The sequence below is a fragment of the Muscardinus avellanarius genome (genome assembly GCF_963383645.1).
Source record: "Muscardinus avellanarius genome assembly, chromosome: 5".
Taxonomy (NCBI): Eukaryota; Metazoa; Chordata; class Mammalia; order Rodentia; family Gliridae; genus Muscardinus; species Muscardinus avellanarius.
Genome location: NC_137790.1, coordinates 59367916 through 59440004, shown reverse-complemented (window position 1 = coordinate 59440004; position 72089 = coordinate 59367916).

The following is a 72089-nucleotide window of genomic DNA, read 5'->3' as shown; positions in this document are numbered from 1 at the left end:
GAGAGCAGAAACCTGCCCAGGCTCATGTGATGCCACCTTGCCCTAGACAGCTGATGCTGCCAGAGGAGACCCCAGGAATATACAGAGGCCATACAAACCAGTTTGGGTATTAGAGCAATTAAAGTTTAAATATTCATGTTTATGGGTAATGAAATCAATTACATATCCCTATTTACCTATGCAAACTGCATCTGTTTCAGTGTATTTTCTCATACTTATTTGGCAACAACCCAATTATCTATTTCAAGGATAAACAATGCGTCCTGTTCTTATATACACTCTATATTTCTTTAGTTGAAGGAAAATTCTGTTTTTACCTCAAGACCCCACTTAGGTAATCAAAGTATGGACTTTATGTAAATATAAAGGCCACTGTGAATGATTAATATTTTAAATTAACAGGTCATCTCTATAAATATCAAAGTGATATTAATTGCTTTAAGACTAGACACAATATGAGAAAATGTAATTACTATTAAAGAATATTTAGTTTGCAGGAGATCCCTATAATATGATTTATCACTTTCTCTAACTCTCAGTAGCTGAAGCCCTTACAGTGCTTATGGATTTCTTTGTCCATGATGGCTGCAAATGCCAACCATTATCCATCCTGAATTCTTTTAAATGTGATCCTGGGCAAAGCAGGCTTTGTTAATCTGACTTGCTAGTGTGAATTTCCACTAGCAAGAAGATAACACAAAGTAGAGACCAAAAAGAGTGTTCTCTAGTAGCTGTAACAGTTGCCACAAACACATCCCTGCACATCCTTGATTAAAGTTTCCAACAGAACCCTGACACTCTGGTTCTTGGAGATTGTGATTCTGTTTTCCCTTTGACCACAGCTTCCTGGCTAGGAAAGTCTGCACCAAGTTTCCTAACCCTCCTTAAATATCTGCAAACTCTCTAGTAAGAATTTTAATAATTTTTTCATTAACTTTAATAATAAACTGATTACTAAGCCTGAGAATCAGGAGGCTGCTTCTTAATAATTTAAAAAAGGTTAAGCTAGAATTTATTATTTATCAAACCAAGAAGTTTTTTTACCAGAGAGCAATGTAGCTCTTAGTACTTTATTAGAATCTCTACCAAAGTTCACCTTATCAGTGAGTCTTTATCTCACCAACCATTCTGAAATGATTAATCCCACCCCCTTGCTGCCTGTTGCATTTTTCTTCGTAGCCTTCATTCTGACTTGATATTATTTTGCTTATCATCAGATTCCCCCACTGGCATATTAGATTGTGGAAGCACAGACTTGGCATGAAACACAGTTTTCTATTGGTTTTTTTACTGCAGCATTTTTTTTATATTTCCTAATTAGAATTTGTAGTACGGTAACGCTATTATATTGTAATATAGTGGATGGCTATCCACTATTATCAGCCACTGGAGTAGCTGTTGTGATTTGTAATTTCCTTGAAAACCAACATCAGATATAATATGAAAGCTAAATACTAGAGAGCCAGTTTGACATCATCATAAATCAAAAATTTAATGATGATATACTGGTGGAATGTTGAACGTTGGTATATGAGCTTATCCAAGTTAAAAAAAAAACTATAAATGCTTGCCTTTCTCCTCTGTTATTCTGGTGTCATTTTTAATATATGTACATAATTCATAGGGCTATTAAGCTGAATTACTAAAGCAAAACAACGCTGCTAGCTTCATGTGCTGAAGGTTTTTAGGTTATTTAACATACGAAAGGATATTGGTGGCAACCAATAATCTTAGTGGAGAAAAGTTTTCATCCAATTTTTTTTCTCACTAATGTTCTCACTCATGTGAGAAACTATTTCAAAATAAAATAGGGCTGCCGGCTGTGGTGGCACACGCTTGTAATCCCCACACTTGGGAGGCAGAGACAGGAGGATAGTGCTGGTTCGAAGCCAGCCTCGCTGGCTTAAGAGACCCTGTTTCCAAATAAAAAAATATAAAATAGGTCTGGGAGTGTAGCCCAAAGGTAGAAGGGTTTCCAAGAACCCCAGTACCACCAAAAAGAAAAAATAGGGCTAAGGGTATAGCTCAGAGGTAGAATGTCCCTGAATTCAATCCCAATACACACACACACACAAACACACACACACACACACACACACACACACACACACTCAGCTCTTCCACTAACTAGCTATGCAGACATCAGCCATCTGGGTTGATGTCTGCATAGGACAGGTTGAAATCCTTTACAAAGCTTTATAATCTGGAGAGATGAGACATTTGCTTGAACAACAGAAATAGCAGAATTGAATTGTAGAAAGTGAGTTAATGCCAGTCATACAGAACATCCTTCCCTTTGTCTGTGCTTGGCAACTCGGTGACACTGGAACCAGAGTCACTGAATGCAGTCACAGTGATCTAAGGGACCGCTCCAGCCGGAGGTAAGAAATGAGAGAGTGCCATAGTATTTGGTTCATCCTTGCCAGTGGCCTGTTTGGCTATCTCCTGAATAAAAGATAACATTGTCTGCAAAATGAAGAAAGAAAACTATGTGGATCTGGGGGGAATTCCTGGGAGCTCTAGAGCAAGTGGCATGTTACATGTTCTTACAGTCGACCATCCCTTCCAAGTGCACTCTGTATCTATGATTGCCTTCAGCCTGCACATTTGTGTCACCTATCAAGGAGAAAGGAGGTGAGAACGTCATCATGGCTTTTGCTGGTTGACCTGAATTGAAGATGACAGGCTAGAAAATCAAGGATTTGTATTTCTCATATAAAGTTAGTGAGTACAAAAGCTTTCCTGTCCTCAGGCTAAGGCATAAATTGTGCATCAATCGCGTGGTAAATAGGCATGAGTAAAGTAACCTTAGAAACTTTTTATGGGACTCAAATGGCCATGAGTGCAGGCAGGTTGTAGCATCAAATATCCAAGTGGGAGTGGGAGTGGGGAGTACAAATCAGTGTTTAAGGTTATATAGGATAAATCTCAGAGCTGCCAACTAAGTATGCAAATGTACTAAGCCATCTTATCTACCTGCAGGTCTTTCTTTCCTTCCTTGGTGTTTTAGTCAGCTTTTGTTATCACCGTGACCCCATCCCTGACAAGCACAACTTAAGAGGAGGAAGGGTTTATTGGGGCTCACAGTTTCAGAGATTTCAGCTCATGGTTGGCTGGCACTGTGATGGCAGGGCATGTGGCTGAGGATGCCAACCTCACACCATACAGGCCAGAAGCTGAGAGAGACAGGAAGTGACCAGAGACAGCTGTAGTCCCCAAGGCCACCCCTCCAGTGACCCACTTCCTCCAGCCACATCCCACCTGCCTAAATGACCACCCAATAAATCCATTCAAATGACTAATTCTTCAGTAGATTTATCCACTGATGAGATTAGAGCTCATATTCCTTTATTTCACTTCTGAATATTGTTGCATTGGGGACATGTTTTGAATACATGAGCTCTTTGGAGGTGGGGGTGGGGGAATGTTCCAAACCCAGACCATGACATTTAGAACTTATTGCAATACACACTCCTGCCGTAGACAGTGGTTAGCTGCAAAGCTATCTTAAAGATATGTGTATCGCAGGGGGTGAAGCAGAAAGTGTTGCTTTTTAGGTTTTCTTTCTTATGAAACAGTGGTATAAAATGTGGCTACATATTAGAATCATCCTGAGAGTTATTAAAAGTTATTTTTAAAAATCTTGATGCCTTATTCCCACTCCCAGAGATCCTGATTTAATTGGTCTGGGAGCTGTCTGAGCAGCTGCATGTTCAGAACTTCTTAGAAGACTCTAAGGGATAGCCATGGCTGAGAACCATCACTTATTCAAGCTGCCAGCTTAGAGGCAAGTTGGTCCTTTTTGTGATTGTTAGTATGGATGTGGGACACCTGTTTACTAAGAAATTGGGCTGAGGCAGCAATTCATTCTGTTCGAAGCACAAAATCACATTTAGCTGTTAATGGCTTTTTTGCTGCACTGACCTACGTTGGATTCAAACCAACAATGACCTTCGTTTTCCATTGCCTGTAATTAAGGATGTCTGCCACCACCATAATCCAGTTTGAGGCCTGATTAATTCTCATAATTACCAAATGCATTTTCACAGCTGTAGAAAAAGAAGGTCTAGGCTACCAAAATAAGATAGCATCATGATAGCAAAGAATAAACAACAACAGTGTTCAGAATTTATTTCATGTTGGATCATTATTTTTTAGTTCTTGGCACTTATAAACTTGTTATTTCATATGATGTTGCCAGGAAAGTAATACAGAATTATTATTTGCATTTTATGTCAGTCAGTGGGACAGAAAAATGTTTTGTCAGATCTTGGAGCTATAATTTTTAAATCCTTTGGTGCATGATTGAGCTTGCTACCTCCCTTTAAAGAAAAGAGTAATATTGGGTCTGTTGTTGCTGACTCAAAGACAGTGGAACATGTACTGGTCTCAATAAATAACCTCCATCAAAGTGGACAAATTAATGATGCATGTTATGACTGGCTCATCATTAAGATCTACTTTCCCTTGCAGGGTCCTCTAGTAGTCTCCAAGGAATTTAAAAAGTTTTTATGCCCAGAATAACAAGCCAGAATCCTTTTACCTACACAGTAATTCAGGAGTCATACTGAAAAGGCAAATAGTATTGTTATATCTTAAAACTTCCAGGCCTTAGAGATAGAGTAGAAGAGAAAATTTCTTTATTTATTCCACTTCAAATTCCCTTTTCAGACATTACAAATATTATCTTTGACCACAGAGATCTGAGCACACCATATTTTTATCAAACTCTATCTGTTGGTTGCTGACCATTCCTAACACTACGGTAAAATACCTTTACAACCATGACACATCTACTCCCTGGATATTATCTACTAAGTAGTAGCTTTTATATTCTACCAATTTTATGAATAAGAAAACTCAAAGAAATGTAGTGATAGCTATAAAATGTAACCAACAGAAACAAGTTGTTTTTGGGGGGAGGATTAAACCAAGAGGTATTCTACCTTTGAGTACACCCGAGCCCTTTTTAATAGATATTTTATTTTGAAACAGGGTTTCACTAAATTGCTGAGGTCCTCACTAAGTTGCTAAGGCTGGTCTCAAATTTGCTATCAGCCTTTCGAGTACTGAGATTACAGGAATGTGCCACCATGCCCAGCTAGAACAAGGTTAAAACTCTAATCTTTCTGACTTTAGGGGGGAAAAAAGCCAAGAGAAACCCTGTAAAACTGTTAAAGTTCATCTTTGGCCTTCCTTATCTTTTCTTTCTACATAATCTCTCAGTAAATTTCCTCTGCTTCTATGACCCACACATACAGTTCTCAATAATCCATGGATCAAAGAGCAATTCTCAAGGGAAAACATTTTGAATTTTGAATATAATGCCACACTTCTCTCCTCCCAAAGAAGTGGGTTGGATTTAGGATCCTCACAAGCCAAATCCAATCTGTCAAAACCCAGCAAGGATTCTTCTTGCAGTCCTTCCTTCCTTCCTTCCTTCCTTCCTTCCTTCCTTCCTTCCTTCCTTCCTTCCTTCCTGGATACCAGCTGGTCACAGAGTCCTGTAAGTCATTGCCTTTACGACCTTGTTTCTGCCCTTGCTGCTTTTAGTCCAGACCCCAGTAAAACAGGCTCCCCTCACTATTACCTTTTCCTGCCCCACTGATTTTGCCGCTGTACCATTTCTCCCCATAAGTTGCCTTCATGATAAAGTATTCTTGCCCAAAAACTTCTTGCCCATAGACCGACATTTCCTATACTGTAACTCTAAAACTTTATATCTAGCATCCAGGGCCTCTTATATTAATTCCCTTCCTTATTCACATGATTTACATCTCCTATTCCATTTCAGCTCAGCTTTATTAGGAGCTCATAAATTAGATCTATGAATTAGTCACTGTTATATCTGATAATTAACTAATTACTAGTTATAAAATCTAATCATTAGCTAGTTACTAATTTTAGCTCTCATATTTAAGCCATTGGGGGTGGCCTGAAGAATGTTCCAGTGACTGAGGAAGGGAGCTGCTCTCTGAATTGCCCAACAATGAGCTAAAAGGGACAGGGACAGATGGTTCCTGCTCCCACAGGAGACACTGTATGTTCTCTACACACACACACACACACACACACACACACACACACACACACTGCCCCTGCCCTGCTGAGACACGTTTTACAGGTGCCAGGCAGCAGACATACTCAGTGTGTCTTAACTCTCACTCAGCAAGGCATGGTGATGCTGGGGAGCATTTTGGAGGCTGGGCAGAAGGATCTCAGGTTCAAGGCCCACCTTAGCAACTTAATGGAACTCTTTCAAAATAAAAAATAAAATATGGCTGGGGGTATAACTCAAAGGTAGAATGACCCTCGGTTCAATTCCAAGTACAAAAACCAAAAATAAACAACTCCCACTGCAGCTTAGATGAGTGGCACCTATACTCATGCTATTCCCCTTACAAAGACGCTCTCACAATTTTCCTATAAGACAACTGCACCAAGAGGTGGAGTCACCCTCCTCAAGTCCAGTTTCACTGTGCACGCAGCTATTCCTGACCCAAGCACTGCTCTGAAAGTGTTGGAAACAGAAGAATTTTAATGGAAAAATGGATATGATGGTCTCTCTCGGCAATTCAAAGCATCAGATGGTGTAAGTGGAAAACCTCAGGAACTTTGTATGATTCAAGGATCACCTAAAGTAAGTTTAAATTAGAACAACAGAAAGGTGTGCACTATTGATTTTTAAGCTATGCAGTTGCTATGGTTACCGCCAGCGCTTCACACAGGTGGCAGTCTCTGAATTACAGCCAATGTACGTCCCATCCAGTTCAAGTACACAGTCTCCAATTCAGAAAGACAAATGAGATTGCTACTCACAGTAAATGTGAGCGGGAAAAAGGAAGGCAAAACAATAAGGCAGTAGAGTCCAAGGTTACCGTAAGGTAACACCTGAAATTCATTGGACCTACAAGAGTAAGAGTAACAAGAAAGACGGGAAGAGGGAGATAGGAAAACTCAATTCAGACCATGTGGAGGTGAAGGGGGCAGAAGAGTTGATATTTGAGCTGTAAAATGGTATGTATACTGATGACATATCAAGAGCCATACAATGGACTATAATATAAAAGTGATGCAGGAAGAATAGGAGCAATAGCAATAATAGCAGAGAGATGTTTATTGAAGGCAAACAGCACACACCAGACAGAGTATAAATATTGTGTATGGATTATTCTACTTAATCTTTAAAGCAAACCTATATGGTAAATGCTGTTGTTTTTATTTTCTTTTTTCTATTTTAGTAAAGGAACTGAGGCTCATAGAGTTTTAGTGTTTTATATAAAATGTTTAATCAAAAGAAAAGATGGAGCCGGGCGTGGTGGCGCAAGCTTGTAATTCCAACATTTGGGAGGCTGAGACCGGAGGATCGCGGTTTGCAGACAGCCTCAGCTAATTAGTGAGGCCCTCTAAACTCAGTGAGACCCTGTTTCAAAATAAAGAATAAAATATTGGGCAGGGGATGTAGCTCAGAAGTTAAATGCCTCTAGGTTCCATCCAACCTGCAAAAAAAAAAAAAAAAAGAAAAGAAAAGAAAAGAAAGAAAGAAAGAAAGAAAGAAAGAAAGAAAGAAAGAAAGAAAGAAGAAAAGATGGAGTGGGACATGGTGGCACACACCTATAATTCCAGTACTTGGAAGGATGAGACAGGAAGATCACAGGTTCAAGGACAGCCCCAGTAACTTAGTAAGACTCTCAGCAACCTAGCAGTACCCTGTCACAAAACAAAAAATAAAAAATCTGGGGAGTTGGACGTTTCTCCCCTTTTCTACTGGGAGTTGCTTTTGATACATATCCTGTTGGAAAGAACAGATAAATGGATTTGACACAAAAAGGCACTATTGCCACAGTCCCTCACCCTTGATTAACTAGAAGCAAATGAGCAGGACAGAAAGGTAGTGAGGGTGCTGGAAAGAGCAGATTCCACTGATGGGAGTGGTGCAGATGGGCTGTGACATGGGAAGCCTGGAGAAGGTCCAGTTGTGTCCTGCACAGGACTTTTTTGATGCAGCCTCATAACAGCTGTTAGAGCCAGATGATTTTTGTACCTGAACCATGAGTAAAAGAATGCCAGAGAATACAAAACAAAGGGAGGAAGATGGCTGGAAATCAGGTTTTGCTTAATGTGCTCATTCAGACAGGCAGACTGTGAGTCAGCAAATGTTTATGGACAGCTTACTTTGATTGAGGTTCACTAAAAGCTATGGAATTGTGAAAATATATAAAATGCAATCTGTCCTCAAGGTACCTATATCCAGGGAGACATTATATAGCACAAGGTACCAAATCATGTGCAGTGTAAGCCCCTGACCACACAAGGAGGTGCATGGGTCTTTGATTTCCCAGTAACTTTGTACTTGGTGCATACATAACTGCCTACCTTCCTTTAGTGATGTTTATAAAACACATTACACTGGGTAGTCATCTTTGCTTCATGGGTATAAACAATGGTAAAAATCATAAATTAGAATATAGTTTTCTTTTTTTTTTTTCAATACTCACGGTGGAACCAAGGGACATTCTACCTCCAAGCCATACTCCCAGCCCATTTTTTTATTCTTTATTGTAACAGGGTCTCATTAAGTTGCAGAGGGCCTCACTAAGTAGCTGAGGCTGTCCGCAAACCGCAATCCTCCTGTCTCAACCTCCCGAATGCTGGGATCACAAGCATGCATCACCACACCCGGCTTGTTTTATTTCCTTTTATTGCTTTATTTAAAGTGCAATGGATGCCAGGCGTGGTGGCGCATGCTTGTAATCCCCACGCTTGGGAGGCTGAGACAGGAGGATCGCACAGGTTCAAAGCCAGGCTCAGCTATTTAATGAGGCTCTCAGCAACTTAGTGAGACCCTGTTTTTAATAAAATATAAAATAGGTCTGGGAGTATAGCCTGGAAGTAGAAAGCCTCTGTGTTCCACCCCCAGTACCACCAAAAAAAATAAAAATAAAAAATAAATTAATTCATTAAAGTGCCATGGATGAAGAGAGGCAAGGATGGAGGGAGAAGGGGAACACAAACATTTTGGTGGGATTTTAAATTAGTACGACCATTATGGAGATCAGTATGAAGGCTTCTCAAAAAATTAGGAATTAAACCACCATATGACTCAGCCGCATCAGTCCTCAGTATATTTCCAAAAGAGTCTCCCAGCATTTGGGAGGCTGAGACAGGAGGATTGGGATTCACTGACAGCCTCAGCTACCTAGTGAAGCCTTCTGCAAACTAGTGAGACTTTGTTTCAAAATAAAGGAAAAAAAAAAATAGGACTGGAAGTGTAGCTTGGTTCCATTACCAATATCACACATAAAAAAATAATAAGTCAGAATACTACAGTAATACATACATGCCTATGCATATAACAGCACAATTTGTAATTCATCAGCCAAGTTATGAAACCAGCAAAGAATTCCATCAACAAATGAATAGATTTTAAAAATGGTATATATAAAATTTTATTTATCCATAAACAATGAAATTACATCATTACCTAATAAGTGGATAGAACTGGAGAACATCATACTGAGTGAAGTAAACCAGACTCAGAAAAGCAAGGGATGGAGCAGAGAGCCAGGACAAGAAGCAATGGAGCCCTGTTCCCAAAGGAAATGAGAAAGAGCCGCAGCCTGCGGGAGCTGGAGGTGGTTAGAGGCCCCGCTACTCCAGAGCGCCAGCCAAGGAAGGGTGTTGGATGGCAGAGGACAATTTGGCTTCCACCATAGCTGCTGATTGTGTCTCCACCTGGGAGCAGAGTGACAACCACTCGTCTGCAGACAGGCGTCAGCAAACCCAAGCCACCTCAATCATTTGTAGTTTGGTAAGAGTAAAAAAGGTGATGAGTCCTCAGAGAGGGGTGGCCTAACTCACTAATGATTCCATGGGGACGGACAGAGTGACTCGTTTCCAAAGGGCAGAAGGCAGAAGAGAAGAGTCACTGTAGAAAGGCCAGCAGCTAACAGTTATGACTGCTGTGGTTTGAATGTGTCTCCCAGAAGTCTGTGTTTTGGAAAGCTAATTCCTAAATCAATATACTAAAGGCATTTGAATGGGTGTGGGGAAGCTTTGGGAAGTAATTAGCATTAGATAAGAACATGAGATGGGGCCCCCATGATGGCAGTAATGGCTTTATAAAAAGAGAAAGAGGCTGGGCGTGGTGATGCACGCTTGTAATCCCAGCTCTTGGGAGGCTGAGACAGGAGAATTGCACAGGTTCGAAGCCAGCCTCAGCTACTTAGTGAGGATCTCAGCAACTTAGTGAGACCCTGTTTCCAAATAAAGTATAAAATAGGTCTGGGAGTATAGCCCAGAGGTAGAAAACCTCTGGGTTCCACCTCCAGTACCACAAAAAGAAAGGGAAAGGAAAGGAAAGGAAAGGAAAGGAAAGGAAAGAAAAGAAAAGAAAAGAAAAGAAAAGAAAAGAAAAGAAAAGAAAAGAAAAGAGAAGAGAAGAAAGAATACTGCTGGGGATGTATAGCTAAGAGGTAAAATGCTACTCTTCCGCCAGGCATGGTGGCGCACACTTGTAATCCCTGCACTGGGAGGCGGAGACAGGAGGATCACACAGGTTCAAAGCCAGCCTCGCTGGCTTAAGAGACCTTTTTCCAAATAAAATATATATTAAAAAAAAATAGGTGTCTAGGAGTATAGTCCAGAGGTAGAAGGGTTTCCAGGAACCCCAGTACCACAAAAAAAAAAAAAAAAAAAATGCTCCTCTTCCCCTCTGATGGGCAGAAACCTCAGAGACTTCATAATCTGGTGTGTCCAGGGCTTGGCTGGGCTCAGCTTTTGAAGGTGCCTGGGCACCTTCTGATGGTCCCTTTGTAGTTTCCAAGGTGTGTGGGCATCTCTGACAGTCTCTTTGTGATTGATAGGTTACCGCCCCCATGGCAAAACTTTCTATCAGCACTACATACCAGAAAAACTTTTCAAAATAAAATTGACACTGAGACAATATATATTCCTCCTTCAGCCTTGATCTCCTTTCATTCTTATGCTAGAACCTTTGACAGTTTATGATGGGCCATAAAATGGAACTGGGCTTGGCAGCTGGTTTCACAGCCTGTGTAAAGAATTAATTTTGAAACTCATTTGTCCTTCTACTTAAAGTATTCCCAAGAGCATTTATAGTGAGTGTATGTAGGACCATGTTCTCGAAATTGTTGTTATATTTTAAAATATGTAATAGTGATTTTGAAAATAGTACAGTTTAATAAAGCAATTCAAATGGAAAATAAAAAAAGAAAGGCAAGGGATATATGTTTTCTCTCAGGTGTAAAAGCTAAAGAGAATATGAAAGAATGAAGAAAGGAACTTCAGGAAAATGTAAGGGAGATCAGTAAAGTAGAAATGGTGGATGAGCTGGGGGCATACTGGGAATTAAAGTAACTAAATTATGTTAGGTGCATATATGGATGAGACATAATGAATCCTACACTTAAATATAATGCACCAATAAAAATAAGGTACAATGTGTAATAAAGATCATTTAAAAACTTAATCTTGCAAATAGTTTGAACTCATTTAGATCACTGGTGTACCATTTTAATTCATCTTTATCAAAGCTATACCATTCAAAATGGATTTTTCCAACAATTAACTTCCTTTTTGACTCCTTAAGTCATGAATGCAGTGTTTGATAAAGAATATCATAAACCTAAAATACACTTCTAGGTTTCCTTATGAATTATAAAATGAATACTAAAATTTTAAAACTCCAGAATAGCAAAGGCTAGGATTGGCTGTTTAGTCTTTACTGGAGTCACTATTATTGATTTTAGTTGTGGTCATTTGAACAAGGGCACACTTTCAAGGCCGTTCTTGGAAAGGGGTAGATTTAGTCAAAATTTTACTGTTTTTATATGTAGTCATAGCTATGAAATGACAATTGTACATAAAAGAAGATATTTCAGTTATAGAGAAAATCAAATATAATATATATATATATATATATATATCTTCCTTCTATAGCAGTTTGATGTTTAAATATTAATATAAAACATAAACAAAGAAAAATCAAATATTCAACATAATTCAATATTAGAATATTTTTATTGGATTTTATTTACCAGTAATACATTACCATGCACATTTACAGAAACTTATAGGGTTGGACCCCCAAAGATACAAGTTTTCCAGGTAGACTTCACTTTGTAAGACAGCTACATTTCTAAAAAGAGATAAACAATTGCAAGAAATGTAACACTAGGGGAAATTATGTTGTTAATAAAAGCTTCTATTCACTATTTATACTTTGTGTCACATATTAAGTTAATTGCTTTGCGTAACATTTAGCACATCTCAGACTCTTAATAAGTTTTGGTTGATTTAATGCTCTATTTTTACTCCTCAGCAAAATATCTACATGTAGGCTTTTTGTTGTTGTTTTGGGTTTTTCTGTGTGGTATGAGGGATTGAATACAGCGCATTCGACCTTCAAGCTACACCCCAGTCCTATTTAATTTTTATTTTGAAACAGAGTCTCGCTGAAAGTCTCACTACTTGTTGAGGCTGTCCAAACTTGCCACCCTCCTGCCTCAGCCTCTCAAGTACTGGAATTACAGGCATACACCAAAACATCCAGCTTTTGAATGTAGGTTTTATAAATTTCATTTTCAAGGTGAGAAAATCAGGTAAAGTATAGCTGCTAAAAAGTGGTGTGTAAAGCCGGGCGTGGTGGCACACACTTGTAATCACATTTGGGAGGCAGAGACAGGAGGATCACGCAGGTTCGAAGCCAGCCACACTGGCTTAAGAGACCCTGTTTCCAAATAAAAATATAAAATAAGTCTGGGAGTGTAGCCCAGAGATAGAAGGGTTCCATCCCCAGTAACACACACACACACACACACACACACACACACACACACACAGGTGATGTATAAGCACTTTTTTCTATACCCTCACCTAGTAAAAGATTTTTAATAGTTCTACACTGAATGTTATTTACCAAAAAATTGGCTTGCTTGCTTTCTTTCTTTCTTTCTTTCTTTCTTTCTTTCTTTTTTTTTTTTTTTTTTTTTTTTTTTTTGGAGTACTGGGGATGAAACCCAGGGGCATTCTACCTCCGGGCTACACTCCCAGACCTATTTCCTATTTTATATTTTATTTGAAAACAGGGTCTCTTAAGCCAGCACGGCTGGCTTTGAACCTGCATGATGCTCCTGTCTCTGCCTCCCAAGCACAGGGATTACAAGCATGTGCCACCACTACCGGCAGCATGCATACAATTTTGAAGTCTTTGAATGAGATAGAGTAGGATGAAAATTAGTCCATTACTTAATAACTGTTATCTCAAACAAATTGTTAATGATATCTAATTGAATTTCCATTTGAATTATTTTTAAATTACAAAATAATTTTTGTTTTATCTGATTCAATAGCTTTTAGCTTATTATTATAATTAAATTCTATTTTGCTTTGTTTTATCAATTATAAAGTACATACCCTCCCTTATGGATATTCCCCCTCTCCCCCGATTTACATGGAATAAATTCTAGGACCCTCCCTTAGTGAATGTCTAAAACTGCAGACAGCATCAAACCTTACATATACCATAATTTTCCATGTACATACATACATATACATTTATTATTTATTTCTTATCTTAAGTGCTTATGTGCTGTGGCCACAACTTTGGCTGTTTGAGGTACAACAAAAAAACTAGATGAATTGCTTCTGCCTTCTTCACAATTACACACATAGGAGATTCGTTCTTACCATAGATCTTAGCAACTTTAGCTTATTTTCTTATTCCTTTTCATATGAAGTCGAAACGTTACCTTTTCATATATAGCGATTCCCCTTATCAGTGTTGCTAACACTGATATTCTTGAATTTGGGGGCCATTATAAGGGTCACTTGAACACAAACACTTGTATAGCATGACAGTCGATTTGGTAGTCAAGATGGCTACTAAGTGACTAAAAGTGGCATAGCATATACTGCATGGAAACGCTGGACAAAGCAATGTCCAGGGCAGGATGCAGAGGAATGGAACAAGATTTCATCACACTACTCCAAATGGCGCACAGTTTAAAAATCTATGCATTATTTATTTCTGGTATTTCCCATATGATGTTTCCTGATTATGCTTGATCATGAATTGCTAAAACCACAGAAAGTGAAACCATGTAAAAAGCGGATTACTAAGTATCTTAATATACACATAGTATATATGTGTATATTGTGTGTATATTGTGTTGTTGTGTATGTGGTTGTATAAACAGAGAAGGAACTTTATATTACAAAGGGAAAAAAGTGGATTTAAACACAGATAGTATTTGTCCTTTGTAGTATTTTATGCCTCTAAATTGTGTGTGTGTGTGTGTGTGTGTGTGTGTGTGTGTATTATTATGTTTGAACCCAGGGGAAATCAACCTCTGAGCTAAATCTTAGCCCTATATTTTTTTAAACAGCGTCTTGCTAGGTTGATGAGTGTCTCACTACTTGCTGAGGCTGTCTTCAAACCTATGATCTTTCTGTCTCAGTCTCCCAAGTACTGAGGTTACAGGTGTGTACCACGAGGCTCAGTTTACCTCTAATATTTTAGAATATAAATTTCCAACAATGAGTACTTTTACCCTCTCTTCTTTTTTCCTTTTATTGGAAACAACATGCTGGGTTTTTTTTTCTCTTTTTCTTGTTATTGCAACAAACAATATGCTATAGCACCCTCAAATCATATCATCAGTGTAAGAATCAGCTTAATTGTTGACAAATCTTTTATTGCATTTATTGGTATTTATACTTGACATAGAGAAATTACAATAGAAATTTTTGCAGTTGATCAAAATCCTGAATCCAATGAGAAAAATAAAAACAGAAATTTTTTTGCTTCAACACAAGGTATAAGAATAAAGAGTAAAATCAGAAATTCTGTTAATCACTCTTCTTTTAAAACATGGTCTTAGCTATGAGGTAATTATTATACATTTTAATACAAAAGAATAGATATTTTAAATATAAGGCAAATCAGATGTACATCATATTTTATAGTAAATTGTTTTTAAATATTCATATTAAATATATACAAGGACAAATCAAATATTAAGCATAACGCAATATTAGAATATCTGTATTGGATTTTATTTACTAGTAATTGAGGTAGACAAAATCATGCATAAAACATCTATTTATATTCCTTCTACATTATTTGTGGGGTTTAGACTGACCCTGATAAATTAAATATTGGGAATATATTAGCCCTTGGAATCAAGAATGAAGAAGCCATAGACATTCTCTTGGAAATCTATGACCTCGATTGCCTGAAAGATTCAGTACCTGTCAGAGCCATGCCAGTCTGGATGATGGATATTTTTAAACGTCCCATGGAACACAGAGCAGAGTTTTTCATTGAAAACAACAATGAATTTACATAAAATCTTCCTCATGGAAAGTTTCTGAAACTTAGCAGTCAGCTAGGAACACATGAGGAAAGATGGAATTGAGGGCTGTTGGTTGTGGATTTGAAGTTCTCTCCACACCTTAGTGAACATCAGATCCCGGGCAAATCATTTCATTGCTTTAAGTTTCATTTCCATATATAAAAAAAAAACAAAGCTAATGATACCAAACTTGAAGAGTTATAAGATAGAATCCGTGCAGGCAGACTTTAACTGATCCTATGTGGCCTTGGTTGAGTTGTTGCTGGGTTTCTCCACTTGACATATCACTTCCCTCCTATGTTAGGAGGGAATAACTTTTTGGAGCGATCATCTATAGATGATTTTTGTTGCACAGGACAATATTTGCTTTTATTGTTATTTATGGTTTTGGGTTTGGGGGAGGGTTGTTGTTGTTGCGGGTCTGGGGATGAAACCTAGGGGCATTCGACCTCCGAGCTACACCTCCTGCCCTATTTTGTTTTATTCTTTTATTTTGAAAGCGGGTCTCACTGAGTTGCAGAGGGCCTCACTAAGTAGCTGAGGCTGTCCGTGAACCGCGATCCTCCAGTCTCAGCCTCGCGAATGCTGAGATTACAGGCGTGCGCCACCACGGCCGGCTGTTTTTTGTGGTTTTAAGAGAAAATCGCAGCTTTTCTTTTAGGAGTCGGAGTAGGCCAAATAAAATTCTATGGTATTTGTCATTTTGAAGGGGAATTGAGAACACAGAGAAGAGCAAACTGTCCAGACCATTCCTGATGACCGTAAGTCAGTACCCAGAGCTTTGTATGTGCCTGTTTTCAGTAGGCTGTGGTAGCTCTTGGATAATATGCCAACCCTTGTAGACAATCCCTTGAAAAGTGTAATGATTTCTATCTCAAAATCTGAGAAACATTGTCCTGTGCATCTAATTCTGACTCGCAAATGCCTTGATAAAACAACATTTCTAAGTGTCAAACATTTTACTTTTGCACTTGTAGTTACATATTTGCCTTTTTGTTTACATATTTAGTGAGCTCTTTTCTTCTTCTCTAAGAATGAAACTGGCAGCTCATTAAAACTGGGAAATCAGAGGCACCAAGTGCCGCAACAACAAAAAAGGAACAATTATCCTCAGCAAACAAACAGTTTTCTCTGAGAGCTACATTCAGCAGCATGTAATGGTAACTTCTGATCAGTTTTTCAATGTCGACTTCCAGGCAAGCCATCAGAGGAAGAGGGAGGAGAGTGCACGCAAGAGGGGCCTCAAAGCACTTGGCCGGTCCTCCACAGTGAGCTCTGCTCTCTTCCTGGCTGACAGTCCCATAAGCACCAGCCGCAGGGCTGGTCTCCCATGGATGTGGCTCTCCCCACTCACTTCCGCTGCCCCAGCCAGCTGCAGGATGAAGGAAAGGACCAAAAGGCAGCACAGCCTTTTATACAGACCTATAAAGGTAAGGAGCAAGACTTATGCACCATGGTCTCCCCAGCTCCCGGCTAGAATTAGGAGTTTGTAGAATCAATTTGAATGTGGTTATGTAGTTTTTGACAGTGTTAGAAGAAGAAAAAAAGATCCTTTAAATGCCTTAGTTAAGCTTTCTCCCTCTTGAGATGGCCCACTTTCTCCCTTGAATGTGTATTCCCTGACTTTCCTATATAAACTTCTGTATCTGAAAAATAAATAAATAAATGCCTTACTTATAAAGCATATTTTTTCCTGGCCAAACAATATCAAATCCACTGACTCTGTTCATCGATCCTTGAGCTTCCTCCACTAGATACATGTGCATTCCTGCCTCTGACCTTGCCTGTCCCCATAGTTAGCTCATCAATCATCCAATGTCACACATTCTTGCCTGTCTAGATGTTTTGTTTAGTTTCAACCTTAACTGGAATACTCTAGTGGCCAGTCTTTAAGGTCATCCTCAATCTCCTCTCCCTGAATGGTACAAGAAATTGAGCCTAGAAACTTTCTTCCAGTAACCTGGAGGCCGGGTCTACTTTTTCTAACCAGTCCCTAGTACCCCCAGTGGGTTGCTTAGAGCCTCACCTTCAGTAGGAGATCTTGGACACTGGGCAACAGCCTTCTCAGACTCACCTGCTCACGTCTACACATATAACCCAAGCACTAGGAAGTTTTATATTCTCCACACTCTGCCTGGGCATTGACTTGGGGTTGAGTTTCTTTAGTTGCAGCAATGTGGGTTTTGAGACCCCATCCTACAGGGCAAGGTCTGAGCAGCAAGGTCAAGTTCTAAGGGCTTAGTTGTATATTTCTCCTTAGTAATACTGAAGGCTACAGCAAGTAGTGCCTGCGAGCTTTCCCATAACTTGACGTGAGAAGCATTTCAGAAAACTGAGCTTCAGACATTGTGCTAAGCGGATCAGTGATTGCTGATTACATTGTTTGTGTCAATAAATTCTCCCAACAAGCCTTCTCCGGGCTGGTGGCCAGAGAAGCACCTGCTAGCATCGCAGATGACACTGCAATGGAGCATTCTGTTCAGTTATGTGGCCAAAACCCAGTTGGCGCTTCCCCCACAAAAGGTGAAATTTTAATTGAACTTAAAATAATTCTCTTTAAGAAATAACTCAAGGTGCTAAATTCTTCCTCTGCGGCCTCTCCTTAAAGTCACTTTGCAAAGGCAAAACAACTTTGAAATGAGAGATCAAATGAAATGGCTAGCACATTCTGATTTTATGGTTTACTATAAGCTACAGTTATCCAGACAATGTGGTATTGGCATAAATACAGGCACAAGGCCAATGTCATCTTAGTAGAGAAAAAGAGTGTGTTCAACAGATTATGGTAGAACTATTGGATTTTCATAAACAAAACAATGAACTTTGATACATTATACTATACAAAAAATTAAAGTGGCTTATAGATTTAAGTATAAACATACAACAGTAACAAAAATTTTAGAGTTAAAATATAAGAGAAGCCAGGTGTGTTGGCATACATTTGTAATCCCAGGCACTTGGGAGGGTGAGTCAGGAGAATCAAGAGTTCAAGTCCAGCCTGTGGAACAGAGTCAGACTCTGTCTCAAAACTAAGATAAAATAAAAACTAAATAGATTTGGGGATGTAACTTGGAGGTAAACTGCCCCTGAGTTCTATCCTCAGTACTACACACACACACACACACACAAAAATAATAATAAAATAAAACAAAATGGAACATTTTCATAACCTTCAGATAGGCAAAACATTCTTAGGTAATAGGAGACATTTGACCTGTTTTTTTAAAAAGATAATTAATTAAGCTACATTGGAATTTGGAATTTCTTCCATTTGAAAAAATACTAGTAATGGAATTTAATGCAAGCCATAGTCTGGGAGAAAATATTTGCAAATTGCATATCTAATTAAAAAAATTATATCAGAAAATATGTATATATAATCATACATATATAAAGAATTTTCAAAACCCAATTAGTAAGAAAACCTGCCAGGCATGGTGGTGCATGTTTGTAATCCCAGTATTTGGGTGGCTGAGACAGGACGATCACAGTTTCATGGCCAGCTTCAGCCACTTATTGAGACCTTCCACAACTCACTGAGACCCTGTTTCAAAATAAAGAATAAAAAGTAGAGCTGGGAGTGTAGCTCAAAGGTAGAATGCCCCTGGGATCAATATCAGTAAAAAAAAAAAAAAGTAAAGAAAAGAAAAGAACTTAAGTTTATAAGTAGACAAAAGATTTGAACAAACACTTCAAATAAACACATGAATAGATGCTCAACATTATTAGTCATTAGGGAAATGCAAATTAAAACCACAGTGAGATGCCTTTGTATGCCTTTTTAAATGGTTTTGATTTGAAAGGCTAGCCATATAACGAGCCCTAGAGAAGATGTGTAGGAACTAAAATGTCATACAATGATGGTGCAAATACAACATGGTTTAAAAAACAGTTTGGCAGCTATTAAATTGTTAAACACATACTCATCATATGAATCCATTCTATTTCTGTATATTTGCCCATGAGAAAATAACTTATATGTTCATACAATAACTTGTACACAGATAGTCACATTCACATGATTTGTAATACTGAAAACTGGAAACCTGCGATGGACTAAATTATGTCCTTAAAATCCATGTTGAAGTCTGGCATGGTGGCACACACTTGTAATCCCAGCATTTGGGAGGCTGAGACAGGAGGATTGCAGTTTGCAGACAGCCTCAGCTACTTAGTGAGGCCCTTTGCAAATCAGTGAGGCCCTGTTTCAAAATAAAAAAATAAAAAATAGGGCTGGGGATGTAGCTCAGAAGTAGAATGCCCTCGGGTTCCGTTCCCAATGCCACACATACACAAAAAAAATCCATGTTGAAGCCAAACTGCCAATGTAATTGAAGAGAAACCTTTACAAAGTGGTTAGGTTTAGAGTAGGTCATGAAGGAGACCTCATAATAATCCAAGTGACCTTATAAAGACAGAGGAGAGAAAGAAAAACAGAGCGACCTCTCTTCCTCCATGTGCATATGCCCAAGAGTGACAACACAGAGACAGTGAGATGGTGGCTGTCTGCAGGCCAAGAGGAGAGTCCTCATCAGAAACCAAGCCAGAGAGCGGGAAGCACACCAAGTGATGTGTGCATGTGTGTTGGTAGCACTTTGAATCTCTCTATGGTATATAGTTATATTGGACCAATAAAAGTATATTAAACAAAACAAATCAGGAAGCACTTTCAACTGGGATTTCTTAGGCTCCAAAACTGGGAGAAAACCTACTTCGATATTTAAGCCACCTAGTCTATGATATAGTGTTATGGAAGCTCCAACTGACTACTAACACCACCCAAGTGTTCCTCAACAGTTAAATGTCTGACCAACTTGTGTATTATAAACAATGGAATATTACTCACTGTAGTAGTATTTTTGTATGTAATAATAGTTCAGTTTTCCCAGCAGTAGGAAAAACTGAATTATTATTACATACAAAAATATAGACGAAGCCCGCCATAGTGATGCATGCTTGTAATCCCAGCATGTGGGAGGCTGAGACAGAAGGACTGCAGTTCACATTCAGCCTCAGATACTTGGGGAGGCCCTTTGGAACTCAGTGAGACCATTTATAAAAAAAAAATAGGGCTGGGGGTGTAGTTCAGGGGTAGAATGTCTCTGGGTTTCATCCCCAGTACTACAAAAAGAGATAGATGATAGATAGATAGATAGATAGATAGATAGATAGATCTCTATACAATTCAGTAGAACACAATGAATTGGCATAATATTGTACATTCTGTAGGAATCCCAAATAAAATGCAAACTGAACCATAGTGACCCAGTGCAAATCAATGGTTGCCTAGAGAAGAGTTAACAGGAAGAATGAGAGTACAGGATTACAAGTGACCCGAGGAACCTTTGGGAGTGAAGGGTGTACTCACTGTCTTGATTGTAGTATATGTATATGTATGTTTCACAAACATATACATATACTAAAAAATCATCAAGTCATATACTTAAAATAAGTACAATTCATTATATGTCAATCATATCTCAATAAAGTCTTTTCTTAAAGCAAACCACCCAGCCAGGCATGGTGGTATAGAACTGAAATCCCAATAATGGGAGGCAGAGACAGGAGAATCACAAGTTAATGGGCAGCCTCAGCAACTTAATGAGGCCTTCCACAACTAAGTGAGACCCTTTTTCAAAATAATAGTAAAAAATAAATAAATAAAACTGGGGGTGTAGCTCAAAAGTAGAATGGCCCTATTTCAATCTCCAGTACCACACACAAAAAATCAAGCTCCCCCCAAAAAATTATTACTACTTAGAAAAATATCTGCTTATACACACACACACACCACCACCACCACCACAACAGCAACAACAACACACTCAGAAAAGTAAATAAGGAGGATAGAAAGAGCCCCACAGTTTATTGCTAAGCATATTAAGCAAAGCCCAGCATCATACTACTACTACCAATAGCAAAATCATGTAGCATGTATTTGTCATAAATATTGTTCTAAAGCCTAAATATATAAGAATCCATTTATAGCCTTGCATGGTGGTACATGCTTGTAATCCCAGCATTTAGGAGGCTGAGACAGGAGGATTGCACAGGTTTGAAGCCAGCCTCAGCTACTTAGTGAGGTTCTCAGCAACTTAGTGAGACCCTGATTCCAAATAAAGTATAAAAAATAGGTCTGGGAATATAGCCTGGAGGTAGAAAAGCCCCAGTACCACACACAAAGAAAATAATTTATTTATTCTTGCTAATATGCATACAGGGTGGCACTATTACTTTACTCTTTTGCAAATAAGTAAAAGAAATTTACAAGGAAAGTAATTACAAGGAAAAAATTACAAGGAAAGCAATACTTGATACAATCAGAAAGCTAAGGACTTATGAATGAGGACAGCTAAGCCAGCACTTGGGTTCTAGTCTGTGCTTTTAATCACTACATTTGACTCCAGTGCCCTATGTGTGTAAAGGAAACTGTGTGCAAGGACAAATGCACTGGGATTAGGTAGAGGGAAGGAAATATGAAAAGGGTATTGGTGAAAGGGAGTTTTACTCTTTAATGTCAATCATGTTGTCTTATTTGGATTTCTTCATCAGTCCACTGTCAGTCAGTTAATTCTTCTGAAAGCAGATGCTGAGATGAGATGTTAGAAGTACAGGAAGTTTATTGAAAAGTTATAGTTGTGAAAGATTAAACAAAAAGAATCAAGACTTGGCAGAATGACCTAAATTACAGCCGACGCCGTGAGGAGCTCTGAAGTAAAGGTTGCCCTTCGGAAGAATCTTCTCTCTTGTCAGGTAGAAATGGTCAGGTCCTGGCCATCCTGCCTGCTCAAGCACTGACTAGAGATTGTTTAGAAAGAGTGTGCCCTCAGCCAAAATGAGAGCTGCGGGGGATGCTGAAGGCCCTGCGTGGAAGGCTGTCAGGACCTGCATGCTGAGTGGCAGAAGAGCATGTTCTCTTCCAAAGGGAATTCAGCAGCTCCCCTCCTCAGTGACCACACTAACAACCTGGAAGGATATGATTTTTTTTACAAAACTCCTAAGTGTACAGTTTCCAAAGCTGATTCTGAAGCAGATGATAGATCCATGACAATGATAAAATGTTACAGATCCTAATAAAATAAAAAGAAAAAGGAAATTGATCAAATTACCCCAAATATTGACCAAAGGGGCTAGGAAAATATTCATGTGTTTGTTTTTTGTTTGTTTGGAGAAGAAAAAACAAATGACCAAGAAGTAAATTGAGCTTACTGCAAAAATCCCTTTATACAAAGTATCTGTCCAGAGTTGGGCATGGTGGTACATGATTGTAATCCCAGCATTTGGGAGGCCGAGACCGGAGGATTGCAGATCGAGAACAGCCTCAGCTACTTAGCAAAGCCCTTCCCAACTCAATGAGACACTGTTTCAAAATAAAGAATAAAATATAGGGCTTGGGGGTATAGCTCAGAGGCACAATGCCCTGGGTTCCATCCCCAGTACTGCAAAAAAAAAAAAATGTATCTGTCCAGTGTGAAAGGCAACTCAATGATAGTCTCAAATTTTACTAAAATTTTACTAAAAAAAAACACCTTACTTACACTTTGTTGAAAATATTACCTCAAGTAGGAATCCTAAGCAAGCATGTATGTATTAGTGTATCGCTGTAGCAATTGTAAGGCAAGAGAAACAAGTCAAGGTGAAATGCAAACTCATCAATGGAAAATATTCCACTTCTTATTTCAAATTCCATTGAATCATATATGCAAGTAAACATTCTCAAAAAAGAAATAGCTTTGCTATTCTGCTACTTTCCTAATCAAATGAAAGGTAATGAATCTTCAGAATATGAGTGGAAGGGACATAGTGAGATATCCTGGCACGTCTCTTCTGTTTGAAAAGTGTCTGCATCATTAAGTCATATGAATAATTAAGCAAGTACTTGCCACCTGCAGGAAACAGAAAATGAAAGATAATATCAAGGACCTCTCCACACTTAGCTACAAAAAGGGAAACATTATTTCGCTAGAAATCATTAGTTCCAATTCCAATGTGATAAACTGGCACAAAATTATTAATTTCCTATGCTTTAGCTATTGAGAAATAGCACCTTTTAAAACTTTTGATGTCTAAAGCCTTTTTTATGTGGTACTAGGAGTGGAACCCAGGGGCATTCTACCTCCAAGCTATACTCCAGCCCTATTTTTTATTCTTTATTTTGAAACAGGGCCTCACTGATTTGCAAAGGACCTCACTAAGTAGTTGAAGGTGTCTGCGAATCGCAATCCTCCTGTCTCAGCCTCCCAAATACTGGGATTACAAGTGTGTGTCACCACGCCTGGCTAAAAACATCACTTGGATGGTTGTTTATTTTGATTCATTTTTAATGGTTATACATCATTTCTTTGCATCCTCAGTTTCCTTTTTCAATCAACTCTATCTACACACACACACACACACACAGACTCACAAATACACACTATATTTTGAACTTGTAATATGATACTGGAAATATATTGTAAGTCAGGAAGACAATGTTCTGTACTCATAACTGCCACTGAATATTCTGCCTTAAGTTAGTTAATTTTTTATTTGAATTAATTTTTCATTTCATTTTTTTGCAGAATACCCAGTAATGATGTACTAAAATATAAATAAGCAAACAGATACTCTTTTTGCAAAATGGAAACATATTCTGCCTCCAACTCACCACCCAGAGTCCCTCTCCTCATGTAGCATTTTGTCCAAGAAATGGGAAGAACAAGCATATCAAGTTCATGGAAATCACTGCAGACAAGGAAACATCTAAGGAATTTTGAGTTCATTGCCTGCATAAATGCAACGTTAGCCAGATATCAGATTGAAATGTTTGCTTAAGATAAACTTAATTGAGCACACCTCAAAAATTAAAACAAAAATTCAAGAACATGGATTAGGTAATATTTAAAACTAATTATCTTCCACTGAGCTTTTGCTCTATTTTAGACCATGCTGAGCACTTTAATAACATCATTTTACTCAAACCTTAACAGTAATCTTAGAACTTAGATATTAAAACACTCATTGTAGAGATGAGAAAAGTCAAAAATATGAAAGATTAAATACTTCACTCAATAAAAGATCCAGAATTCAAAAGAAGCTTTGCTTTGTTACTAAGCCCGTATTTTAAAGTGACCCACACTGAACAGCAGAACCATGATGTTGGCTCTCAAGCACGACTGTGTATTGGAATCACCTAGTTGATTTAGTAAACCTAAGATAGCTGAGCCCCACCGCCAACATTTCTAACTCAGTAATTATAATCAGCTGGGTTTCCATCCAGCTCCATATTGCTGGTCTAGGCAGGACATTTTAAATAGTATAAACCTAAGCCAAAGGCCCCCAGACCTTTGGGGTTCAGACAGTAATTTTTAATGACAGATGGCCAAATTTATTGTAATTTGTTGCTACATAAGTACACACACCAAAAAAGGCAAACACAAAATATACCTATGGACTTCAATACCTCTGTCTCTACAATTTTTGTTTGACTGTTTTAATTAGGCCATAATCTACATATAGTAAAATTTACCTTGTAATTTCTTTTTTTTTTTGAAAAACAAATATTTTATTTGATTAGAGACAACCTAACAAATTTCAAATAGCATATGTAATTACTTACCAATACTAAATACATTTGCGCAACAGCAATTTTTAAACTAAGAACACTTTCTTTTTTGATAGAATTTAAATTTATATATATGGATGACATTGAGACCAGAGTTGAGGTGAGAGTATAGATGAGGAAAGATAAAAATTATAATACATAAAGCAAATATATTAAGAAAGTGAGATTAAAAGACAACTCACATCTTATAGAAATGTCTTACAATTTAACTTCACTTTCAAGAATATTCTAGTTCTAGGCTAAGAAGGTGAAGAGGTGTTTAGTTTTCTCTCATATGTGGAAGTTAGAGGGAATAAGACCACTTTCAAAGACATTTGAAAAAATGCAGAGGAATTCAAATGTTCAATTAAGCAAATATAACAAATTTTAAATAATATTAGGTAATTTGTTCCAAAGCTAGTATAACAAAGAAAATCACAGGACTGGGTCATTTATTTGTTTAGAAGAAGTTTATGTGAAACATTCGTGAAATATTTTCTCAAGTTAATCCATTTGCTTATTTATAAGAATTGAATCTGAAACATGTTTCTTGAATGTTTATATACATGCAGGCTTAATTAATATTTATATTACTTGTATTTAAAAACAGAGTGACATAATTTTTCTTACTATGAAATATGATTTTTTTTAACAGAATTTGCCACTTTAATAGTTTTAAATGTGCAAACTGGGGCCTGAGTTACATTTGCAATATTGTGCAATTATCACTAATATATATATATATATATATATATATATATATACTCATATATACATGTATATGCATGTATATGATATTTATTTATTTATTTATTTATTTTTTCTGATATCAAGCGTTTGATGACTTAAAGATAACATTTCAATATTTCTTTTTGCTTTCTTTCTTACCAGAGCATATTTTTTTCTGTTTTTTTAGGTGAAACTATCATATATTTATATATTTATTTTTCAGAAAAAAATCTATCCTAATATGGAATATGAATTCTAGATACCCAAAATGACCTTGAAAAAGAACAAAGCTAGCAGATATATATTTTCTGATTTCAAACCATATAAAGCTACAATAATTGAAACAGTGTAGTACTGTTCTAAAGGCAGATATATAGACCATTGGAGTTAAATACAAGCCTAGAGCTAACTTCTTCCCTATATTGTCAAGTTATTTTTGACAAAGTTTCCACGAAGATTTGGTGGTGGAAATAATAATCTTTTAACTAAATATTGTTGAAAAATAATAATTACATGGAAAAGAATAAAATTGGACCCTTACCTAATCCCACATACAAGTATTAACTCAAACTAGATAAAGGACCTAAATATAAATCTTAAGACTATAAACTTTTAGGAGAAAATCTGGGTCATAAAACCTCACAGCATTGAAATTGGCAGTGATTTCTTGGATATGATTTCAATGGCACAGGCAACAGAAGAATATACAAACTCCCTAAAAAATAAAAGAAAATATTGTATATCCAAAGACCATGTAAACAGAGTTAAAAGTTACTAATAGAATTGGATAAAATATTTCCAAATGCTATATCTGAAGGTATATTAATATTCCAACTAGAAATCCTAAAAATTAACAACAATAAAGGCAAACAATACAATTTAGAGATAGGTAAAAGACTAACATAAATAATGAATCTCCACAGATAACCAATCTTAGTTGTCTGTTGGATGGAAAATCTTGTTTCTCTGGTTCTGGTGAGTGTTACCTATTTCTTCTTTGTAGTTAATCTCTTTGAGTATTTTCTCTAGCGCTTGTTTTGAAGACATAAATTCCTTCAGTTTCTGTTTGTCATGGAAGCTTCTTATTTCTCCATCTAATTTGATAGAAAGTTTTGCTGGGTAGTAAATTTTTGGCTGGAAGTTGTTTTCTTTCAGAGTTTGGAATATGTTACTCCAAGCCCTTCTGGCTCTCATGACTTGGTTTGGGAAGTCTGGAGTGATTCTAATTGGTTTGCCTCTGAATGTCACTTGGCCCTTTGTTTTTGTTGCCTTTAAGATTCTCTGCTTGGCTTCCACATTGGTCATTTTGACAATTATATGGCGTGGGGATCCTCTTCTCGGATCCTGTCTAAAGGGAGTTCTATAAGTTTCCTGGATCTGTGTATCAACCTCTTGCTCTATATTTGGAAAATTTTCTGCTATTACTTCCTTGAAGAGATTGTTGATCCCTTTGGTATCACTTTCTTTTCCCTCCTCTATTCCAATTATTCTTAGGTTAGCTCTCTTAAGATGGGCCCATATTTCTTCAATGTCAGATTCCTGCTGTTGGATATCTTTTTCTAGATTAGAAACTATGCATTTATTTTTGGATTGCTCATCTTCTAAGAGCGAGATTCTGTTCTCCATGTGGTCTAATCGGTTGTTTGTGCTTTGAATTGAGGCCTTTACTTCATTAATTGCATCCTTTATCTCTTTTTGGCTCTCTCTGAGTTCTTTTCGAAGCACCTCTATTATTTCTACAGTTATTTTCCTGATTTGATCTTCTAGAAATCTCTGATTTTCTGTTTTATCAGGTTCTGATGTTGTGGGGTTTTGCACATTCATTACTCCAGTTTTATTCCTCTTTCCCATGATTTTGGAGGTTTGTGCCTTCTCTGGGTTCTTCCCTTGGGTCACTATGGCTTCACTTAAGGTGCTCTGGATCTCAAGTCTGTATTATCTCAGACTCCACTACTCCTTTACTGGGTTGTATCACTGAGTCTCCAACCCAGGGAGTCGATAGAGGCTGCTTTAAACTATGGGGGGTGCCAGGTTGCACGCTCTCCTATGGTGTGATATCTCTGCCACCACCACTCCCTCACTGGGTCAAGTCCCAGGAGGCACAATACTGGGATTTCTCCTCTGTGGCCCGCAATTTGACTCACTGTTCTTGAGTACGTAGATGTAGCTGTACTGGACTCGGTGAATTCACTGCTGCTGCCGCCGCCGGTGGCAATATGGCGCCTCTGCCACGCCCTCGGCCATGAGGCTGGCGTATTTTTTCTTCTCTGGTTTTGATTTCCACTCTGAATTCCTGCAGCGTGTGCTGAGCTCAGCCACTGAGAGCTTTAAATGCCGTCTGCGCCGAAAGATCCCGCCTGGCTGTTCCGCATCGGCTCACCTCGGCTTGCTGTAGCCGTCCATTGAGTTCGCCGCTGCCGCCGGCAGTATGGCGCTGCTACCGCGTCCTTGGGCGCGTGTCTCCTCTGTGGCCCTGAGCTCTGTTCTCAGTCCACTTTCTCTCTGGAGCCTGGTGGTTTTTTTGTTTTTCTGGTGATGGTGTTTTCTGGCTATGAAAGGCGCTGGTTTTGTGGTAATGGAGATTGGTTGTTAGCGGGACTCTTAAGCCCCGCTTTTCTCGGTCGCCATCTTCCCGGAACTTACCTTGTAATTTCTAACATATATAGTCATGTACCAGTTCCTACAATTATGATATAGTTCTTTTATTCCAAAAAACAATTACCTCACTGCAAAAGGAGAAAAGGAAGAAGAAAGAAGAAAGAAGAAGGAGAAGGAGAAGGAGAAGGAGAAGGAGAAGGAGAAGGAGAAGGAGGAGAAGAAATTTCTACCCCAAACTCTAAACTGACAACCACTGATATGTTTTCTATTTCTGTGATGGAGTTATACAGTACATAGCCATTTGAATCTGTCTTGATTCTTTCATATAATGTATTTGATTCATCTATTTTGTTTTACTTAGTTTGTTACTTTTTCTTTTCTTTTCTTTTCTTTTTTTTTTTCAGTGGTACTGGGGTTTCTGGAAGCCCTCCTTGTCGCGCGCAGTGACGACTCTTACACGATCTTCCTCAAGCAGTTTTATTACCCCAGGTTCTTGTACAGTTCCCGCAAATCTTCTTCCCGTAAATCTTCTCTTCTCTCTCCTTTCCCCCCAGAGATCTTTCCCTTATATAGAGCCCAACAGCCAATCAGCAGACTGTTCACGTGCACAACTCATGGCAACAGCCAGTCCATTGGCTGTTGCCCTATGGCATGCGGTGTTCCCGTGTATCTCATGCTCTTGTCGTCACTTCCTGAAAGCTGTTTACCACCTAAGTGCTCTGGGGAAGATTTCCGCTCAGCGCCATCTTAGCTCTCGGACTTACTGGCTGATGGGCGGGGCCCGTCACAGTTCCCCCTTTTTTGTTTTTTCAGACAGGAGAGGACAGAGGACTCAACCCCTGTATGTTTGGAAGGGGCTTCTAGGCCCACCACCTTTTGCCAGGGACGGGACAAGAATCAGTGGCAACCCGTATGCAGTTGAGCATGCCCTCCTCGGGATGCACCCTCCCGGGGTCCCGAGTGCAGTCCTAGCTGGCATCCTGTCATTAAGACTTTCCCATCGCCGCAAGCCATATTTGAGGGGATTGTCCCAACTCCATGGCTGCAAATGCCTGAGCTATGAGCACTTGATCTGTAGCGCGCTGACGGATTAGTTTTCTAAGACAGTAGAGACATAAGATACACAGTAAGACCAGACAAAGACCAAGAGCACCCAGTCCAGCCCACTCTTTTAAATGACGAGCTGCTTGTTGGATCCAGGACATCAAGATGCGGGCCATCACCGGGTCAACTTGAGTAGTATTGGTTTTGATGATCTCCAACCGCAACCGTCTTGTCAAATTGTCAAATTTCGATGACCGGTTATCTGTAGGATATGCAGAAAGCTCGCAAGAAAGATTAGCGGCAATAAACGCATTATCATTAATCATGACAAGGGGAGCTAAATCCGTGCAACTGCCATTTATCCCACAAAGAAGCCACAGATCAAATAGGTTAGAATGAAAGGCCATGGTCAGGCTCTAATAAGTAAAATTATAACCTGCAAAAGTAGAATTTGCTCCTGTGCCAATTTTAAGGGGAAAAGGTAAAAGGATTAAGCAGGGAAGAACTTGAGCAGAATGACTCAAAGGCAATAGAAAAGAAAAGCAATCAAAAGCCCCCATTGTGGATCACTTCCTATCCTTGGAATTCCACAGTATCATGGTCCCCAAAAGAATCAGTCGATGGCTCATCATCCTTTTGTTTCACCAGACGAGTCAGCCGCTCTGGAACCCAGACAGGATCGGCGCCGTTCTGTGGAAACACACAAACAGAGCCTCTGGCCCATGTGAGCACTGGGTCAGGTCCCCTCCATTGCCCTGTGAGGGCATCCTTCCAACGCACGAAACCCTGGCTCGTACCCGAGGGGGCAAAATGACGATCGGCAGCAGTCTTGCCATTGACATCTAATTGCAAAAAATTCAAAGTAAAAAGGGCTAAGGATAGGCGCTGCTTCGGTTTCATATTGGTTCCAATTCCCTCTTTTTGTTTTATCAAGCATTCTTTAAGAGTACGATGGGCGCGTTCCACAATACCCTGTCCCTGAGGGTTGTACGGAAGGCCATGCTTTAGAGTTATTCCCATCTGTGAACAAAAGGATGTGAATTTTTGGGAAGTATAAGCCGGGCCATTATCAGTTTTTATTTCTTTAGGCATATTCCATGCTGCCCAGGCCTCAAGGCAATGATTGACGACGTCATGTGCCTTTTCCCCGGCATGAGCAGATGCATGAATAATTCCAGAGACAGTATCTATGGAAACATGGATATATTTCAATTTTCCAAATTCAGATATGTGAGTTACATCCATTTGCCAGAGATGTAGAGGGAGCAAGCCTCGTGGGCAAATGCCCACATGTGGGGGGTGTAAAAAAGGGGCACAGGCATTACAGGTTTTTACAATTTCCCGAGCCTGATGTCGAGGGATTTTAAATCGCTGTTGTAATGTTTTAGAATTTACATGATATTGACGGTGAAATGCCTGTGCCTGTTGCATTTGAGTAAGAGAAAAAATCATATGTATCTTGGTGAGTTTATCTACTAGATCATTTCCATATGTAATAGGGCCAGGTAATCCAGTATGTGCCCTAACGTGCTGGATAAAGAATGGTGTCTTTCTTAAATGTATATAAATCTGGATTTGGCTAGCCATAGAATGAATAGGAGTATGTAAAGAGAGTTGACCCGCGCATTCAAGCGATCTAACCAGATTAACCACATATTGTGAATCTGATAATAAATTGAAAGGAGAAGAAACTCTCTTAAAAATTTCTAAAACAATATTTAATTCAACCAGTTGTGGAGAGGTATGTGAATATTGGATGATAACAGGATCGCTTCCCTCTATTAGGTAGGCCCCCACACCAGTTTTGGATCCATCAGTAAAAATGTTAATTGCATTAGCTACAGGTTTGTTTTTAGTGACCAATGGGAAAATGAGAGGATGTTCCAGAACAAAATGTAACAATGGATCTTTGGGAAGATGATTGTCTATTTCACCACTGAAAGAGCACATAAGTATAGCCCAATCATCAATAGTGGCTACCAGCGTTTGTACTTGCAGAGCAGTGTACGGTACCACCAGCTTATCGGGCGTTCTGCCAAAGTGTTGGATGCACTGCTGAATGGCTTTAAGGGCAAGGCTTGCTACACTGGTGGGATAATATTCAACTACCTTTTGAGGGGAGACTTTGGGGTGAATCCAAAGAAGGGGTCCTTGTTGCCAAAGAACACTAGTAGGCTGTTTTTCAGTGGCCAGGATACAAGCCCATAATGGCTGTCCAGGGGTCACTCGACGGAGAGACGCTTTCGTAAGTGCTTGTTCTACTAATTGTAACGCATGGCGGGCCTCATCGGTAAGGACGCGAGGAGAATCTAATTGAGGATTGCCTACGAGCAGATTATATAAAGGTTTCAAGGCATGGTTAGGAATTTGTAAAAAGGGTCGAACCCAATTAATGTCTCCCAACAGTTTTTGGAAATCATTGAGGGTTTTTAATTGATCAGTGCGGATGATTAATTTTTGAGGCAGGACTGCATGGGGGAGAACAATGTTGCCAAGAAAGTGTATATTTTCTCCTCTTTGTACCTTTTCTGAGGCGATGAATAATTGATGAGTTTCCAAAATCTTTACAAGGTGACAATAAGCCTCCTCAAGTATGGAGGGATTTTTTGTGGTTAACAAAATGTCATCCATGTAATGAATACACCGAATTTCTGGAAATTTGGTTTTTACGGGCTCAAGAGCACTATTTACATATAATTGACAGAGGGTAGGGCTATTGGCCATTCCTTGTGGGAGGACCACCCATTCATATCTACTGTCAATTTCCTCTTGATTAATAGAGGGAACAGTAAAAGCAAAACGAGGAGTATCCGCAGGATTTAAAGGGATGGAGAAAAAACAATCTTTTATATCTATGCTGATAAGTGGCCACTCCTTCGGAATAGCAGAGAGGAGTGGAAGCCCTCGTTGGACTGGCCCCATAATCTGCATTTGGCTATTTATGGCTCGGAGGTCGTGTAATAACCTCCATTTTCCAGATTTTTTCTTTATCACAAAAATCGGGGTATTCCAAGGAGAGGTGGATGGCCGGATATGGCCTAACTGTAATTGCTCTTGTACTAATTTCCTTGTTACTTCAAGCTTTTCACGGGAGAGAGGCCACTGAGGAACCCATACTGGATCTCCCGTCTTCCAGGTAATGGGAATTGCCTCCTCAGTGGCTACTGCACAAAACCCAGTTCCTCGCGACCACTCTTTTCTTTAGTAGGAATTGGGCTTTTACGTCCCTGGAGGTGTTTTCCCAGCCCGTAGGAAGGGTGGTAGCCCTGGCGAAGGAGAATATTATGGGCTTGGGGGAAATAAGATGTATTTTGTAAGGAATATCCCATGTCCACTAATAAATCTCTTCCCCAGAGGGAAACTGGCAGCTCCAGCACATAGGGTTCAAACTGCCCCTTATGTCCCTCCTGATCTTTCCAATGTAAAGCCCTAGCACTGAGGTCAGGGGTTTTAGCATAACCCAAACCTCTAAGTTCTCCGGTAGCCTTTTGAGTGGGCCATGAAGATGACCAATCTTTACAGGCGATGACACTTTTATCTGCCCCAGTATCTAAAAGTCCTAGGATTTGCTTGCCTTCCACGTCCAAGGTTATCAAGGGACGAGTTCCCATATCAAAGGCAAGAGATATTAACTCATTTCCTGAAGAACCGAACCCACCAATACCGCGTCGTCCCTCTGCTGAAGGAAACATACCATGTAGACTGGGAAGCAAAAGTAACTGTGCCACTCTATCCCCAGGGGAAATGGCAACGATACCCCGGGGCGCTGAAACCATCACTTTGATAATACCGGTATAATCCTCATCTATAACCCCCGGATGGACTACAAGTCCTTTCATGGTAGAGGAAGACCTTCCAAAAAGTAAGCCAACAGAATTAGGTGGCAGAGGACCTTGAAAATCTGTTTCAATAATTTGAACCCCCATTTGTGGCGTTAATACCAGCCTGGAGGTGGCACAGAGGTCCAATCCTGCCGAACCTGGAGTGGCTCGCCGGACTGTTCCGGAGGCTGTAAATTGGGCCACTGAGGTGGCTGTGTCTCCATGGCCCCATACACCTGAGGGTTCCCATATTTTTGTGGGCCCTGGGAACGAGGGCCCGCCCTCCCGTTTTTTGTCTGAGTATTTGATGATTGCTTTCCAGTATAGGGCAAGGGGTTGCCATCGATATCTTTAACCGAACGGCACTCAAAAGTAGGATGCCTTCCTTTTCTACATCGACGACAATACTCAGGAGGAGAAGGATAAGATTGGGACGCCCTACACTTAGGACAATCTCGTTTTAAGTGTCCTGTCGCTCCACAGGAAAAACAATTGCCATTTTTGGTACTATTCTTACTTTGTTGTCCGGAGGCCTGTATAATGGCTGCAGCAAGTCCTGAATTGGTTAAGGGTCCTCCGAGTTCCCTGCACACCTTCATCCACACCTCTAGGCCTTTATGTTTGTAAGGAGTGATGGCCTGTCTGCATTCTTTAGTGCATTGCTCATAGACCAATTGTTTAATGAGCGGCATGGCCGCGTCAGAATCCCCAAAAATTCTTCCCGCAGCCTCTACTAGACGGGCAACGAAGTCTGAAAAGGGTTCAGTCAATCCTTGAGTAATCTTTGTAAGGTTACCAGATACCTCTCCTTTGTTAGGGAGGGCCTTCCAGGCCTGGGTAGCGAGTCTGTTGATTTGTTCATACACCTGTTGTGGATACCCAAGCTGTTGATTAGCAAATCGTCCTTGGCCCATCAGCATGTCTATATCCCAGGCTGAATTTCCTGCTGCTCGATTACGTGCAGCTTGTTCAGTGGCATATTCTATATAATAAGCTTTCCAATCCAAATATTGGCCAGGATTTAAGGTGGCCCTAACCAAATTTTGCCAGTCTCCTGGGGTCATGGCATAGCGATGTAAACTCTCTATTATTGCTATAGTGAAAGCAGCTGACGACCCATATGTGCGAACTGACTCTGCGAGATGCTTAACTATTTTAAAGTCCAAAGGCTCATGATAACGATTTCCCCCCTCCTGCAGCTGGAAAACTGGGAAAGCTTGATTTGCTAAAAAAATTCCCGCATCTCTCCACATCTGACTACTAAAAGAGACACCTTCTCCTGCTCTGGGCGCAGAAGGGTTATACGGAGGAGGCGAAATTTCCTCTTTAATCAGTTCAAAAGCTTTCACTTGTTTACAAATGGCCTCTAATTCCTCCTCAGATTCATCCTCCCCCTCTGACTCTGAATCCTCCTCACTGGCCACTTTAGAGGAAGTTGAACGTTCCTCTTTTACACCGTCTAAAGCTGCCTGGCCCTCCTGCACAAATTTTCTAAAGCGCCTTTCTTCCAAACAGGCACGAATCAGCCGACAAAGCGGCCGAGTCCCTCCTGTGACAATACCTTGTTCTTCGGCGCGTTCTACGTCTCTTCCCAATTTATCCCAGCTTGCTAAAGAAAGATTCCCTGATACTGTAAACCATGGCGCTACCCTATCTATTTGTTCGAGAAAATCTTGTATTGTCTTGTCCCTAAGCTTTAGGCCTCTACTTTTCAACAAAGCTTTCAATGCTTTATGCAATGGGTGAGATGGACTATTTCCCATCTTGTCGAATCAGGACCAGCCCGATTCTCTAACTTACTTACACTAAAAAATATCCTCCTTAATGGAGCCCCCTTTGATCGGGGAAAATACAGCGCTGTTCCTCGCTTTTCCGCGAGCCTCGCTTATCCGCGAGCCTTATTTACTAAATATCCTCCTTAATGGAGCCCCCTTTGATCGGGGAAAATAACCCTCCGTAAACGGAGCCTCCTCCTCCCTTTTCGGAGTCAAGGAGTACTTACCAGCCGGCTGCCCTGGACTGCCGAGGTTCTGATCAAAGCGAAGGTCCCCGTACGGGCCAACCACTTGTCGCGCGCAGTGACGACTCTTACACGATCTTCCTCAAGCAGTTTTATTACCCCAGGTTCTTGTACAGTTCCCGCAAATCTTCTTCCCGTAAATCTTCTCTTCTCTCTCCTTTCCCCCCAGAGATCTTTCCCTTATATAGAGCCCAACAGCCAATCAGCAGACTGTTCACGTGCACAACTCATGGCAACAGCCAGTCCATTGGCTGTTGCCCTATGGCATGCGGTGTTCCCGTGTATCTCATGCTCTTGTCGTCACTTCCTGAAAGCTGTTTACCACCTAAGTGCTCTGGGGAAGATTTCCGCTCAGCGCCATCTTAGCTCTCGGACTTACTGGCTGATGGGCGGGGCCCGTCACACCTCCTACCTCTGGGCTACATTCCCAGACCTATTTTATATTTTTTATTTGGAAACAGGGTCTCTTAAGCCAGCGAGGCTGGCTTCAAACCTCCTGTCTCCACCTCCCAAGCATGGGGATTACAAGCATGCACCACCACACCTGGCTACTTAGTTTGTTACTTTTTAATGTTAAAGAATATTCTATTTTGTGGATATGACACAATTTTTAACTAGTCTCCAGTTAAGGAACATTTGGGTTGATTTACTACTTTAGGAAGATTATTTTTTATATATTTTAATTGGTGTACTATAGTCTCATATTATAATGTAGATCATGTTTATAATGTCATATATTCACACAGTACTTGGTGACCCCTGCTTCCCCATTTTCCTCCCTCCCAATACTGAGTATCCAGGTTAACAATGTTATATTCATATGTATAGACATAGTCTCAAGTAGCATTTCCACTAATGAATCTCAGCCTTCTTCCTCCCTTACCTTTTCATCCTAGCTTTGCTGAGAGTTCCGTTCCATTATTTGGAGTTCCTCTAGTATCCCGAATACTCTCTATCTCAATCATAATGGAAAAAACACATGTCCCTTCTCTTTCTCTGCTTAGCTAATCTCACTTAAAATAATGTTCTTCAGGTCTTTCCATCTTCTTACAAATGACATGATTTTGTTCTTCTTCATTGCTGAGTAAAATTCTATTGTGTGTATTTTCTATAATTTTGTAATCCATTCATTTATTAATGGAAACCTAGTTTGGTTTCCTATTGCGAATGGTGCTGCTATTGCGAATTGTGCTGCTATGAACATGGGTATGCATATATTACTGTAGTTCTCAGATTTCACCACCTTTGGAAAGATACCCAGTAGTGGTATAACCAGATTATATGGCAGATCCATTCCAAGTTTTCTAAGGAATCTCCAAACTGACCTCCATAGTTCTGAATTTTGCTTCTTTTTTCTTCTTTATGATTTATTTCTTTAAGTATTTTCTCTAGTATTAGTTTAGTAATCGTGAATTTTTTGAGAGTCTGTTCATCTTGAAACATTTTTATTTCTCCATCAATTTTTTTTTTTTTTTTTTGGTGGTGGTGGTGGTACTGGGGTTCCTGGAAACCCTTTTACCTCCAGGTTACACTCCCAGACCTATTTTTATACTTTTTTTTATTTGGAAACAGGGTCTCTTAAGCCAGTGCAGCTGGCTTCGAACGTGCATGATTCTCCTGTCCCCGCCTCCCAAGCATGGGGATTACAAGCATGTGCCACCACACCTGGCTCTCCATCAATTTTAATTAATAACCTTGCTGGGTATAGCAGTTTTGGTTAAAAGTTGTTTTCTTCCAGGGTTTGGATTACATCATGCCAGTCTCTCCTGGCATTCATGACTTGGGTTGTAAAGTCTGGAATGATTTTTACTGTTTTCCCCCTGAATGTCACCTGTTTTTTTTTTTTGTTTGTTTGTTTGTTTGTTTGTTCTCACTGCTTTTAAGATTCTTTTTCTAGCCTCTAACTTTGTCATTTTGATTATTACATGGTGTGGGTAATTTCTTCTTTGATCTTGTCTTAACAGTGTTCTATATGTCTGCTGTTTTGTGGATGTTCAAATCTTTTTTTTTTTAATTTTATTTTATTGGTGCACTGTATTCATACATCATAGTGGGATACAAACTTTTGTAGACATACATGCACACATTGCCCAGTCAGTCCCCACCCGATCCCCACCCCATTCTCTCCCCATCCCTCCCTCCCATGCTTGGCTTAGTGGTTGACATCTAGTATTATAGCAATATCCAAAATTAAAAATGATAATCTCACATAACAGTTTCATTTGTCTGATGCCAAGCTTTTGATGATTTAAAGATAACATTTCAATATTTCTTTTTGCTTTCTTTCTTACCAGAGCATATTTTTTTCTGTTTTTTTGGTGAAACTATCATATATTTATATATTTATTTTTCAGAAAAAAATCTATCCTAATATGGAATATGAATTCTAGATACCCAAAACGATCTTGAAGAAGAACAAAGCTAGCAGATATATATTTTCTGATTTCAAACCATATAAAGCTACAATAATTGAAACAGTGTAATACTGTTCTAAAGGCAGATATATAAACCATTGGAGTTAAATACAAGCCTAGAGCTAAATTCTTCCCTATATTGTCAAGTTATTTTTGACAAGGTTTCCACGAACATTTGGTGGTGGAAATAATATTCTTTTAACTAAATATTGTTGAAAAATAATAATTACATGGAAAAGAATAAAATTGGACCCTTACCTAATCCCACATACAAGTATTAACTCAAAATAGATAAAAGATCTAAATATAAATCTTAAGACTATAAACTTTTAGGAGAAAATCCGGGTCAAAAAACCTCACAACATTGAAATTGGCAGTGATTTCTTGGATATGATTTCAATGGCACAGGCAACAGAAGAATATACAAACTCCCTAAAAAATAAAAAAAATATTGTATATCCAAAGACCATGTAAACAGAGTTAAAAGTTACTAATAGAATTGGATAAAATATTTCCAAATGCTATATCTGAAGGTATATTAATATTCCAACTAGAAATCCTAAAAATTAACAACAATAAAGGCAAACAATACAATTTAGAGATAGGTAAAAGACTAACATAAATAATGAATCTCCACAGATAACCAATCTTAGTTGTCTGTTGGATGGAAAATCTTGTTTCTCTGGTTCTGGTGAGTGTTACCTATTTCTTCTTTGTAGTTAATCTCTTTGAGTATTTTCTCTAGCGCTGGTTTTGAAGACATAAATTCCTTCAGTTTCTGTTTGTCATGGAAGCTTCTTATTTCTCCATCTAATTTGATTGAAAGTTTTGCTGGATAGGAAATTTTTGGCTGGAAGTTGTTTTCTTTCAGAGTTTGGAATATGTTACTCCAAGCCCTTCTGGCTCTCATAACTTGGTTTGGGAAGTCTGGAGTGATTCTAATTGGTTTGCCTCTGAATGTCACTTGGCCCTTTGCTTTTGTTGCCTTTAAGATTCTCTGCTTGGCTTCCACATTGGTCATTTTGACAATTATGTGGCGTGGGGATCCTCTTCTCCGATCCTGTCTAAAGGGAGTTCTATAAGTTTCCTGGACCTGTGTATCAACCTCTTGCTCTATGTTTGGAAAATTTTCTGCTATTACTTCCTTGAAGAGATTGTTGATCCCTTTGGTTTCACTTTCTTTTCCCTCCTCTATTCCAATTATTCTTAGGTTAGCTCTCTTAAGATGGGCCCATACTTCTTCAATGTCAGATTCCTGCTGTTGTATATTTTTTTCTAGATTAGAAACTATGCGTTCATTTTTGGATTGCTCATCTTCTAAGAGCGAGATTCTGTTCTCCATGTGTTCTAATCGGTTGTTTGTGCTTTGAATTGAGGCCTTTACTTCATTAATTGTATCCTTTATCTCTTTTTGGCTCTCTGAGTTCTTTTCGAAGCACCTCTATTATTTCTACAGTTATTTTCCTGATTTGATCTTCTAGAAATCTCTGATTTTCTGTTTTATTGGGTTCTGATGTTGTGGGGTTGTGGGCGGTATTCATTGCTCCAGTATTATTCCTCTTCCCCATGATTTTGGATGCTTGTGCCTTCTCTGGGTTCTTCCCTTGGGTCACTATGACTTCACTTAAGGTGTTCTGGATCTCGAGTCAGTAGTATCTCAGACCCCACTACTCCTTTACTGGGTTTTATCACAGAGTCTCCGACCCAGGGAGTCGATAGAGGCTGCTTTAAACTATGGGGGGGTGCCAGGTTGCACGTTCTCCTATGGTGTGATATCTCTGCCATCACCACTCCCTCACTGGGTACAGTGAGGTACAGTACTGGGATTTCTCCTCTGTGGCCCGCAATTTGACTCACTGTTCTTGAGTACGCAGATGTAGCTGTACTGGATTCGGCGAATTCACTGCTGCTGCCGCCGCCGGTGGCAATATGGCGCCTCTGCCACACCCTCGGCCATGAGGCTGGCGTATTTTTTCTTCTCTGGTTTTGATTTCCACTCTGAATTCCTGCAGCGTGTGCTGAGCTCAGCCACTGAGAGCTTTAAATGCTGTCTGCGCCGAAAGATCCCGCCTGGCTGTTCCGCAGCGGCTCACCTTGGCTTGCTGTAGCCGTCCGATGAGTTCGCCGCTGCCGCCGGCAGTATGGCGCTGCTGCTGCGTCCTCGGGCGCGTGTGTCTCCTCTGTGGCCCTGAGCTCTGTTCTCAGTCCGCTTTCTCTCTGGAGCCTGGTGGTTTTTTTGTTTTTCTGGTGATGGTGTTTTCTGGCTATGAAAGGCGCTGGTTTTGTGGTAATGGAGATTGGTTGTTAGCAGGGCTCTTAAGCCCCGCTTTTCTCGGTCGCCATCTTCCCGGAAGTCTGCCTGATGTTCAAATCTTTTGCCATGTTTTATGAAATTATTTCTCTGAAGAGATTATGGATACTCTCATTCCGTACCTCTATCCCTTCCTTCTTCAGTGCCTTTTATCCATAAGTTAGAACATTTCATATTGTCCCATAGTTGTTAGATGTTTAAGTTCTATTGTTGTAATGTCTCCAGTATACTGTTGACTATGCTTTTGGTTTTAAATGAACTGTCTTCTAATCTTCCAGAATTTCTTTCTATTGCTATCTTCATTTCATTTATTGACTCTCATTTCATTCCAGGCCTCTTTCTGATTCTTTCTTAATGTCTCAATTCCCTCTTTCATTTCTGTACACTTACTGTGAGGCCTTTCATCGTATTGAAGATCAGGATTCAAAAAAAAAAAAAAAAGAAATCCTTTTTGCATTTCTTGTAGGTCAGTATTTGTGATTTCCCTTATTTCCTCACTGTTCCTCATTCTCATATTTTCAGAATTCTTGGGTTTGTGTTTCTGTTGCCTTGGCATCTTCTTTCTTTTTGTGTGTGAGTTGTTGATAGATACTATTCTAGATCACTGTCCAGATAGTTCCAGGTGCCACTCACTTTAATATTAACCTTGAAGACTGTGTCTACTATGGCCCCACTGTTGTTCTACCTGTAGATCATCAATACTGAGTTGTTCTGGGGTTCCTTCTGCTTGCTGCTATGATGGCATTGATGGGTTTCAGGTATTAAGGTCAGGTAGTCTGTCTGTCACTACCTTTATAAAGAGTCACCTCAGCAGTATGAACAAACTAGTTTGTGACCTATGCATTTTGTAAACCCTGATGTACGGTCTGTTGAGCATTTTCTTCTATCAGTTGTGGTTAGTTTATTGTCTGGTTGTCCTTTCCTGTGAATCATCTCTCTGGTTCAATCTTAGCTATAGGGATTTAGAGGTGACAGCAGGTTTATGCACAGGGGAATAGTGTTGTTTTCAATAGTGAGAGGTAAGGGGGGAGGAGCTGGGGTGATGGGTACAGAAATAGGGTAAAGTAGAGGATATAATCAAGTTGATTACAAGTTTAAGTATAATAAGGCAGTATCCAGTTGAGATGACACATAGTGAATATATAGTAGGATTCTTGTAGTCATTGTAGTTATGTATAGAGATATGAAATGGCTGAATATAAAAGAAGGAGATATAGAAAGAGAAAAAAAAAAGTTTTTCGTGTTTTGTTTTTTGTTTTTTGGGGTTTTTTGCAGGTCTGGGGATGGAACCCAGGGGAATTTGACCTCCGAGCTACACCCCCTGTCCTATTTTTTATTTTTTATTTTGAAACCAGGTCTCATTGAGTTGCAGAGGGCCTCACTAAGTAGCTGAGGCTGTCCGCGAACCGCGATCCTCCGGTCTTAGCCTCCCAAATGCTGGGATTACAAGCATGCGCCACCACGCCCGGTTGTAAAAAAAAGTTTTAAGAGAAGAGAGTAGATAGGATAAAGGAGGGAAACTCGTAAAAGAAATGAGGGAGAAAACAAGCATGCAGAAAAATAACAAAACAACCAACCAACTAACAATAACAATAGCAAATCAAAATCAAGACTAACCAAAAAAAACCTTAAAAATAAAATAAAGTAAAAACTAACAACAATGGGGAAAAAATACTGCAAATTTATACATAAAGGGAGCATTTAACCTCTGCAAAGATACTTTGAGCTGTTAATGTCTGTTTACTGTAGTAGGTTCTGGAACATGTTCCAATATCTCTCATTTGCTCAGTAACTACTATCAGTTTTTGGACCCACTTTTTGAACATCTGTGCCCCTCCCTCTACTCTTACCACTGTGCTCAGGTCTCAGGGCATAAGTGTTATTGTAAATGGGTTCCGTGTAAGTCCAGGGTTCTGCACTTTTCCGCCTTGAGTCTACACCTTTCTACCCACACTGGTGAAGGGTATCCAGTGTAATCTTGGAGTGAACCCTGTGACTCTGTGTGGGTACCGCCCCCTGGGCACTATAGGCCATTTCTATGTCTCTGTAGATTATAGCCCAACCACCTCAGCGATGGACAGCCAAATCTTAGCCTACCGGGGGCCTTGGGACTGCTCTGGGTGGTCATCTACTGGGAAAACCAGTTACCTTACTGTCCTGTGGGCCTGGGTCTCTGGAGGGCAGAGTGTGCCGCAATAGGTGCAGGATTCTGGAGATTGCACAGGCTTTTGGATCTTTTGGATCTTTTTGTTGTTGTTGTTCTCCATCGCTGAAGCATGGTGCTGGATGCTTAAGATGTTGGAGTTCTGCCACCGCTTACTTCACCTCAAAGACTTGGCTTTCTTGCCAGGAATTTCATGGGGCCATGGAGATGCAGCTCAGGCAGGCAGCCTGAGACGGTGCAGGCCTCCACACCAGGTCAGTCGAGCACTCAGACTTTTTGCTATCTCACGTTCTTACTACTGAGTTTCATCTGCCATGGATCCCTTTTTTGTGTTTCTGTTCATATGTATATTCACTGCTTTTTTTTTTTTTTCTTGTCAAGGAGCTGCCTTCTTGGTAGTTGATTTTTTGTTTGTTATAGCTACTGAGATGTGCTACATCCCACAATCATCATTTTCTCTGGGTGCTGGGGAGATGATTTTTAAAAGGCAATTAAAAGTAATCATATATGGATTTGTATGTATGTAGCTAGAGATGGGACTGCTGAATGGTAGAATAAGTGGATCTTAAATTATATGAGAAACAAACTATTTTCCAAAATGACTACACTGTTTTGCCTTCCTATATCCCATATTCAGTTTGTTCATTTTTAGAATTTAGAATTTATAGAATTTAGAATTTTAAAATTTATAGAAATTTTATAATGTAAATTCTAAAGTCAACTTGTTAATTTTTATAAAACATGCTGTTAGATTTTTATTGCCATTTCATTGACTATGGATCAGTGTGAAAACAAGATGGGTCTAAAATCTGTTTATGGTCCTCTGATCCATAAATAAAGCCAGATCTTCTAGTTATTGAAGTTTCCTTTGATTTCTTTCATCAGTATACAGTTCTTAAACATATTTTGTTATATATATATATATATATATATATATATATATATATATATATTTCATTTGTGCTTTTGTGGTACTTGTTAAATTTCAATCTTCAATTCTTTATTGCTGGCATATCAATAATTCAGTTTTCAGATATCCTAGTGCCAAAAGTGGGATATGTGCACAGTAAATTATCAATAAATGTTTTTGGCTTAGGTAATAAATGAGAAGTAAAATAAAAAAGCACCTAGCCAGGCATGATGGCACATATTTGTAATCCCATTGCAGTAATCCCAGCATTTGAGAGGCTGAGACAGAAGGATGGCAGTTCACGGCCAGCCTCAGTTACTTAGTGAGGCCCTTTGCAACTCAGTGAGATTATGTTTCAAAATAAAGAATAAAAAAATAAGGCTGTAGTTGTACCTCAGAGGTAGAATGCCCCTGGGCTCCCTCCCCAATACTGAAAAAAAAAATCTTTTTTTTTTAATTTAAAAGAAAAGCAGCCAGGCGTGGTGGTGCACGCTTGTAATCCCCGCGCTTGGGAGGCAGAGGCAGGAGGATCGCGCAGGTTCAAAGCCAGCCTTGCTGGTTTAAGAGACCCTGTTTCCAAATAAAAATATAAAAATAGGTCTGGGAGTATAGGCCCGAGGTAGAAGGGTTTCTAAGAACCCCAGTACCACCAAAAAAAAAAAAAAAAAAAAACTTAAGGGTTAAGATATCTAAAGCCCATCTGATTTGCTTCTATATCCTCTGAAACTTATCTCCTGCTTCTTGGGCCTTCAGATGTGGGTCTTGTTCGGGTCTCAATTTAGACGTAATTTCATCCAGTTCTAGCCCATTCACTAGTCATTTTCTGTCAATCTACCCTGCTTTAGCTTTTTCATGACCCTTTTTATTGCTTGACCTTCTCCTTTTGTTCACTCATGTGATTATTCTCAGTTTTATCTCCCAGTTTTGTTTACTGCTACACAGAACAATATCTGACACACAGAAGTCACCGACACGTGTTTATGGAACCAAAGAAAGAGGGGCTGCATGGAGATAGAAATAAGCTGCAAAAATGATCTTTCATAAGCGTAACAAAAATTAAACCCACTCATGAAACATACTACAAAATACTAGAGAGAATTTTTCTAGTTTTCAATCTTTATGGAAAAAATATATTACAGGACATAAAAAGAGGTCTTAAAAATAACATATTCATAATTTAAAAACTCAAAATCATAAAAGATAGAAGCAAGGAATATATCCTAACACATGTTGATAACTAATTCCAACTTAATTAATTTTCTTAAATAAAAGTCTTAGTATATTTTATCTTGCATGGCCAACATTATGATTGGAGAAGTGGGTCAAATGAGGACCTTGGCTAACATGTAAAACTGTAAAGGACACCAAAAAAATCAGCAGTTAAGATCATATTTTAGTGTAATATTTTTAAATAAAAGTCAATACAAATATCTTAGTCCAACCACTAAGCCAAGCATGGGAGAGAGGGATGGGAGGGAGTGGGGTGGGGACTGGGTGGGGGCTGGCTGGGTGATGTGTGCATTTATGTCTGCACAAGTTTTTTACCCATTATGATGTATAAATACAATGTTACAATAAAAAATATTTTTATAAGTCAATGCAAAAAGTCAGTGATTAGCCAGGCGTGGTGGCGCACGCTTGTAATCCCCGCTCTTGGGAAGCGAAAACAGGAGGATCGTGCTGGTTCAGAGCCAGCCCCTCTGGCTTAAGAGACCCTGTTTCCAAAATAAAAAAATATAAAATAGGTCTGGGAGTGTAGCCCGGAGGTAGAAGGGCTTTCAGGAACCCCAGTACCACCAAAAAAAAAAAAAAAAAAGTCAGGGATTAGCAAAATGTTAAAGGTTTTATTTAGCAAAGAATAAAAAAATAGTATCAGTTACATTTCTTTTTATTTTTGGAACTGATTTTTCCAGTTGACCTGTGCTTCTACTAGGGCTCATGATGGCACAGAGGACAACTTTTCTATCAAAGTTTATGTTAAGTTGTTACTCAGGTGCTCTTTACATTAATGCTTTTAAATATTTCAGTAAAATATCATTTATCTTGATGATCAAATAGTTTTGTCAACTTCTTATCATTTACCCCAAGGTAAATAGCTCACAAACCTCACTTGACTTACCCTTGTTTGTGTCCACATAATTTCTATTGATATTACATAGGGCTTATACTTAACTTATTAAAATAATTTTTAAAATCTAGATATCTGAATGGATGTGGGTTTGAAAGTTGCCAAAATGTATTGAAACCTAAAAGCTAGCAAAAAAAAAAAAAGCTAATACAGGAAGCCCTCCTAATTCATGGATTCCATACCCAGTGATTCAACCACTGTAGAATGAAAAGAAGAAAAAAAAAAATATATATATATATATATACATACATATATACATACATATATACATATATACATACATATATACATATATACATACATAGTGGTCCTGGGGATTAAACCCAGAGGCATTCTGCTTCTGAGTTACACTTCATCCCTATTTTATTTTTTATTTTGAAACAGAGTCTCACTGGTTGTGGAGGGCCTCACTAAGTTGCTGAGGCTAGCTGTGAACCTGCGATCTTCCTGTCTCAGCCTCCAAAGTACTGAAATTATGACTGTGTACCACCACACCCAGCAGATTAAACATTTATGGGTGGTGTGTGTGTGTGTGTGTGTGTATATAATCTCCAGCAAATTATATATATATATATACATATATATATATATATATATATATATATATATATATATATATATGTATATATATATATATATATATATACACACATATATTATTTTGGGGGGTACTGGGGTTTGAACCTAGGGGCATTCTACCTCCTGGGTAAAAAGGCTGGGGATATAGCTCAGAGGTAGAATACCTCTGAATTCAATCTCTGGTACCACCACCCACAAATAAAAAAAATTATGTATGTACCAAGCAGTACACATGTTTATTTTTTTCTCATTGTCATTCCCTAGGCAATATAGTTTAACAACCATTTACATAGCAATTATGTAATTTTAGGTATTATAAGTAATCTAGAGACAACTTAAAGTGTATGGGAGGGAGAATGTGCGTGGATCTTAGACTTAAGCCTCTGCAGACTGTGGTGTCCACTGGAGGTTCTGGATATCAAAGAACAATCAGAATTAGTTATCAACATGTTAGGATATATTTCTCAACTTTATCAGAAAAGGCAGAGATGAGACAAAGTAGCTGGAATGTGAGGCCAAGACAACCAGGCAGGCATGGCAGGGTCAGGAGGAGGAATCTGAAGTGGCTGCCCCTGAAAGAAGCCTCCACGTGGCTATAGAGATCACACCTGACAGAAAAGCACAGAAAGGACCTGAGTCACTTGGAAGGGTGGACCTAGAATCCTAGTTACCTCACTTGGTTCTGTTCAAGAAACAAGGGATATTTTTAAGGTTCTGTAGATACAAAACTATCCTTTCATGGAGCAGTTGAGAAGAAACACAATGCACCCCTCACACATCTCTATGTATGCACTCTTGCTATTTGGTGGCTTCCTTTATTTATTAGTCAGCTTTCATCACTGTGACAAAATACCTGAGATAAACACCTTAAAAAGATGAACTATATATCTTAACTCAGAGTTGTAGAGGTTTCTGTATATGCTCTGCTGGACCATTGCTTTTTGACCTGTGGCAAGAGCGTATGTCATGGCAGGGAGCATATGGTAGAGAAAGTTATTCACATCATGACAGCCAGGAAGCAAAAAGAAAGAGAAGAAAAGGCCAGGGTCTCGATATCCCTTCCAAGGGCACACCCTCAATGGCCCAACATCAATTCACTCTACCTCCAAAAGGTTTCTCCACCTCTCAATATGGCTAAGCTGAGGACTAAGCCCCTACCCACGGCCTATCAGGAGCATTCCAGACCCAAACTATAACAGTTCCTTTGGATATGACTTACTTCTATTCAGACAGCAAAATGTAAAAATAAATGAACAGAAAAATACACTCATCTAATTTTATATTGGGCATTTAAGTTACTACTAAAAGTGAATAAGGCTGAACTAAACGTCTAAAGAAAAAGAGACCAAACTTCTTGTGCTATTTAACTAAATAAGAATTTAAAAAGTGATGATAGAATACAGAATTTCTGTTAATTTATGACCAGCATATTTCTGATAAGTGACCTTGTCCATCAAGCATGCCATTCATCACAAAACTGACCCAAGAAAATAAGTTTATAGTCCAAACAGATTTTTGTTTCTCTCGTTGGATTTTTCCATACCCATTTATAAGCCAATTGTAAACATGAAAACGATAAGCAGACTATGCCCCTTCTATGGAATAAAAAATACCATAGAAATCCAAGAAGTTCAAGTAAAAATCCTGAATTTGCTAAGTACAGACAAGTCCCAAAGGTCTTATACTGTAAAACAGAAGCCACGTCCTGACATGTTTAGGATACTCATTACTCATACCTTGAGATAACAAGGTGAAAAATAGCAGTTGATGAACTTAACTAACCTGCTCTCAGCAGTAATTTTACCCTTTTCCTACCCCCCCCAAACATTAGTAATCTCATTTCCCAGTTGTGATACACTTATTTCCAATTCATTTCTCTCTGATTAATGTAGTCATACCAGTTTTAAGAAATAAAAGTTATGCTATAAGTACAGTTAAAAAGATTATGTCTGTGGGGAATTTATTTTCCAATGTTAATTTTTGCTTCACTAAAATCACTAGCACAAACCTCCAAAATATTGCCACACCTCAACAAGCTGGAAGCTTCACAATGCTTTATTTGTGATATCTTGAATATATCCTAGATCTTATAGTTTTCTCTACCTCTGATCCCTAAAATGGTTGTTTATATATTTTCCACTTTGGGGCAATTTTATTTGCTTGATATTATCAACAGGAAAATGATAATCTATTCTGTAGGTCATTGACTCTTTTATTTCTTTTGTTCCTTTCAAGACAGAAAGTGCACACATTTTCAATTAAACAATCCCAGAATCACAAGACAAGAGGTAACCTTGTTTATGTGGAGACTGAGCTGGGAATGCTAACAAGCTTGGCACATCAATTCATGGCAACTTCCTGCACATTCTGTAATTCCACAGTTCACCTTGAAGCTGGCATTACGTTCTGTCATTCTGTTTAAATGTCAAAGGAAAGCAATGCAACTTTTTACTTGATTCTATTAATCATCCTTAAATGACTAAAAATGAAAGTCAGTGTAAACTATAGCACTGGAAATTCTAAATTCCCCATTGGTGTATGTATTTTATACCCAGAACACTTTTTCTTAGATTATTTTTATTCCTAAAGCATTCTAAAATTGCATGTGTGTCCACTTTCTTTTCTTTTCTTTTTTTTTTTTTTTCTTGGTGGTACCGAGGTTCCTGGAAACCCTTCTACTTCTGGACTACACTCCCAGACACCTATTTTTTACATTTTTATTTGGAAATAGGGTCTCTTACGCCAGCAAGACTGGCTTTGAACCTGCACAATCCTCCTGTCTCTGCCTCCCAAGCGCGGGGATTACAAGCATGCGCCACCACACCCGGCTGTGTCCACTTTCTTAAGGAGATACAAAAACTGGGCTCCCGGAAAGTATTCCAATAGGCAATATTTTTGCTTCCTTACTAAAAATTTTAATGGATTCACATAAGTAAATAACCATAATAGTTCTATGTTAGAGCAAGTGGTGGATGCAGCAATTGCCCATAAAAGTTTCAAAGATCACTCATATTCTGGAATTTGATACAATTCTACTATCACATAAATATAACATTTTTAACTTAATTCATATTGTGGAAGTTCCATGCCTTACCACATTACATGAGCATTTTGATACAAATTAATTCTTTTCCAGAAATTAAAGTTACAAATACGTTTTCACTAATTTCAAGGCATGGAAAAATCTCAGTGGAATATGGAAATAGTAACCTATGATTTCTATATTATATCATCAAAAGTACAAATATGTACTGGACATTTACTCTATGTTATGTATAGCTCTGGGTATTGGAGCACATTACTGATGGAAAGAGACCCCAAAACCCTTCTTTTGAAGCAATTGTTTACTTGGCATGGAAGGTATTTACGTTAAATAAATTCATATATAGTATGCTGTATGGTATTGAATACTAAAGGGAAAACAAGTAGGAAAAGGAGATAGGGAAAACAAAAAGTAAAACTGGATTCATTTTTAAGCAAGCCAGAAGAAGAATTACTGAAGTGATTTACTTAGATATAAACAAAATTCAGACAGACCAGAAGCCATGCATATTTCAAAAGGTAGCAGAGAGAACAGCAAGGGAAGTGGCCTTTAAGTGTAATTGGCATGTTAGAGGAATAGTAAGGAGGCCAAGGGAATTGAGATAGAATAAACGAAGAAAAATAGTAGGAAGAAACATCAGAGAGATTAAAGGGGCATCAGGCTTAGAGCTAACATGTGACATGTGCTATTCTATACAGATAATACATTCAGAAGCTGTGCAGTTGTACTGGAGAACCCCAGGTAGACTGGATTATATAGGGCTTGGTGAGGTATTGTAATGACTTTGGTGTTTACTCGGAGTAAAATGAAGAGACACTGGAGGATTTTAATCTGTTCAGTAAAATGCTTAGACTTTAGCAGGATTACATTGCCTGCGTAAGTTCTGAAAAAAAATAAAAAATAAAATAAAGTGAAGACATACAACACAGCAAGCCAGGAATCCTAACAGGATATTTTTGGAATAACCTGGGCATGAGTTGGATGGTGCCTTGGTCTAGAGAAACAAAGTAAAGAACATGAAAAGATACTGGAATCTGATTATATATTTTCAAGATTTGCTAGGACCAATACTAATTTGTCTGGAGCATCTGTTTAATCCACTTTGCAGAAGCAGCCTCATTATGTGTCATCAAAGACCTGGAGCTGGGCATGGTGGAGCATGCCTGTAACACCAGTACCTGGAAGGGTACAGTTCGAGGCCAGTCTCAGCAACACACAGCAAGACTCCCACCAACTTAGTAAGACCCTGTTTCAAAAAAAAAAGAAAAAGGGTTGGGGGTGTAACTTGGAGGTAGGATGCCCCTAAGCTCAATACCCAGTACCACAATATTAACTGAGAAGCATCCCAAACTCTGAGGTCACAACGTCACCATTACGAAGAAATTCCTGAGTTTAACTCATTTTACCTTTGTAACTACTTCCTGCAGTTATGATTTCCATGATACCGTCATGTTCTCTATTGCATTTTTCAGTTCTAAATATCAAGTATCTAGTCTACAATTCTTTACAATACATTCTCTCCATTAAAATAATTTCTGTGGCTGGGCATGGTGGTGCACACTTGTAATCCCAGCATTTGGGAGGCTGAGACAAGAGGATAATGGTTCACGGACAGCCTCAGCTACTTAGTGAAATCCTTTGCAACTCAGTGAGGCCCTGTTTCAAAAATAAAGAATAAAAAATAGGGCTTGGGGAATAGCTCAGAGGTTGAATGCCCCTGGATTCCATCCCCAGTACCACAAAATTAAATAAATAACTCCTGTGAGCTGGACATGGTGGCACATATCTGTAATCCCAGTACTTGGGAAACGAAGACAGAAGGATTACTGGTTCAAAGACAGCCTCAGTAACCTAGCAAGATACTGATTCAAAACAAAAAATAAAAATATCTGGTGATGTAGTTCAGATGTAGAATGTATACGGATTCAGTCTCTAGTAACACATACACACACACACACACACACACACACACACACACTAAAATAAAATAATTAGTGTCATTTGTGTCCTCTAATGATCAATGACTTTTACAGTGCCATGAGGTCATTGACACAGAGAGAGTAGACTCAAAATATTAAAATAAACATCACAACAAAGTGTTTAAATAATTGCATTTAAAATAGGTCCTTAATAGATGCATATCAATCACAAATATCTAATAAAATAAAATATCTTTTAAAAATTAGCCCATAAGGACAAGTAATCAGGAAAGAAGATGCTAAACAGAAAATTTTGTAAAATTAAAAACTAGCTAGAGAAATGGCAACTGACCTAAAAAGCCTGAAAATGCTAAAACCTAAGCCCCTAAGGAAGAGAAAATGTAGAAACAAGCCGATTTGAAAATTTGAACCAACTAAATGTTTCACTAACTGGAGGCAGAGGTATTTTTGAGCAATGAGTTCTCTGGGTTTTCTTTCTGCAACATATAGTCCAGACCTCGTAATAAAAAAGCCAACAACCTAGAAATGCCAGCAGGCACAAACAAAAAAAAATGTTCTCAAATTAAAATTGGCAAGATAGAAAAAATTAGACAATAACCACTATATTCCAGCCAAATAGCACATAAATAAAAAATAATAAAACATGTGACCCCATCCAAAGCCAAGTGAGAAAATCAGGCTTCTACTCTCACCCTGCTGTAACAAGTCACTAGAATCCTCTTATCCTTTCTGGTGGGGGCTCGGCAGACCTGGGCCTGCTTACAAGAAACACGACTTACAAGTCAAGATAGTAACAAACTCAAGGTAAAGGGCTGGAGCAAGGTAATTCATGTTAAGTAGCCATCCTAACAAATGTGAAGTAGTATGTCACTATAGTTTTTATTTGTATTTCCTTAATGATTAGTTATATTATGATAATGATGAGTGATATTTATGTGTTTATTGGTCATGTAAAAATCATTGGAGATTCATTATCTATTTTAGTCTTTTACCTATTTCTAAATTGCATTGTTTGCTTTTATTGTTGCTAATTTTTAGGATTTATATTTGGAATATTAATATACCATCAGATATAGCATTTGGAAATATATTATCCCATTCTATCAGTAACTTTTAATTCTGTTTACATTGTCTTTGGATGTACAATATTCTTCTATGTTTTTATGAAGTTTGTTTGTTTATTCTTTTGTTGCCTGTGCCTTTGAAATCATATCCAAGAAATCATTGCCAATTTTAATGTTGTGAAGTTTTATGACCCTGGTTTTCTTCTAAAAGTTTGTGGCCTTAAGATTTACATTTAGATCTTTTATCTATTTCGAATTAATATCTGTATATGGTGTTAGGTAAGGGCCCAATTTTATTCTTTTTCATGTAGTTATTATTTTTCAACAGTATTTAGTGAAAAGATTATTATTTTCTTCACCAAATGTTCTTGGAAAACTTGTCAAAAATAACTTGACCATATATTGAAGAAAAAAAACATATCAAAGTTAATCAGGAAACCAAGCATCAGAAGGAGGGAGGGGGAGGGAAGGGTTGGGGATTTGGTAGGAGCTGTTTGGGTGATGTGTGCGTGTATATATTTCCACAAGTTTTTTTATCCCATTAAGAGGTATGACTATAATGCACCAATAAAAATTTATTAAAAATAAATAAATAAATGCTATATTTTTTGTTATAGTCTCACAGTACAGAGATTATAGGTGTGTACCCTATGCCCAGCTTTGTCTATTTTCTACTCTTTATTTCTTTCCAGTACTGGGCATTCTACCTCCTAACTACACCCCCAGTCCTATTCTTTATTCTTTATTTTGAAACATGGTCTCAGAGTTTCAAAGGGCCTCACTAAGTAGCTGAGGCTGTTCATGAACTGAGATCCTCCTGTCTCAGCCTCCCAAATGCTAGGATTACAAGTGTGTGCCCCCCATACTTGGCCTCTATTATTTAACTAAGAAGTTTTTAGAATTATTTATATATTACTGATTTAAACCCTTTATCAATAGGCCAGCGTGGTGGTGCATGTTTGTAATCCTCGCGCTTGGGAGGCGGAGACAGGAGGATTGTGCAGGTTCAAAGCCAGCCTCATTAGCTTAAAAGACCCTGTTTTCAAAAATAAAAAAGTATAAGATAGGTTTGGGAATGTAACCCGGAGTTAGAAGGGCTTCCAGGAACCCCAGTACCATCAAAAAATAAAAATTAAAATAAAAAAATAAACCCTTTATCAAATATGTGGGATGAAAATATGTTTATTTTGTAGCTTTTTTATTTTTATTCTTTATTTTGAAATGGGGTCTCATTAAGTTACTGAGGTCACACTAAGTTGCCAGGGCTAGCCTTGAGCCTGCGATAGTCTTGTCTCAGGAGGAGCAAGCGTGATCCACTACACCCAGGTACGGCTTTGCTACATTTAGTATTAGAATGGCAGATGAAAATTCAAGTTATTATTTAGTAACTGAAACCTGCTCAACTATCTCAAGTATGCCTTGGGCTAAAAATTAAAATATCAGTTCTTCTCGAGTCCTGAACCTATCAGCTTTTGAACTGGAGCTTTAATACTGGTTTTCCTAGTTGTTCAGCCTTCAGACTCAGACTGCAAATAAACCATTAGTTCTCCTGGATCTTCAGCTTGCCTACTCACCTTCTAGATCATGAGACTGGTCAACCTGTATAATCATATGAACCAATGCCACTTAAAAAACTGTGTGTGTGTGTCTGCGTGTGGTGTGTGTGTGTGTGTGTGTGTGTGTGTGTGTGTATCTCCAATATATGCCCTATTATCTCTGCATCTCTGAAGAACCCTCATTAGTACAATTAGCATGAAGCAGAGAAATTGGAAGAGCAAAGAAGCGAAAGTTGGCAAAGTAGTCCCAGTACCATTGAGCACACAGAAGCACTTGGTTCCCTGGGCCACAGGACTGTACCTTCCTGACCCCTGTTATAGGCATTGCCTCATCGTGGAGGTTCTCAGCGATCACTGCTCAATACCACTCAACACATAAACCATCTACTCACTTTTATTCCAATTCCAGACTTACTAATACAGCCTGAATGTTTATGTCCCCCCTCCCAAATTCATATAATGAGATCACCACCCCCAAGATGAGGCCTCTGAGAAGTTATTAGGTCATGTAGGGAAAGTTATTTATCTTAAAAAGAGGTTCAGTGTAGACTCCGAGCCCCAGTGGAGGCCTCTCACCCATATGACATTTGAGGTTTTTGTGAAAAGCAGGTGTTTATGAGAGAGCAGGTCCTCAGCAGATATTTGTAGAAAGCCTTTGTTGGCCTTTACAGCCTCCAAAATTGTAAGAAAAGAATTTATAAAGCCAGAAATGATGGCACACATCTATAATCTCAGTACTTGGGAGGCTGAGACAGAAAAGTTGCAGGTTCAAAGACAGCCTCAGTAATGTAGTGAGACTCTCATCAACCTAGTAAGACCCTGTTTCAAAACAATATAAGACAGATGTGGTAGTACACACCTGTAATCCCAGTACCTGGGAGGCTGAGACAGAAGGATCATAGGTTCAAATATAGCTTCAGCAAATAGTGAATAGGTCTCATCAGCCTAGCGAGAATCTGTTTCAAAATAAAAATAAAATAGGATTGGGAGTGTAGCTCAGAGGTAGAATGCCCCTGGGTTCAACCTCCAGTACCAATAAATAAAGTAATTCCTCCATTCATTCATTTATTTTTTTCTGTTGTTTATAAACATCCATTCATGATATTTTGTCATAGTAGGCTGAAAGAACTAAGAAATTCACCAAACCTCGCCAGGCGTGGTGACGCATGCTTGTACTCTCAGCACTTGGGAGGCTGAGACAAGAGGATCGCACAGGTTCGAAGCCAGCCTCAGCTACTGAGTGAGGCTCTCAGCAACTTAGTGAGACCCTGTTTACAAATAAAGTATAAAAAAAATAGGTCTGGGAGTATAGCCCAGAGGTAGAAAGCCCCTGGGTTCCACCCCCAGTACCACGAAAAAAGAAAAGAAAGAACAAAAGAAATTCACCAAACCTATGGCTTTAACTTTTTATTACAACTTTTCCTCTTAGGAAATGCTCCCTACATGTGCTATGTTTGAAACTATCAGATTGTATAGGCACTGGTCATCTTTATCTATCTAGAATTTTTGTGGAACTATGATTCATCTCTTCAAATATAGGACTAGGAATATGACTCAGGCCTGCACAAGTCAAAGTTACTGTGATTGTTTTGGGAATATCATGTGACTATATCTAGATCACTGAAAACCGGCCCCATAACTTCTGCTAGAACCACTTGCAAATATTTGTAAGGAGATATGCTCATTTTTAAGGTTGCTAAATTGCTAGAATATACACCTGGAGTTCTGCATGGCCACTTCTGCCATATTTAATTGTCAGAATAAAACCAATGCAGACAAAAACAATACCAAGAGATAGGATAGTATCTATTCTATGAACTCTAAATATCTGACTCCTGCTAGCTCCAAACATAGTATTATTCTTTTCCATTATAAAAGACAACATTATTTATTCTTGTTTTGCATAAGTCAGCTTGAGTTTGGCTTTTGTACTTTTTCATTAAGAAAGATAAGACTCGCTGGGTGTGGTGGCACACGCCTGTAATCCCCATACTTGGGAGGCAGAGACAGGAGGATTGCTCAGGTTCGGAGACCCTGTTTCCAAATTTTAAAAGTATAAAAATAGGTCTGGGAATGTAGCCCCGAGGTAGAAGGGCCTCCAGGAACCCCAGTGACACCAGAAGAAAAAAAAGTTAAGACTCATATAAATAAAAATTTAAAAAGAAATCCTCTGTTTTATGGTAGTCTCTGTGAATCTGGCTAATAACCCCATTTTGGTGTCCTAGTTCAGGTGTACAGAATTGGTCTAGGACAAATTAATCAATCCAAATATTGGTTTGATTGATGAGACTGAATAGCATATGAATTTAAAGCATGTACTTTATTGCAATAAAGAACATTTAATTGTGTTTTTTTATGGGTCTGGAGATGGAACCCAGGGGCATTCTATCTCCGAGCTACACCCCTTTCCTGCCCTATTTTTTATTCTTTATTTTGAAACAGGTTTTCACTAAGTTGCGAGTGCCTCACTAAGTAGCTGAGGCTGGCTGCGAACCACGATCCAGTCTCAGCCTCCCGAATGCTGGGATTACAAACGTGTACCACCACGCCAGGCTAATAGCATTTAATTTTGCATGGTCATATACTCAATAAAAGTTATTTAATCTCTGTAAGACCTAATGCTCACATTTGTTAAACAAGACCAGCAGTGATATCTGCCTTTTACCCTGTGTATTCAGGAGGAGATGTGAGTAAAACCAGCAATAGCTAACAATTACTGAATGCCAGCTATATGCAAATCATTGCTCATGTCTGTGTGTCTGTATATGCATACAAGAGATCATGGATAAACCCATTTGTATGCTTGAGACATTGAGTCATCTTTGCAACAAGCTAGATAGAGAATCTATCCAGTGGAACGCCTATCAACCATTTAGTCTTAGTGTAAATTCAGTACATTCTAGTGTTTATTGATTTCTTTCCTGGTTAATGACTTCTTGGTCAGAATCAAAAAGATATAAAATAACATTTTTGTTTTGGGTTTTTTTAAGGGATTCTTCTATCTCCCTTGCAATAAAAAATCAAATCCTACATGGGTGTGGTGGTGCATGCTTGCAATCCCACTACTTGGGAGGCTGAGACAGGAGGATTGCATAGGTCTGAAGCCAGCCTCAGCTACATAGTGAGGCTCTCAACAACTTAGTGAGACCTTGTTTCCAAATAAAATAGAAAAATAGGTCTGGGAGTGTACCTTGGAGGCAGAAACCCCCTGGGTTCCATCCTCAGTACCAAAAAAATAAAATCCTTAAATATGATTAAAATTTTCATCTAGAAACATAAAAATGGAAAGTGAAAATACAAGATCAAAAAAGAAAATATAGCAAGGCATAGAGGTACACTCCTATAATCCCAGTACTTGGAAGGCTGAGACAGGAGGATTGCAGGTTTGAGGATAATCTCACCAAGTAGCGAGATTCTCATCAACCTAGTAAGACCCTGTTTCAAAAGAAAAACAAAATAGGGTTGGTGGTGTAGCTCAGAGGTAGAATGTCCCTGGGTTCAATCTGTAGTAACACAAAAAAGAAAAGAAAAATACCTAATTCTCTGACCTTGCTAAAGTTATAATTCATCTAATTTTACCCTTTCTGAGAAACCATAGAATATCCTAAGCCTCTAAAACTCAACAGTTTGTCATGGACAGTAAAGAGAACTAAACCAAAATCCTTTTGTGGTCTCCCTGAACTCATGAACTCTAATTAGCTTTCTGGTCCTGGAGTTTTAGTGCAGTTCAGCTTGTACCCAAGGTGACAGCTCTCAGAATGCAACAGTTCAATCAGAAACAGAATGTGGAACTTATGAGAACATGCTTCTTGTTTCAACCAATTGCCTTCAAGAAGAAAATTACATTATAGAGAGAAAAATCCAATTTTATAACAATTAATAGCAATCCTGTCTCAAACCAGAATTGTTCCCAACACAAACCCTAGCAAACTGATAGGAAAATAAGTTGTCTCAACACAACCCAAGATGACTATAAAAAAAACTGCAGCACAGGACCCCTGGTTTACCTCATGAGAGCTGTATATCTGAAAGATGCGGACATTACTAGACATTTTGAAGCAATTGTATGATGCACTTTTTAAAAAAAAATAAATAAAAGAAGGGCTTCATTAAAGACACAAAGGGATTTAACTTCCAAAGCACACCTATGCATGGCTCACACATGATATAAAGTGTGCAAGCATGACTCTCACAGCACACACTGGTGTAGCACAATACACTAAGGGCACCAGTGGCAACACACAGGCACTAGGCACAATGTGCAAACTTACACATAATAGGCAATGCACAGGCTCAATGCCTGCCAAACAGGAGCACCTTGACAGCCACATCAAGTCCCTACCAACCTGGAGACTCTAATTGTCAGCACCTGAGAATAAAGACCCACAGGTTCTTTTACTAAGGAGGCTTATTACCTTGCATTCTGACCATCAATCATGAGGCTGAATGCTCACCCAGCCAGCTATGCCAGTAGCCCATCAGGAAATTTCTCATCTTTTACTCTGTTGGGTACTGGTTAAGATCAGTCCTGAACACCTGAACCAGACTCACAAGTGAGCAAAACCTGAGACCCTAACTGCCTTGGTCAACATCTCACTGCTGTGATCCAAAAAAACTGACCTCACAGATTAAAGAAAGGAAGATTTATTTGTTTACAGTCCTTGGAGATTTTAGAGATTCGTTCCATGTAGAGCCAGGTCTGCAGAGCTCAAGGCACAGCAGGAAGCAGAAAGAGGGAAAGAGCAAGACTCTACTCTCATATCATGGAGACCAGAACCATGAGTGAGCAGAAGGAGGAGAGAACTTATACAATACCCAAGACTATGCCCCCAGGGACTCCTCTTTAGTCAACAAGCCCCACTTTTAGCATCGCTACCTTCTTTCCATGAGGGGTCTAAAGTCTAAACCATTCTAAGTCTAAACCATTGCATTCTTCCCATAGCCCCCTGGACCTCATAGCTACCTCACAATGCAAAATGCACTTAGTCCATCTCCAAGAATTCCCATACACTTAACTTCAGCATCACTCCAAAGTCCAAAGCCCTAAGTCTCCTTGAGTCTCAAGGTAAAGTCCTGGCTGTTAGCCCCAAAATAATAAAAAAGGAAGTTATATACATTCAATGTACGTCAGCACAAAGTAAACATTTGCATTCCAAAAGGGAGAAATTGAGAAATAGAAAAAAAAAAAAGAGTAGGATCGAAACAGTATCAAAATCCAGCAGAGCAAACATTTGATAGTGGGGCTCCACTTCCTGGCACTGAGTGCATGTGGTGGTGAGATGTGATCTCCAAGGGACCTTGCAGCCCTGCTCCTATGGCTTTGTTGATAGCAATGGGGAGCAGGCAGGCTGTATAATGCACAGCTTGAAACCTTCTCTTGCAACTGTTCCATGTTTCTGGAGTTTCTAAATCTCAGGGGGTTTTCTTTCAACTTTGAATTCACTCTTACAGCTTCACAAATTGCCCAATTTGGGCCTGCTTGCAGGGATTCTGACCTGTCACACATTGCCTGGCTTTCCAGGCCTACCTTTAAAATCTGGAATAAAGATTCTATAACTCCTTTTTTTCCAGTACAGCCATCATTATGTGAGTATCAAGATTGACTGCCAGCAAGAAAGGTAGTTATACCCTCTTTAATCACTGATTTTGAACCCTTTTCATTCACAGCTTTTGGGCCCACCTCCATCATGTAAGCCAGTGAGCCTGCCTTTTTCCGGGCCACCACTAGTTCCACCTTTATTATGGCTGCCATTCCCTCCTTCCTTTCATCCATTTTACTATCTTCCACAACATTATCTTGTGGGACACCACTTTCACACATATCTGTCTGGCTGTGTTGCAAATCTGTAAAATCTTTATTTATAAATCTTTATTTGCTTTATTTTCTGCTCCCAAGATTTGTTGTACAATTCACTGAATGGAGACATCAATATCCATAATATAGTTGGTTACTTTGCTTTCTTGAGATTTCCTCCACCAGCTAATCAGCTCATCATCTTTAAATTCAACCTCATGAAAAGATACAGGACAAAGGCAAAATGTTGATAAGTTCTTTGCCATAATGCAACACGGTTGGCCTCTATTCCATTTTCCTATGAAGTCTCCTTTGCCTTCTGAAATCTCCTGAGCACAATCTCTGCCATTTGTCTTTCTAGCCATATCCTGGCCCTTCCAATTTCCTCTCAAAAACAAGTTCCAAAGACTCACAGAACAGATGGTTAAACTTAGATTTAATGACTCCACTCTTGACCAATTTATATCTCAGTCAACATTCTCACTATCATGATCCAAAAACCTGAACACACAACTAACTTAGAGAAAGAAAGATTTATTTGCTCACAGTTTATGGAGATTTTAGAGGTTCAATCCATGTGAAGCCAGGTCTGCAGAGCACAGAGCATACCGGTGGGAAATGGAGAGAGGGAGAGAATGGGTTCTACTCTCACATTGTGAAGGCTGGAAGCAAGAAAGAGAGCAAGATAGCAGAGATCGTATATAGTCTCCAAAGCCACACTCCAGGAACCTCTCCTCAGCAACCAATCCTGGCTTCCAACATTGCTACCTTGTTTTCACTCAGGGTAGGGGAACATTCTAAATCCAAACCATTACACCAATACAGACAACTGAGCTCCATGGTAAATGGAATGCCCAACCTACTTTCTAGGATGTCTGTACTAATCTCTCTCTCTCTTTCTCTCTCTCTCTCTCTCTCTCTCTCTCTCTCTCTCTCTCTCTGCCATAAAAGATCATAGGTTAGCTGGGCATGGTGGCACATGCTTGTAATCCCCGCGCTTGGGAGGCAGAGACAGGAGGATCGCGCAGGTTCAAAGCCAGCCTCGCTGGCTTAAGAGATTCTGTTTCCAAATATATAAAATAGGTCTGGGAGTATATCCCGGAGGGAAAAGGGTTTCCAAGAACCCCAGTACCACCAAAAATAAAAATAAAATAAAATAAAATAAAAGATCATAGGTTGTATAAAGTATGCCTGGAGTGTTAAACTTTGAATAAAGAACCTATCTTGTTTACAATTACAGTAAATGTTTTTAAAAAGATTAAGACCATACTTTGGGTATTTTCCACAATCTAAATCTGCTCAGAACAGCACTTGATCTTAAGTTTTAGTATACAAACTTTAATTCTTGTGAAACATCTGCAGAACAATTTGACAGAAGCAAAAATAAAAGCTTACTATGTGTCTGTATCTAAGTGTTGGTAATTAACTTGCAAGACAATACTGAATTAAGAATTGTACAAATTAAAAAGTTGAATCTCAAAACACTTACAAGCCAAGATTGGTGACACATGCCTCTAATCTTAATACTTGGGAGGCTGAGACAGGAGGATCATGGGTTCAAGGATAGCCTCAGCAAGTAGTGAGACTCTCATCAACCTAATGAGACCTTGTTTCAAAATTAAAGATAAAAAATAGGGCTAGGCTTATAGCTCAGAGGTAGAATCCTAGGTGCAATCCTCAGTACCCCCCCCCAAAAAAAAAGGTTTGACCAATCTCACACAGCTTAAGGGTAACAAAGTAATGAATTGGCCCAGTTCTATGACAAGTCAAAACTGCTTGCTCTTAGCCAAATTTCTATGCTGTTTTCCATCCTAATGAAGCAGTTCAAGCAACAAGAGAAAGCTGAAGGCCTAATTTTTTTCTACAAATGGAAGCTACCAAATGGGACATCTTCATTAGGAAGTAGCCTTTCATGCCTAAGGAATTATCTGTGTTTTCTACTAGCAATTATCTCTGAGCTGAGAACTAAACATTGGACTTCCATAAGATTGATAGCAGCAAAGTGACCATCATTATTCCATAACTGTCCAGTGCCCTTTGGCAGGTATTTATGTTTTTCCCAAACAGGAGAATGCCTGGAAACCCAGCCATACATCATAAGGTATAGGCCTTTTAGTAAGAACCTTAGGGGGCAACTTTATAAGTGCCTTAAATAATGGCCAAAGCAATTTTTAAAATGTGTTCAAATAATAGTTGTGAGCACAGTCAAATTGTTCCATCTAAGATGCAAAAAAGGGTAATTACCTGTGAAACACATAAAATGTATATTGTTTACTCATCATTAACTCCAAACACCTTTACACTAATGGAAAGAATAAGAACTGTTCCCAGCAGTAAGGTGCCATAACGGCCAGAGTTAGCCAGAGGGGAGCAGAGACTTCCCCAGTGGAGTAAATGCCATTGCAGTAACCTTGAGGCATCGCTAAGACTGGCCACAGACTTCAGTCACCTGTGCAAACAGTAAATGCGGAAGAAAACCCATTCAGCACTAGACACTGCTTCAAAACATCGCCTTGTCCTTACATGGCCTCTGTAAGGTTTTGATATTAAAAAGAGTATCAAAAAGAAGATAAATGGCAAGACCCAATAGAAAAGTTAAAGTTTCTCTTAATCCTCTGAATCCAAAGAATAATTTGTCATTATTGCTAATTTTTCAAAGTTTCCATCATATAGAAGTCCTTTAGGTTCTTTGTAGGATTGATGCATATTTGTTTTGTGTGGTGCTGGGGATTGAACCTAAGGACATTCTACCTCTAAGTTATACCCAGAGCCTTAATTTTATTGTTTTTTTTTTTAATTTGGAAACAGAGTCTTGCTAGATTGCTGAGGGTTACTTCAAATCTGTAATCTTCCTATCTCAGCCTTCTAAATATGGAAATCACAGGTGTGTACCACCAAATTAAGTTCTTTATTAATTTTAAAAAGAGAAAGTATTTCTGGAAAAGTTTAAAATCATTGAATGAGACTCCTGCTTTTAACCTTTTACTCATGTTTCATCCTCCATATTTTTAGGGACACACAGAAGTTAACTAATACTAATGGAATTCCTGCATTATGCTACTCAGCATCTACAAGGTTATCTCAGGAAACTTCTGAGTATTTTTCTTCTTTCATAACCCATCATTTCCTTCCAGAAACAAAAATAATTTAAAGATCCAGGGCAGAAGTGGAAGAGGAGTCAAAGGACAGTGTGAGTCACACATGTTCCTTGATCTTATTTTTTTTTTTTATGTAATGGCTTTAGTGAATTCTGAAAAGAATTTCAAGAATAAAAGAATTTATGATTTTTATCAATAACTTTTCTTCAGTTCATGGTGACTTCGATAATAGAAAAAGAACTGGGTTGCCAAAAGCTAAAACATTATCAGTGAAGTAATTTATAGATGATAGGTGGATAGACAGGTAGATTATCTTCACCTCAGTCCCTCTTGATTCTACCTAAAATTTAGCAAACAATGGAGTGAGGCAAAGACTTCTTCTTTAAAAGGTGCCAGTGGAAGGTTAAAACTTGAAATTAAAATGTATTTCTTTAGCAGACTGAAGTAATTAGAACATTTACCCGAGTGTACAGTCCGAACTCAAGTGGGAATTGGATTTAATTCCCCATTTCTGGGTCATATCTAAAATGTTTCATATGAATGCACCAAAACATTTCTGTTGAATCATCAAACTACCTTTGATCCCAGTGGCTTTGCTTTTGGCAAGTATGAGGGACAAATATAAACTGTTCATGAGCCAAGTGCTTGAATCAAAACATTGGGTTCAACTTAACACAAGATACTTAACCTTTTACTTCTCAGTATCCTTATATATAAAATAGGTATAATACAAGTATTTAACTCATGTGTTGCAAGAATAGAGTGAGTTTTAAAAAAGAAAGAAACTTAGAATTATGTCTGGTACATTCTATACACTTGATACATTTTAACTAATGATTTGTTTGTTTGTTTTGGTGTTACTGAGGATTGAATTTAGGGGCATAATACCTCTGAGCTCTACCTCCAGCCCAATTTTATTTTTTATTTTGAAACAGGTTGCAGAGGGCTTCACAAGGTTGCTGAGGCTGTCCTCAAACCTGTGATTCTCCTGTCTCAGCCTTCCAAGTACTGGGATTATAAGCATGCGCCACCACAACCAACTCACTAATATGATGATGATCAGATTTCAAGACATCACAAATCTGGGAGATATTAATTTGTAATTTTGATTACAAATTTTACAAATTTTTGATTTGTAAAATTTGTAAAATATTACAAATTTTGATTTGTAATATTAATTTGAGATATTAATCTGTAATTTTGCAGTCTTGTTCTCCATGAAGCAAGTTTGGTTTTTTTTTGTTTTTGTTTGTTGTTGTTGTTGTTTTGTTTTGTTTTTTTGTTTTTTGTTTGTTTGTTTGTTTGTTTGTTTTGGTGGTACTGGGGTTCCTGGAAGTCCTTCTACCTCCGGGCTACACTCCCAGACCTATTTTATTTTTACATTTTTATTTGGCTTGTAATCCCCACGCTTGGGAGGCAGAGACAGGAGGATCGCGCAGTTTCGAAGCCAGCCACCCGCACTGGCTTAGGAGACCCTGTTTCCCATTTAGAACCAACACACTCTTTTTTTTGTGTGTGTGCACAGGTCTGGGATGGAGCCCAGGGGCATTCAACCTCCAAGCTACACCTCCTGCCCTATATTTTATTCTTTATTTTTGAAACAGGGTTTCACTAAGCTGCAAAGGGCCTCACTAAGTAGCTGAGGCTGTCTGTGAACTGCAATCCTCCAGTCTCAGCCTCCCAAATGCTGGGATTACAAGCGTGCGCCACCACGCCCAGCTCCAACACACTCTTGAAGTAGGTTCCTTGGAATATGAATCACATAACACATGCATCAGCAGGAGTGGGAAGTGTCTAGAGAACTGGCTGCAGATTCCTAGAACAGTGAACTTCATCGTGAGAGTTAAGTAGAGCAGCAGTTACAGTGGGCTGGGGAGAGGGAATAGGGAATTGTTATTTAATAGGTGTAGAATTTCAGTGTTGGATGATGAAAAGGTTCTGGAGATGAACAGTGGTGATGGTCACCAACAAATGTGAAAACACTGGATGCCACTGAAATGTCACTTAAAATGGATAAAATGGAAAATTTTTATTATATATATATATCAATAGAAAAATTATTGAAACAGAATTTTATTATTACACAAAATATACATGCACCAAAATATTATACCATATTCCATAAATGCGCTTACTATGTATCAATTTTAGCAGTTTTTTAATTTAAAATTTTTAGCATTTTTAAATTAACAAATTACAAAAATAAAAAAAATAAATATAGTACACTAGGCTATAATTTTTGTAAAAACAGAACTATGTACTTAGAATGAGAGTCCATGCTTATTCACCAAATCTTGCCCCCTTTCTCTAGTAAAAGCACATACTTTTTTTTCTTTAGGGAATCTGAGACTATTACCTCCTCACTTCTCAACCTAAGAATAAGGTAACCAAACTCTTTCTCCAGAAATATGAATTCAGAGTAAGTAACACAGAAACTGAGTCATTAAAGACTCTACACACTCAATTGTACTGTATGTACTTTTTTTAATCCTGGAAGATTGAAAATCTTTGGTGGAAGGAATTAGGAATATTTGCTGGGTTTTTTCTGGTATTCTCTAAATTTCTGCAAAAAAAAAAAATTTTTTTTTTTTTTGGTGGTATTGAGGGTGGAACCCAGAGGCTTTCTACCTCCAGGCTACACTCCGAGACCTATTTTATATTTTATTTGGAAACAGGTTCTCACTAAGTTGCTGAGAGCTTCACTAAGTAGCTGAGGCTGGCTTTGAACCTGCATGATCCTCCTGTTTCAGCCTCCCAAGCATGGGGATTACAAGTGTGTGCCACCATGCCCGGCTTCTGCAAAAATTTGTAGTCTGAATCATGTAAATATATGTATATATATACACACATACATATATACTTATCCTCACACATATCTACCCGAACATACATATATATGCAAAAAACACAATAAAATATCAACCATGGTTTTTCAGAGGCTTTTGTAATCATGGGATTTATTCTTTTATATAACTTTCAAAATTTTTGCAGCTAACATTTTTTTTCTATAGTCAAAAATACTACCGTAAAGCTAGGAATGTTGCTTAGTGGTAGAGCGCTTGCCTAGCATGTGAGGCCATGGGTTCATTCAAAAAAAAAAAAAAAGAAAGAAAGAAAAAGAAAAGGGGGGAGAGAGAGAGAGAGAGAGAGAGAGAGAGAGAGAGAGAGAGAGAGAGAGAGGGAGGAAGGAAGGGAGAAAACATTTTTAGTTCAGATTTTTTTTTTCCTCAAAAGAGCAAGCATTAGGAGCACAGATTCCCAATATTTTCTATCCAAACAGGAAGGAAATGGATTTGAAACAAAATCTACCCATTGATTGGGTGAGATGAGGCCCTCCTTGCAGCACACACATGATTCCATTCCAATTTTATTATGAGTTTAATCATTAGTGAAATCTTCGGGGAACTCCCAGGGAGTCTATATAGATGTTCTCAGAGGTCTCTTCAGAGAAGAAATACTTTTAATCTTTCCAGTGGTATAAAGTTTTTATTTATTTACTGCCTTTCAAGTGCTCTCTCTTATATTGATTTATTACTCCAATTCAATGACATAAGTACACAAAGCATCTTTATAAGCAGTTGTGGTGGTGCACACCTGCAGTCCCATCCCAGCTACAGGAGGCTGAGGCAGGAGGATCACTTGAGCCCAGGAGCTCAAGGCCAGGCTAGACAACACGGCAAACTCATCTAAACCAAAACCAAAAACAAACAAACAAAAAATAACAGGACATTTTTATCCCCTATTGCAGAAATAAAGACACTGGGGCTGGGCTTAAGGGCTTGCTCAGGATCCTTCCTTCCCAGATCTAGCTTAGAAACTGGATATCAATGCTTCACTAAAATAAACAAATAATACCCTCTCATCACCCTCTACTATGGTTTGGACATGAATTAGGTATATCACCCAAAGGTCCATATGATGAAAACTTGGTCTCCCATGTCATTCTATTGAGAGGTGTTAGGACCTAGGAGAGATGGGCTTAGTTAGCGGGGATTATTTGGTCCAACTTCCCTCATATAGAGTGCTTGTGGCTGGACTCATGCGCAGTGGGCCAGGTCTCATAGGAATAGATTAGTTCCTGTGACAGTGGGTTGTCATAAGGAGTGAGTGGGCCCCTCTGTGAGTTCACACCATGTCACCTCTTACTTTGGCGACAGGATGCCACCCACCTGTGCTGTGCTATAGTCAGAGGGCCTCACCCGAGGCACACCCAATGCTGAACTTGCAAACTGCACAACTGCGAGCTAAATAAACCTCTTTCCAGCTGGGTGTGGTGGTGCATGCCTGTAATCCCAGTACTTGGGAGGCTGAGACAAGAGGATGGCAAGTTTGCAGCCAGACTCAGCAACTTTGTGAGGCCCTTCGCAATTTGGTGAGACTCTGTTTCAAAAAAAAAATTTAATTAAATTAAAAGTAAAAAGGCTGGGGGTGTAGCACAGAGGTACAGTGCTCCTGGGTTTAATCTCCAGTACCCAAAAATAAAAATAGACCTTTTTCCTCTGTAAATCTCTCAGCCTCTGTATTTTGTTTGAGCAACACAAAACAAAGACACCCTCCTTTCTTTTTTCTTTCTGACAGTCACATTGAGTACCTACTCTGTCAGATTCTAAATGCCGGAAACGCAAAGATTTCTAAGACAGAAAGCTTCTTTTAAAGGACACACAGGCCCATAATTTAGTGAGAATTTAAAAAGGGTATTACAGAGAAAATAGCCCCAAGGCTTGATTAAAGGCCCTAATGAAGATAAGAGCAGAAAGCCGTGAGAGCAATCAATTCTGCTATTACTCCTCTCCCAATTAATGTCTCTGAAAAATTAGCAGTAGGGCTACTATGGAGTATTTGTGCAAAAAAATTTTTCTTTAACAAAGCAAATGTTTTGAGCACCTACACTAGAGAGAATATGACATCTAATTTAAGGCTTCCATCTAATTAAAAAAATCTAACAATCACCTTTGAAAAGACAAAGCCTATAAAAACATCAATTAAGAAAAATATAGGGCTTGTAGCTCATTGGGAAAGCATGTGCTTAGCATGCAGAAAACCCTGGGTCCAATGTCCAGCTGTGAAGGGTAGGAGAAGGAGAAGAAGGAATTTCGTTGCTATTTTTTTTTTCTCTTTTAGATTCTAGCTGCTTCACGTTGGCTCATGGCGTTAATAGTTGGAATTAGAGGAAGTTCTCTGATTTTGTAACATCTAGGATTATCTTCATATCTGTAGCTATTAGCTTTACTATTGGAAATTGAAAGATAAAAAAATGTTTCTCATAAATAATAGGAATAAGATTAGTATTCTAGATTCCTCAGCAAGTATGGCATTTATAATCCTAGGTCAAGAGAAAAATCAAAATTTCTCAGTTGTGCAACCACTTTTGCTTTATTTAAAGTATGAATAAGAAAAAAGAAAATAATATCAAATATTTTACTTGCTATCATGATTGTAAACTTTACATACCAAGTTGGCTAAGCTATAGTGAAATTTGTTTGGAAAAATATCTTAATAGATGTTGCTATAAAGGTATTTCTTAGATATGATTTAACATTTAAGTCAGTAGACTTAATTATATTTTATTTTCTTTGTTTATTGGTACTAGGGCTAAAACCTGGGAGCATTCTATCTCTGAGCTATACCCCCAGTGCTGTTTATTGTTTACTTGGGAGTAGGTTCGCTAAGTGGCTGAGGCTAGCCTCAAACCTGTGATCTTCCTGTCATAGACTCCCAATTAGTAGGATTTCAGACATGTGCCATCCTACCCAGCAAATAGACTTTAAGGATATTATCTTCCTTTATATGAGAGGCTTTGTCTAATCAATCATAAGACATAAGCCAGAAGAGCAAAATCTGAGGTTTTCTAAAGTAAAAGAAATCCTTCACAAAACTGCAACATGGAATCCTGGCTAAACTAACGTTTGCCTACAAATTTCAGAGTTCTCAGCTCTCGCCTTAACATTATCATACATTTATTTATTTATTTATTTATTTATTTATTTATTTATTTATTTATTTTGGTGGTACTGGGGTTACCTCCAGGCTACACTCCCAGACCACCTATTATATATATATATATATATTTTTTTTTTTTTTTTTTTTGAAACAGGGTCTCTTAATCCAGAGCTAGCGGCTGGCTTCGAACCTGCATGATCCTCCTGTCTCTGCCTCCCAAGCGCGGGGATTACAAGCATGCACCACCATGCCTGGCTCATCTTTTTTTTAAATAATTCATCACTTTCAACATTTGGAGGGAAGGAACATATAAGCATGCTATGCTCAGTCACTCCAGCTTAAACTCATGATACTGCTTGAAATAAAGTCAGTCTGGGTTTGACCTTAGAGTCAATTTTCCTTTCCCAAGAAAATTTTAGAGAAATCTTAGAGTTGTTGAGTGCATTTGGTAGAAACAGACTTCCTCCAAAAATATAGTAATAATAATGGTTGTAGTAGCAATAGTACTCATTATAATAGTGGTCATTATAATAATGATTGCCATAACTGAGAAGTGCATGGTAGTCTTAGCTTCAAAACCAGAAAGCCTCTAATGCCTCTATGTTACCCGGACTCCTGATCCATCCTTGAATGATTTTTTTAACATAAAATTCATTCTCAGAAAGGTCTTTAGTATGGGAGCCACCATCTCACACCCTCAGTGGAAAGGGAAAACTTCTAATTCCCAATAACTCCAACTAAACTTCCAGAAACCACTCGAATTGGTTTGCTCTTGTCAGATCCCCATCTCTAAATAAATCACTAGTAAAGTGATAAAACATGCTGATTGGCCAGGACTGGTCACTTTCTAATTTGAATGAGATGAATGGAATTATATCTCAAGAAAAGAGAAAATTTCCAAAGAAAAACCAAAATACTGCTAAAGGGAAAACAGTGCCATTATCTCAAGAATAAAAATTAAAAGCCAGGGATGGTGGCACACACCTGTAATTCTACTACTTAGGAGACTGAGACAGGAAGATTACAGGTATGAGGACAACATCAGCAACATAGAGAGGCCCTCAGCAAATTAGTGAAATCTTGTTTCAAAATTTAAAAAAATTAAAAAACGCCAAGGGTATATATCTCAGAGGTAAAATATCCCTGAGTTCAATTCTCCAGTACCACATGAAAAAGAAAGGAAGGAAGGGAAGGAGGAGGGGAAGCGGGAAAGAAGGAAGGAAAGAAGAGAAATAAAGAGTAATATCCTAAACCAGGCGTGATGGTGCACGCTTGTAATCTCAGCATTCGGGAGGCTGAGACTGGAGAATTGTGGTTCGCCGATAGCCTCAGCTACTTAGTGAGGCCCTCTGTAACTCAGTGAGACCCGGTTTCAAAATAAAGAATAATGCCGGGCGTGGTGGTGCAGGCTTGTAATCCCCGCGCTTGGGAGGGGAAGACAGGAGGATCGCACTGGTTCTGAGCCAGCGTCGCTGGCTTAAGAGACTGTTTCCACATAAGAATGTTAAAAAATAGGTCTGGGAGTGTAGCCCGTGGGAGTGTATACCGGAAATAGAAGGGCTTCCAGGAATCCCAGTACCACCAATAAATAAATAAATAAATAAATAAATAAATAAATAATAAAAAATAGGAAAGGGGATGTAGCCCCGAGGACGAATGCCCCTGGGTTCCATCCCCAGACCCACAAAAAAAATAAATAAAATTAAAATTAAAAAGACTAAGACATAGGGCTGAGGGTGTAGCTTGGAGGTACAATGCCCCTGGGTTCCATCCCTAGTACCAAAAAAAAAAAAAAAAAAAAGTGATATCCTTTCTAGTGGATATACCTGAATCTAGAGGTCTCTGATAGGCAAGTTTCTAAATTGCCCATTATATTCCTACTCCCTGGAGTTGCACCATATCTAATCCCCTCCTCCTGACATGTTTACCCATTATTATTTCATTTACATAGCAAAAGGCATTTTGCACATAGATTTAAGTCCCCACTCTGTTGATTCCAAATGAAGAAAAAGATGCTCTGAGTAAGACTGATAGAATCGACAGAACCCTTGGAAAGGGACAAGAAATATCAGCTGGCTCTTCTGCTGGCCTGGAAGGAAGTGAACGGCCATGTCATGAATCGTCTCTGGATGGGGCCCTGTGACCAGATGTGAGTCACTCTGTGAGATCTAAGAACAATCCCAGCCTCAGCCAGCAAGAGTAGGACCCTCGACGTATTACAACCACAGCAAATGAAATCCTCAAAATTAGCTTGACAGAGACAGGATAAACCATGCTGACTGCCCAAGACTAAGGCACTTCCCAGAGTTGAAAAAAGAATGAGTAATAGAATTACACTTCAGGAAAAGATTTACCCTGTCCCTCAAGCCACAGACCACAGTGCACTGCGAACACCTTGATTCCACCTGCAAGCCTTGGAGCAGAGAAACCACCCTGGGATTCCTCTCTATAGACACAGTTAGAGGACCTAGTGGTGGTTTAAGTGTGTGATAATTTGATACACACCAAGGGAATTAATACAAAGTCACTTTTTTTTTTGGTACTGAAGGTTGAACCTAGAAGAAGTATTCTACCTCAGCCCAATTTTAGTTTATATTTTGAAACAGGGTCTCACTAAGTTGCTGAGGTTGGACTTGAACCTGTGATCCTCCTGTCTCAGACTCCCAAGTACTGAGATTATACCCCTGAGACACCATGCTCAACTGCAAAGTCATTTCTTAAATTTTCTTGTTTTTGTTTTCAAGAAAGGAAACACAATATGTAAAGGTGCGCACAATAGGATCAATTAAAATTAACTTCAGTGTTAGAAACCAACACTGAACTTTGAGATACCTACAGTGACTAATAGGATTATACAATTTTGAGATTTGAGATGTGTCCTTCCTTACATACCTGCTCTATGTCCTATGGCTGGATTTCAGACATGCTATTTGTCAGAATAAACCCATCTTCATTCCACTTGCTAATCTAAGAGAAAAATATGTTTTTTGTTTACATATGAGTGATTTCCTCCTTCACAAGCAGCAATTGCTGGAGATCTATTAAATCCTTTTATAGCTATACCTTCTTATCTATGAATCAGTAGATGCCTTTGAATCTTTAATACTCAAGAGAAATGGAGAGAACTCAGAAACTGCTTCCGAAAGATAACCTTTTCTGCTGAATTAGTGTACAGGGATTCTAGGATCTTTACTAAAAATAATGCAGCTCGTTAAGACCAAAAGCCAAAAAGCATGTTTTACTTCTTCCTAAATCCTCCACTTCTTAGTTGTGTGACCTTGGGAACATCACACAGCTATCTGAGTCTCAGTCTTATCTTCTGTGTAAAAGATTGAATGAGCCCTGACAAATCGAATCAGTAAAAGTCCATGAGAATTATGTATGTTAAAATGCTTTATAAATTATAAAGTGCCAACTAAAATTAAAACATAAGATAAAATATTTGTTAATAGTTTTCTCTTTCTCTCTCCCTCTGTCTTTTCTTCCCAAAATAGCATATTACACACACACACCAGTTGACTCAGAATGAAAACCATTTAGAAATAATAAAGCATTGGGTGTGAATGATCCTTGGCTTGCATTAGAAAATGTGTTCTATTGAAATGTTTTTATCGGGAAACACATTACACTAATCAGCCTCTTCATAAATTATAATGTTTGTATACTTTTTTTAAATGGACACATAACACATTTAAATTGCTAAGTAAATTAAAACAATTTTGTGTGTGTGTTGTACTGAGGGTGGAACCCAGGTGCCGTCTACTTCCAGGCTATACTCCCAGACCTATTTTATACTTTATTTGTAAACAGGGTCTCACTAAGTTGCTGAGAGCCTCACTCAGTAGCTGAGGCTGGCTTCGAACCTGTGCGATCCTCTTGTCTCAGCCTCCCAAGCGTGAGAATTACAAGCGTGCGCCACCACACCCGGCTAAAACAATTATTAAACTAATTGTCATTGCCCTAAGACTCTTGAGTT